The sequence below is a fragment of the Sminthopsis crassicaudata genome, chromosome 4 (genome assembly GCF_048593235.1).
Source record: "Sminthopsis crassicaudata isolate SCR6 chromosome 4, ASM4859323v1, whole genome shotgun sequence".
Taxonomy (NCBI): Eukaryota; Metazoa; Chordata; class Mammalia; order Dasyuromorphia; family Dasyuridae; genus Sminthopsis; species Sminthopsis crassicaudata.
In genome coordinates, this window is record NC_133620.1 from 348,190,090 (window position 1) to 348,262,178 (window position 72,089).

The 72,089-nt window shown below is 39.8% G+C and overlaps 1 protein-coding gene and 1 long non-coding RNA gene across 7 annotated transcripts; one reads left to right on the forward strand and one right to left on the reverse strand.

The window, feature by feature from the left end:
* Nucleotides 1–17,223: 17,223 nt before the first annotated feature.
* Nucleotides 17,224–33,457, reverse strand: LOC141539054 (uncharacterized). The gene is made up of 3 exons (XR_012481189.1): nt 32,882–33,457; nt 32,134–32,291; nt 17,224–17,543 (listed from the first exon to the last, which is right to left on the reverse strand). It is a non-coding gene; the product is annotated as an uncharacterized LOC141539054 (long non-coding RNA).
* Nucleotides 33,458–39,897: 6,440 nt separating this feature from the next.
* On the forward strand, nt 39,898–55,534 carry COPZ2 (COPI coat complex subunit zeta 2). Of its 6 annotated transcripts, XR_012481187.1 has the most exons (10): nt 39,908–40,081; nt 41,077–41,151; nt 43,729–43,810; nt 44,834–44,925; nt 45,385–45,440; nt 47,941–48,018; nt 51,706–51,757; nt 53,205–53,243; nt 53,758–53,893; nt 55,019–55,534. XR_012481187.1 is itself a non-coding variant. In XM_074261271.1 (9 exons), the coding sequence occupies exons 1-9, from the start codon at nt 39,959–39,961 to the stop codon at nt 55,064–55,066; spliced, it is 645 nt and encodes a 214-aa protein (XP_074117372.1). In that variant the 5' UTR covers nt 39,912–39,958; the 3' UTR covers nt 55,067–55,534. The 6 variants fall into 6 exon arrangements, 4 of the variants coding, with proteins under 4 accessions (XP_074117375.1, XP_074117374.1, XP_074117373.1 ...); XR_012481188.1 differs by lacking the exon at nt 47,941–48,018 and having other exon boundaries at nt 39,898–40,081; XM_074261271.1 differs by lacking the exon at nt 53,758–53,893 and having other exon boundaries at nt 39,912–40,081.
* The last annotated feature ends 16,555 nt before the right edge of the window (nt 55,535–72,089 follow it).

Sequence of the window (72,089 nt, forward strand, 5' to 3'; positions counted from 1 at the left end):
CCACTCCCCACCAGCATAGACCTACTATGTTAATTTAATAAACCACAATTAACATCTATGTTGTTTATACTAGACTATGTAATGGATAGGACCAGGCCTGGAGTCAAGAAGACTTAAAATCTGATCTTTCCAGCTATATGACTCTGGGCAACCAATAAATACTTATTAAACTCTTACTAGGCAACAGGTACTATGCTAAGTCCTAGGAATATATTTTTAAAAAGCACAAGAGTCTCATCCTCAAGGAGTTTATAATCTGATGAAGACGGCAAGCAAACAAAATTATGCAAAGAAACTATAAGATAAATAGGAAATAATTCACAAAGGAAAGGCACTAGAATTAAAAGAGTTTGGGAAAGGCTTCCAGTAAAATATTTTAGTAATGATTTAAAGGAAGCCAGAGAAGTCATAGTTGGAGCAAAAGAGGGAGAGCATTCCAGGCATGAGGGGAGCCAGAGAAAATACATGGAGAATCTTGTTCATTGAGGAGGAGGAGTCCGACTGGGATGCAGTGTCACTGCATCACAGACTAAGGACTGGGACTAAGGTGTAAGAAAAGTGTCAGTGATGAGGTCCTGGGTTACTAGGGAGAGTTGGTAGAGAACACCAGAAGTATTGATAAGATTACTTCCTTGGATATCTTCAACATAAAGAAGATCCAACTCACTTCCAGTTGATCAATGATGGACAGAAACAACTACACCCAGAGAAGGAACATTGGGAAGTGAATGTAAATTGTTAGCACTACTGTCTATCTACCCAGGTTACTTATACCTTCGGAATCTAATACTTAACGTGCAACAAGAAAATTGGATTTACACACATATATTGTATCTAGGTTATACTGTAACACATGTAAAATGTATGGGATTGTCTGTCATCTAGGGGAAGGAGTACAGGGAGGGAGGGGAAAATTTGGAAAAATGAATACAAGGGATAATGTTATAAAAAAAATTACTCATGCATATATACTGTCAAAAAATTTATAATTATTAAATTAAGAAAAAAAGAAAAGATAAGATTACTTCCTGAAGCAAGCAGGGAAGGGCACCAATGGGGATCAGCTCCACCTTACAGTCCCACCCCCTGGGGACTTGGGGACCCCTTGAGTCAGCTCTCCTTACTGTATCTAATCAATAAGGCAAGTTATGTCAAACCCCTGAGGCTAAATTTTCCCTATAAATTTGTCCATGACCCACACCAGCTTTGCTGAACTGTTTTGGGTTAGTCCACCATGGTGTCCTGCCTCATGGTATCCTTCTCCTCACTTCTCCCCAGACCTCATGATATCTTTCCTCTCATTCCCCCACAATGCCTGTGGTGTCTTTCTCCTTGTGGAACTTATCTTTTTCACTGTTAATTGTTAAAACCCCTTTCCTTGCTAATTATATATTCTCCCAAATCTATTTCACATTTACCACTCCTGGTATCTATTTTACCTCTTCATTTTGACCGTAACATCTTCTTCTAGATAAAAATACTTTTGTCAAAGAGAAAGGCCATTGTGAATTCAACATATGACTAAACCCCAACATTTGGTGCCAGTTGCTCTCTTCTATCTCATTATTTAGTGCTTGCATCAATCCCAACATTTGGAGCTGTACCTCAAAGACATCATTGGGGTAGATTATGAAAGGCTTTGAATTCCAAACATCCAAACATACCATTTTTTATTTTCTCCAGGAGACAAAAGGGGTCCACTGGAGTTTATTGGTTAGGAATGATATAATCCAACCTGCATTTTAGGGAAAAAAAATCACTTTAGAGGCTGAATAGAGAGTAAATTAGGAAGAGACCTCAAAAAGGCAAACCTACCAGTAGGCTATTGCAATAATATAGGTGCGAAGTGATGAGGGTCTGCACTAGAATAGTGGCAGTGTAAAGAAGGTGATACATTTGAGAGGTGTTGCAAAGAGTAAAGCCAAGGGCCTTGACAACATATTAAATATGGAGGTGAGAAATACTGAGAAATCCAAGATGACAACTAGGTTAATGGACTGAGAAGATGGTATTGCCTCTACAGTAATGATGAGGTCTAAAATTGGGGTACCTAAATTAAATTAGGGTTTAACTGAGGTCTAGTGGCAGGTTTGGGGTACAAGGAGTCTAATAGAGCTCCCCTTCAACCCCTTTGGATTCGGCACAAGAATATGGAGTTAAATGAGATCTAATGATGGTGCAAGTGTCCCCTGTAAAGGAATTTACAGACCTGAAAAACTAGATTGATAAGAGAGGTTTATTTTGGGGTTTGGAAGTAAGGTTAAAGTTTAGTTAGGAAAAGGTGAAGGTAGAGGTAAGAGGGCACCAGAACCAGTGTTCCAGTGGGAAGAGATCCTTGGCGTGCCAGGCGTAAGGCTGCCATGTTGGGAACCTCTCCAAAGAGGGCTCCAGCTTGGCTCTTTTATAATGAGAGATGATAAAGGGGCCTGTGGGTGGAGTCCCAAATTGTCTTCCCACTGGGTTTCAGTGAGGGCGTGAATTTGCTTGGTGGGCATTGAGAAACCTGAGCAGATCATTAGAATGGGGGCTGGGACAGCCCAAGTTGACTCAGATCTGATGAGGGTTGTAAGAGCCTGGATATCTCCTATTGAAATTCAAAGAGGTGCTTTTGATCAGGATTTGTGAATCAAAGGTCCTAGCTTCTTGAATTGATAATGCATCAGCTAGGAGGGGTTGGGAATCAGAAAGGAATAAATCAATCTGAAATGACTAGTTTCTTAAAGGAACCACAACCCGCATCAGTAATAGGAAATACAGGAGTATAAAAGGATTGGGGGGGGGGCATAGATATTGAATTCGATTTTGGACAGTTTGATTTTGGACAGCTAAGATGTCTACTATACATCCAACTCAAGATGTCTGAAAGGTGGTTGAAGATGGGAAATTGGAGGTCAGCAGAGAAGTTCTAGCAAGAGTGGTAGATCTGAGATTCATCAGCATAGAGATGGTAATTAAAGCCATAGTAGCTATCCTGTGAACTAGAATAGTGGAAGAAGAGACAGAACAAGACTGGGCCCTGACTTCCACCTACATTTAGAGAGTGTAGAATCCTACAAAGGCAACAGAGAAGGAACTGGTTAGATAGCTCAGATAAATAAGTCCCTTAACCTCTGTTTGTTTCAATTTCCTCACATCTGTCAAATAGGTATAATAATAACACCTACCTCCTATTGTTTTTGTGAGTGAAATATTTTATCATTATATCTTTATTTTGTTAAACATTTCCCAATTGCATGAGGTAGGGTGATTTGGGACCCCATCCCCTACTTGAGGACTTGAGATTTGAGATCATGGCCTGTACTATGTTCTTTTTTAAGCATTGCATGTAAATGTGTACAGTTATTATAAATGTACTTTTTTTGGGAGAGGAGTATGTCAGAAATTATGTTATTGACTTGTAAATATGTGTGAGGTTGGTGGGGGAAAGTCCCTGCTAATCACCCCTGAAAATTAGGGAGAGGTAATAAAGATAAGCAGATTTGACTTAGAGAGTTTGAATAAATTTCTATTAGATGGGAAGAGCCAAGAAGAGATACAAACCTCAGACTGAGAAAATTACAAGAATGAGGGGCAGATAGCTAGACTGGGCAGGGTATTTGTGCTTGGGCTATTTGATACTGTCCCACCACATAGTGGAGGAATGGAGGAACTGAGCTTAGCTTTGAGCATCAGTTCTGAAAGACATTGCTCTATCAACATTGCTCTATCTAGATTTCCAGATCGAATCTGAGCAGGTGCAAATCACAGAAGAATAAAATCTAGAGTGTGATTTTTAAAAGGAGAAAATGACATAAAGTCTCTCTTTGCTCATCCCTTGTCTTCAACAGCTCTAATCAGGGAAATGAAACAAGAAGCATAAAACAGATCCTAGCATATACCATACTTATATGTCACCAGTCTAAGCAGATCTAGAAAGTATTGAGGGTTAAAAAAAAAAAAAAAAAAAAAAAGACAAAATGCAACAAAATGATAAGAGGAACTGCTCCCAGGTGAACAGAAAAATGTAGGTTCAGACTTTGAAAGGTGAGTTCGCTTCCTTTTTTGATCGAAGGTCAAGACCCTCCTTCCTTGCCTGAGGGATGTTGGTCTGGGAGGAAGAAAGAAAAGACCCGAAGAGATTTAGGAGTTTAGTTGTAATGCAAAGGAATTTGGGTTTAATGAAGGAAGAAAAAAAAGCACCATTACATAGTAGAAAGAAGATTGTTTGAAGTCTAGGGCAACTGAGTTGTTTTGCTCTTTGCAAATATTGGGTTGTAAGATCATGGACAAGACATTCAACGTGCTTCCAAACAACTCCCTATTACAAATTACAGTAGAAACTGCATCAGTGAAGAAAGAATTCATACTGATCGTTGCACAGAGAAAACTATGAAAAGTGTATTAAAATTCATAAATATCCTTCTATACTTCTGTATGGAGACTTTTTGGCAATGGTTAAAAAAAAAAAAAAAAAAGAAAGAAAGGAAGGAAGGAAGTGTGAGGGATAGAAAATCCTATCCAAAAATGACTTCTCAGAGATCTCTCAAAGTAAAAAGCAGAAAAGTTGTTTATTTAACAAATTCTCATGAGAATGAGCAATTCCACAGTGAGGAGGGAAAGATAGAAAACTCACGGTAGAAGGGCTAAAGAACTAAGGGAAGATATACAGTTTTTATAGGATTAATTGCAAAAGGATTACATCATGAGTTTGGGGAACATTAAGAGATAGATGCCCCCCCTTCCCCACCAGTTAATTGAATGTCATCATATATCTCAAAATCTAAGCAATTAGTAGCCTAAACGTTGAACATACCTATGCAGGTCACAGAGACCTAGAGAAGATAGAATACAGAAAAGGAATTTAACATTGCTGTAAGTTCTTCACCATATCCTTACTTCATACTTGCTCCACACAGAAGGAAGGAAGGAAAGAAGAGATATTCTATATGGGGGATAGAAAAATATCCAAAAATGACTACTCAGAGATCACACATAGAAAAGCAGAATTATTTATTAGAATCTTGAGAAGCGTACCCTATCCTGGTCTGTGAGCCAGATTCACAGCAGGAGAGAGCCACTCCCTTGAAGATGCTCCTGACTTTTAATCATTTCAGACAAAGAACCTCCAAAATCCCACCCTCCATAGGTTGTAATTGGTCATATTTGGTCAGTGGAATGCAACTGGCAATGTGATTTATAGCTTCTTCGGGCACTTATAGATTAATCCCTATTTGGGCAAAGGAATGCAGCCTAGGCCTTCACGTGACTGGGGCCTATAGGCCTGATTTTACATTAGCTAGCAGTCTCTGATCAATATATGCTTAATCTGTAAATTCTTCACCATATCTTACTCCACACACATATATCCCAAAAAGTTTATAACAACACTTTTTCGTGGTAGTAGAAATCTGGAAAGTGTACCCATCGATTGGTAAATGGTTTAATATGAACATAATGGGGCATTATTTTGCAAGAAGAAATGATGAGTTATGTATTATTTGACAAGAATTTCTGGGAAAATCCAAAATTAGGGATAGACCAACTTCTCACATCCTATACCAAGATAAGGTTAAAATGGGTTCATGATTTAGACATAAAAGATGATGCTATAAACAAATTAGGAAAGCAAGGGATAATTTTCCTGTCAGATATTTGGAGAAGGGAGGAATTTATGACCAAACAAGAAATAGAGAACATTATGAAATATAAAATGGATAATTTTGATTATATTAAATTAAAAATGGTTTGCACAAACAAAATCAATGCAGTCAAGATTAGAAGGAAAGCAGAAATCCCGGAAACAATTTTTATAGCCAGTGTTTCTGATAAAGATCTCATTTCTAAACTCAAGTTTATAAGAATACAAGTCATTCCCCAATTAGAAATGGGGATGAAGCATATGAACAGACAATTTTCATTTGAAGAAATTAAAGCCATTCATAGTCACATGAAAAAATGTTTTACATCACTGTTGATTAAAGAAATGTAAATATAATATAAATGCAAATATAAAATAAATAACTCTAAGGTACCATATTACATCTATCAGACCATATTACATCTATCAGACTGGCTAAGATGACAGAAAAAGATAATGATAAATGTTAGAAGGAATGTGGGAAAACTGGGACACTAATGCATTGTCGGTGGAGTTGTAAACTGATCCAGCCATTCTGGAGAGCAATTTGGAACTATGTCCAAAGGACTATAAAACTGTGTGTATCTCTTGATTAACACTGCCATTGTAGAGGACCGGAACTCTGTAATGTAATAGAGTATATAAGGGCTAAGAAGGACTGGAAGATAGACATTCTTTCTTTGACCAGCCTTGTGGTAGCAGTCCCATCTCCTTGACTCCTGCACTAAGATCAAAGCTGGTCCTGAGATCCTCCAAAAACTAGCCTGAACACTACAGCCACTACTAGCTCTGTATCTTAAAGAGACCTAGATAAGTTATGGTATATGAATGTAATGGAATATTAGTGTTCTATAAGAAATGATGAGCAGGCTGATTTCAGAAAAGATTTACATGACGCTGGGTGAAGTGAGCAGAACCAGGAGAACATTGTACATAATAACAACAAGATTGCCTAATAGTCAATTATGAAAGATAGTTCTTTACCATGGTTTTTCCCTTTTGTTCCGATTTTTTCCATAACACAACTAATATAGAAAAATGTTTAAAATTATTTTGTGTATAAAACCTATATCATATTGATGAGAACTAAATAAGGGGTGCCTAAATGAAATTAGGTTTAATTGATGTCTAGTGGCAGGTTCAGCATACAGGGAGTCAAATAGAGCTCCCCTGCAACTCCTTTGGATTTGGCGCAAAGATACAGAGTTAAATGAAGTCTAGTAGTGGTGCAAGAGTCTTCTGTAAAAGAATTTACAGACCCGAAAACCTAGATTGGTAAAAGAGATTTATTATGGAGTTTGTAAGTAAGGTTAAAAGGTAGGAAGACACCAGAGGCAGAGTTGGTTCCAGTGGGCAGAAATCCTTGATATGGCTGGAGTAAGGATGCCATGTTTGGGACCTCTGAAAGGAGTGGACTCCACTTTGGCTTTTTTTATAATAAATAGGGAGGCTTTGGACAATCTGAAGGGGCTCATGGGTGGAGTCCCAGATTGGCTTCTGGCTTGAGTTTCAGCCAGGGTTAGAATTTGAATAGAATTCTATGGGTTTTTAGATAAGGAGGAAACTGTTTGTGCTTGGGGTGAGGTCCCTTGCCTGAGGCAGAGTCCAAGGAGGTTTTAAGAGTTTTAGGGTTTCCTCATCAATATTGCTTACTGTCTTAGGGAGAGAGCAGGGAAGAAAAAAAAGAAAGGAGAAAAAAATTGGAACTCAAAATGTTTTTTTAAATTAATTTTATAATTATAATTTTTTTGACAGTACATATGCATGGATAATTTTTTTTTTACAACATTATCTCTTGTATTCATTTTTCCAGATTTTCCCCTCCCTCCCTCTACTTCCTCCCCTAAATTAATGAGGGAAAGGAAAGGGGGAATCCCATTTCTCTGTGCATAGATAGTAAAATAATCCCATGAGGCACAGTGTCCCCATAAATGAATGTACAGGTCCGAAAACCTAGATTGATAAATAAAAGGTTTATTGTAGGAATATGGAAGTAAAGCTTAGTTAGAAAGATGCCAGGGCCAGAAGTGGCCATTGGGCGGGCAGGAACCCTTACATGGCTGGAAGGATACCATGTGTTGGCTGGGAGGCCTCCTGAAAAGAGAGCGCTCCAGCTCGTTTCTTTTTTTTTTTTTTAACTTTTTAAAATTTTATTAATTTTATAATTATACATTTTTTGACAGTATATATGCATGAGTAATTTTTTTATAACATTATCCCTTGTATTCATTTTTCCAGATTTCCTCCTCCATCCCTCTACTCCCTCCCCTAGATGACAGGCAATCTCATACATTTTACATGTGTAACAGTATAACCTAGATATAATATATGTGTGTAAATCCAATTTTCTTGTTGCACATTAAGTATTGGATTCCAAAGGTATAAGTAACCTGGGTAGAAAGACAATAGTGCAAACAGTTTACACTCAATTCCCAGGCTTCCTTCTCTGGGTGTAGCTGTTTCTGTCCATCATTGATCAACTGGAAGTGAGTTGGATTTTCTTTATGTTGAAGATTTCCACTTCAATCAGAATCTATCTTCATACAGCATTGTTGTTGAAGTATATAGTGATCTTCTGGTTCTGCTCATTTCACTCAGCATCAGTTGATGTAAGTCTCTCCAAACCTCTCTGTATTCATCCTGCTGGTCATTTCTTACAGAGCAATAATATTCCATATACCATAATTTACCCAACCATTCTCCAATTGATGGGCATCTCCATTCATTTTCCAGTTTCTGGCCACTACAAAAAGAGCTGCCACAAACATTTTGGCACATACAGGTCCCTTTCCCCTCTTTAGTATTTCTTTGGGATATAAGCCCAATAGCAGCAATGCTGGATCAAAGGGTATGCACAGTTTGATAACTTTTTGGGCATAGTTCCAAATTGCTCTCCAGAATGGCTGGATTCTTTCACAACTCCACCAACAATGTATCAGTGTCCCAGTTTTCCCACAGCCTCTCCAACATTCATCATTATTTGTTCCTGTCATCTTAGCCAATCTGACAGGTGTGTAGTGGTATCTCAGAGTTGTCTTAATTTGCATTTCTCTGATCAGTAGTAATTTGGAACACTCTTTCATGTGAGTAGATATAGTTTCAATTTCATCATCTGAGAATTCTCTGTTCATATACTTTGACCATTTATCAATTGGAGAATGGCTTGATTTCTTATAAATTAGGGTCAGTTCTCTATATATTTTGAAAATGAGACCTTTATCATCTCTAATTTCTGCCATGCTAATTTCCAGTTTTCCCAACAGTTTTTCAAAATGTTTTTAATAGTTTATTTTATATTTTAAAATACACACAAGGATAATTTTCAACATTCACCTTTGCAAAAATTTGTTTTCTAAATTTTTCTCCCTCCTTCTTCCCAACTTCTTCCCATAGACAGTAAGCAATCCAGTATAAATTAAACATGTATAATTCTTCTAAACATATTTCCACATTTGTCATGCTGCATAGGAAAAATCAAATCAAAAGGTGAAAGAAAAAAAAAACAATTAAAAAAGGTGAAAATGCTTTGATCCAAATTGAGTCTCTATAGTTCTCTGGATGCAGATGACTCTTTCCATCACAAGTTTATTGGAATTGCCTTGGAATCACTTCATTGTTGAAAAGAGCCACATTCATCACAGTTGATCATCACATGATGTTGTTGTTGCTGTGTACAATGTTCTCTTGATTCTTTTCACTTCACTTAGCATCAGTTTGTGTAAGTCTTTCCAGGCTTTTCTGAAATCAGCCTGCTCATCATTTCTTATAGAATAATAATATTCCATTATAGTAATGTACCACAATTTATTCAGCCATTCCCCAACTGATGGGCATCCACTCAATTTCCAGTTCCTTGGAACTACTACAAAAAAGGCTGCTACAGACATTTTTGCACATATGCATCCTTTTCCTTTTTTTTTATGATCTCTTTGGGGTACAGACATAGTAGAGACATTGCTGGATCAAAGATTATACACAGTTTGACAGCTCTTTGGACATAGTTCCAAATTGCTCTACAGAATTTTTGGATCAACTCACAATTCAACCAACAATGCATTAATATGAAACCCAAAATTTTACAGAAATGAATGTTGACAACTATCATGACATGTAAGAGGAAAAATAAAATACAATTAAGTAAAAAAAAAAAAAAACAACGAAATGATGCTTGTGTTGAATGTAGAGAAGCAGGGAAAGCTTTTATTTAAGAACTGCTGCAAAATGAAGTAAACAGTAATACAAAAATATACATAGAGAGTATAGCAAAATAAATGCAAAAAATAATAATCAATGAATCAAAACTGAATGTTATGGAATTATAAAAACAAGTTTGGTCCCAAAGAAGATACAAGAGAAGAAATTTGTTTCACTTCTTTGCAGAGATTGAGGAGCATGGGACTTGAAGAATGCATGTTATATCAGACTTTTTCAATGTGTTTATTAGGATTCCTTTTTTTTTTTCTTAGTTCTCTAAAAATAAAATAAAAAAGAATAATTCTGGGGGCAGAAATGAAGTTTAGTAAGGGACATCTGACTAATATTAAACAAAGGAAATTAATTTTTTCTAAGAAAAGAAATTCACAGGTATGCTGTTCCTGAAAGTTTCCCTGGCCTTTCATATTATTAAGAAAAGGTAAGGAAGATGATAGCCTTAGAGGAAAATGTTCTAGGAACATCAAAGGATCATAGATTTAGAGTTAGAAGAAATTATAGCTGTCATCTAATCCAAAACTACCTTTTTTTATGGAGGAGGAATCTGAAAACCCTAAAGCTTAAATTTCTTGGTAAATGTTACCTAGATAATAAAAATGGAAAAGCTGAGATTCAAACCCAGAGCTCTTACTCCAAGTCCTAGACCTCCTTCTGCTGCTCAGACAGAATCAAATATAAACAGAGCTATACCTTTGCTTCCTTGTGTTCTTAGATTTTAAGGCCTTGCTTCAATTTGGGCTTACTTTAAAAACTTTCTTCTCAGACATAGCCTTTCTAGTAGTTACTTATACTATTTCCTTCTTAGTCTCATTAAGTTAATCAAGAAATATAACTCAATGATTTTTTTGGTGCATGACAAATACATTTAGAAAAATTGCACATGCTTAACCTAAATTGGATTGCCCGTGGGGAAGGGGGAGGAAAGAGAAGAGGGAGAAAAATTTGGAACACAAATGTTGAAAACTATCATTGCATGTATTTGGAAAAATAAAATACTATTAAGAAAGACATTTGATCCAAGAACAAAACATTATATTACTGTCCTTCAAGCACTCTATGTTCTTACCTAAAGAGACTGTTAGCCTGTCTCTGAACTTGAGACACCATCTTTCAACTCCATGTGTAAAGAAAGATGTGTGTTTAACATATATTGGATTACTTACTATCTAGGGGAGAGAGTTAGGGGGAAAGAGGGAAATTGGAACACAAGGGTTAATGTTAAAAAATTATCCATGCATATCTTTTGAATCAAAAAGCTTTAATAAAAAAAAAAAAAAGAAAGAAAGAAAAATGTGTGATAAAACCCTGGTGAAGCTCTTGGAATTGTTCATTGGTATTGAACCAGGAACATTAGACTTTTGGAATGGCCCCTTCTGAGTGGTCTATTTTAAATTTATAAAGGCACTGAAAGTTTGAGTTGTCCATTTACATATGACAAGATCAGGGAATTTGCAGAGAACAGTTTGTCGAGATACCTTTTCTTCTGTCCACTCATTGATATGGTCAGATAGGAAAGATGGAGAGTTTAAAAGCCAAGGAACAGATTTATGCCCATTCAGCTAAGTGGAGTAGTCCAGGAATGTGTGAGAGTGGCTGGTCCAGTTCCTAGAGTTGGATTTTTGCTCCAGAGAGTGCAGACTCCTGCTGGTCTTATGGTGTGGTTACTGGTCTCTGCTGGCTTGTATGCAGCCTATATATTCAACCAGTATATCAGCTGATATAATCGAGCCAATGAAGATAATGGCCAGGTAATGGGGACATGGGCCCAAAAGTCCAGGAGTAGATCCAGGAAATCCAAGGGAATGACATTGATACAACATTGATACTATGTTCTGCTATACAAGGAGCAATGCAAGAATGTCATGAGTAGATATGCTGGGGTTAAGAGGGAAGTGATGAAGAAGAGAGCATGTAGCATAATAGAAAGGACATTGGATTTGTAATTAGAAAAAACCTATGTTCAAATATTAACATATCTACTATGTGTGTGATCTTTGGCAAATCATTTAATCTCTCTATGCCTCAGTTTCCTTATTTGTAAGATGAGTCGATTTAACTCGTTGACCTCTAAAGTCCTTCTAGCTCCTTGCCTAGGATCTTGTGATCCCTTCAATGGCAGGGCTATAAGTTGCCTTAACCACATGTTGTCCTCTCTACTTGTGAACTCTGCATGTAACTTTGCCTCTCACTGCCCCTAGGTATTTTAGTGGGAGAATTGCCCCAGTTTTATAGGGGAAATGTATTCTTATTATGACACTACAGAAAAAGCTGATTGACTTGAGTAATTGTTGCTTCTGTTTGACTATGAAAAGTAAACATGACTTTAGGAGTTTTAGGAGGATGGACCAAAGAACATCTAGAACTTGAGTTAATCATCCCCAGGGAATCCAATCTATTTGAGTGAGTAGCCCAGAATGGGCATTACACATGCAATCAGGCAAGGTATCACTATTTTTCAGAACCCTTCCTTGAAAGCTCAACTCAGTGCTTTCCCTTTCTTGTAGAGCCTTCTCTAATCTCTCCCTTTCCCACCAAACCTCAGCAGAAAATACTCTCTACTTCCCCACATGTTTCTGGATATCTTTGTGCGCTGTGAACTTGGGCAAATAATTTAACATCTTTCTTCTTCCATTTTCTCTTCTATAAAGTGGAAATGATAATAGTACCTATCTCCTAGAGTTGGTGTGAGATGTGTGACTCTGGGCAAGTCATATAACTTCTGCCTTCCTCAGTTTCCTCAAATGTCAAATTGGAATAATAATAGCAACAACTCCCAAGATTGTTGTGAGGATCTATTAAGTTATATAAAAGAAAACTTCTTAAACTGTGAGTCATGATCCCACATTGGATTGCATAACTGAATGTGAGGATTATGAAATTATGATTTATTATTGGTAAATGTTTAATTTATATACTTATTTTATATACCTATATACCAGGGGTTGCATAAAAATTTCTCAGGTGAAAAGGGTTTGTGAGTGGAAAAAGTTGATATAAAACACTTTGAAAACCTTAACGTGCTATGTAAATTGGAGCTATTATTAATGTTAACTATGTAAAATATTCAGATAAATAAAAGAGAAAGATAGATAGTAGAAAATACAGATTGGGTTCACCTACTTTGCTTCAGAATATTATCCTTCCCTACCTTGTCATCCCAATCCTATAATGTCCACACCCTTGATTTGAATAGAAAAAAAAATGCTTTATTGTTCATTCATGTTTAAATCAAAGCTTTTGTTTGTTATGTAACCATAGTTGCTGAATATAGACTGCTTGATGGGCTATGTGTATATGCCATCTGAGGCCCAACCTTATTAAATTCAGGGAAGTTTAACATTGTGGTTGGTCACAGGATAAGAATATTTAGGCCATAGCAAATTTTCAAGACCATCTACTAAAATGCAAAGTGGTTACAATCTGTGTCAATGGGAGGTCATCCATGCCATGAAAATCCAGGATCCTTGAGGCATCATAGTATTATATAATTAGAGTTAGAAGGTACTTAAGAGGTCATCTCCAAATCCAACATTTTCTGCTTGTCCTATTGTTCCACAGAGGTGATATATGTTGCAGGGAAGAAATTCATCAAGTTCAGAACCATATAATCCTCTTTTAATGACCCGAAGAATAATTAGGCACTTAATAAACACATGAAGTGTTAATTTCTAGTCCTTGGAATGGTACTTTTTTGTAGTAGCAAAAAATTAGAAACAAAGTGAATCACCCATTGATTGGGGATGGGATGATCAACTAGGGTATATGAGTATATAGTGAGGAGCCATATATTGCAAAGGCTATTCCCTACCTGTAGCTTAAATGTATTTATTTGTATGGCTTAAAGGAAGACAGAATAGACTTTTCTAGCATCTTTTTCCCACCCAAACATTCTCCAAGAGCAACTTTCTTCTTGTGGTGAGGAGAAGTAGAAAAATGGGGTGAGGTCTCTGCTCCAGAATTATATATATATCTGCTCCTTTAGATATTATTTCTGATTGCTGTTCAATTTTGGGGAGGAGGACCAAACTTTATATCTAAGGTTTGATCCCTTTCCCACTACAGTTTTTCACCAGTTTCAAAATGAACATACATAGCAAACAGCAAAGAAATTCATTTATACAATTGGTAACCAGAGAATTCAGAGAAAGTATACATAGGCTGTTATATACCAGACAATACAGAATGAGGCAGCTTTCCCATTGGGGCTGAGATAACAGATCAAAAGAGAAAGAATTCTAGATCTTACCCAATGGGAAACTCCTCAAAGTCTCTGGAGTAGTAAGCTAGGTATAGGGACATAATGAAGACTTTTAGCTCCTCTCTTGTCTTCCTAGAGTCTTTTCCTTCAACAACCTGAAGTCAGCATGGTTTATTCCAACTTTCCTCTCAAAAAAGGAAGCTAGACTCTTTTCGACAATGAGGTAATTTGAGACAAAGTATCCTCTGCATCCAGAAAGAGAACTCTGGAGACTGGTCAATATCTATCAAAGCATAGTATTTTTACGTTTTATTGTTGTTTCATTGCTTAGGGGTTTTTTTTTGTGATTTTTTTTCCTCTTTTGATCTGATCATTATATTGATTAGAGTAGTTAAATCTTTTACAATTGATCATTGTTACAATATGGATGTTACTATATACAATGTTCTGGTTCTGCTTGCTTTATTCTCCATTAGTTCAAATTAAGTCTTTCCAAAATTTTCTGAAATTAACCTGCTCATCATTTCTTCTGCAAAATGACTAATATGAAAATGTGTTTTAAACAATTATACATATGTAATCCATATCAGATTGTTTAACTTCTTAGGAAGAGGAAAGGGGAGGGAAGGAGAGAATTTGGAATTCAAAATTTTTTCAAAATAAATGTTTTTATAAATTGTTTTTATATGTAGTTAGGGAAAAAATAAAAGAGTGGACAAAGGGAAAATTGGAAAAAGGAGAACAAAAAGAAGAGAAGGAAGGAAGAAGAAAGAAGAGAGGAATGATTTCTTCCTAAAAGTGCTGAATAGCTCAATGGATGTATTGAGATCAAGATAGTGGACTTGATTTCAGCATGTCAGTCTTCCTCTGTTCCATAGAATCATTTAAATAAAAGTGGAATACAAGATGACCAAATATTTGTCCCATGCAAATGTTTCTTTTTGCCATAAAATCAGTTCTACCAACTCTTATTTATCTCTCCAAGGAGACTCTATGAACTAATTGTAACTTTTAAAATTTCTTCTGGTTTTATTTCAAATAGGAATGTCCATATTGATACATTCAATAGTGTGTTCATTCCTTTCTAGGTCATAAAACAATAACCCCCCTTATCTGTTGGAATACCAACAAGTAAATTAAAGTTTACAGATGATCATAAATTATGTGATTCTGAACACTCTGCTCCCTCCCCAGCTCACTCAGTTACTGTCATTGTAGAAGCAGAAAGGATTCCCACACAGGACTCAGAGCAACCTCCTTTTTAGGTTCAAGATATTCTGTGAATGTAAATCTACTCAAAATCACAACTCATGAGTCTAGGTTGCTGTGTTTAGAATAACAATAACTAGTATTTTCATAGCACTTTAAAGTTTGCAAAAGCCTTTTTTACAAATATTATTTCATTCTATTCTCCCAACAATCCTGAAAGGTTGGTCCTTTCATTACCTTGGTTTTACACATGAGGAAACTGAGGTAGAGGAGGTTGATTTGCCAAGAGTAACAGAGCTAGAAAGTGTCTGAGATTACATTTGAGCTCAATTATTTCTGACTCCAGGTCTAGCATGCTAACCACTCTCAACTTAGTTGCCTCTTAATGACGATTATGATGATGATAATAACTAACATATAGCATTTACCCTGTGTGAGATACTTGCGTTATGTGCTTTAAAATTATTATCTCATTTGAACCTCACAACAATCCTAGAAAGTAGATGCTAATATTATCCCCATTTTATAGATGAGGAAACTGAAGCAGAGATGTATTGACTTGTACAGGGTCATACAATGGGTTTGCTGACTCTAGACTCAGTGCTCTGTGCACTACAACACCATTTAGTTGCCTCTCAAGGGACTTAAGTTACACTCTCCCACATCATTGATGGGGTGAGTGGAGTGATCTCAAATAGGGATCATGTATAAGGGGCGTTATAGAGGCATTACCACTTATGTTTCCAGGTCCACAAGTCTTTCTCTGCTGGACTTTGCTCCTTGCTGGTTGGTTGGTTGGTTATGACATCACTATGTTAAAGTCAAATTACAATGCATCTGACGGACTCTTGCATTTCTTCTGAGCTATTCAATTCTGCTTTGCTCATAGAGCACAGCACCTCCTCCATGCTGAATAATTCTGTGCTGGTCTTTCCCATATCATGCCCTCAATTCTGAAGTTCTTAAGAGAATCCTTGAGCTCGTCCTTGTACCACTTTTTCTGACCACTACGTGAGTCCTTGCTCTGTGTGAGTTGTCCATAAAATAATCTTTTTGGCAAGCGTATATTTGGCATTCAAACAATGTGGCCAGCCCCCAATGGAATTGCATCTTTGCAGCAGAGTTTGAGTAACTTCTCAATTTATCTGTTCTGGTCCACCCAAATTGTCTCATACATATTTAGTTGGCCAAAATATATAACTTATTATATACTTTCTGGTCCACCCTAACTGTCTCATACATTTATAGTTGGCCAAAGTATGTAATTTAAATATATTTAGTTGGACAAAGTATATAATTATATCTAGCACCCACTTCCTAGAGTTGTCATGAGGATCAAATGAGATAATTTCTCTGCTTCACAGTTACAAGAGCCAGGCTGAATTATCCCCCTAATATCCTTCAAATCCCACAATATGAAAGAGATCAAAGTCCTAGATTATGCAGAACTATCTAATTTAGGGTTAGATAGTCACAAAATCTTTCTGGTTTAGCATACAAATGAATTTGAGTCCAAAGATGTTAATAATAAATAATAATGATAATTAATACTTATATAGCACTTATTACATGCCAGGCACTTTGCTAAGCACTTTACAGTCATTATCTCATTTGTCCTGGAAAGTAGGTGCTATTATTATGCTCATCTTACAGATAAGGAAATTAAGATAAACAGAGGTTGTGACTTGCTAAGTAACAGCTAGTAAGGATGTAAGGCTGGCTTTGAATTCAGGTCTTTCTGGCTCTAGGTACAGCTCTCTATCTGCTGAGCCCCTAGCTTATCTAAAAATTAAAAGATCCTCACTCACCCAGCAGAATTCCTATCTTTATTATAAAGAGCTGTCAACAACATAGCCTCAGCAATGCTTATTCTCTGCCCCATAGCCTTCTAGAACCTGGAGTCACCTCTAATGAGGGACTGGAGTAGGACTGTGTTCTTAGACATACCCCTTACCCCTAATTCCTGCCAGTTTGTCCATGGGAGCCTTTGGTCATAAATAAAACTAAATAGTGTGTGGATGGTTGGGCAATATCTCCAGATGGAACTAGAAACATTTTACATTTCACCATGATAAAAAAGTATCATTTTCCTAGACGAGTGCACCTTTCGTATTCACACACATGACAAAATCTGATGGCTCAGAGAAGTTCGTGGTAGGTCGCTTTCTTTCATGTCGCTTTATTTCCAGGTTCTGGGTAAGGAATGTTGTTCTTGTGTTTTCCTGATCACCAGTAGAGCAGAACAGTGTTGTGTGTGCTTGCTCCCATGCTTTTTATTATAATGTTTTCAGTGATGTTGTTGGATGCCTTTAATGAGGATAAAAACAGCATCAAGGTCAGCTTCTGCACTAACAGTAAATTATTTAACTTGAGAAGGCTAGGAACCAGGATTAAAACGGAGGGAGAGTTGGGGAGTGACTTTTTGTTTGCAGATGATTGTGCACTCAATGCAGCCTCTGAACCTGAGATGCACCAAAGTAGGGATCGATTCTCTGTAGCTTGTAGTAATTCTGATCTAACAACACCAAGGAAACACCACTAGCCAGCACTTCACCATTCATCTATGGAATTAGTTTCAGTAAGTGAGGGAAACTGAATACTGTGGATAAGTTCACTTATCTTGGCAATATACTTTCCAGGGATGTACACATAGATGATGAGGCTGATACCCACATTGTTAGAGCAGCTCAGTGTTTGGGAGACTCCAAAGGAAAGAGCGGCTACCTACCAATTGAAGGTCATTGTGCTAACCTCATTGTTGTATATCTGTGAAACCTGGACAGTCTGCCAGCAACATGCCAGGAAACCGAATGAATTCTATTTGAATTGTCTTAGAAAGATTCTGAAAATCACCTGACTAGATAAAGGACCAACACTTAGGTCTTTTCTTGAGCTGAACTACCAAGCATTTAACTCTATCGCAAAGAAGGCAATTTTTAGGGTAAGCCTAAAATTCTGTTTTATAGAAAACTCACACATGGCAGGCACTCACATGGAAGTCAGAAGAAGTGATACAAGGACATTTTCAAGGTCTCTCTGAAGAACTTTAGAATCAATTGGTAGACATGGGAGATACTGGCACAGGGCCTCTCAGCATGGTTTGTCTGTCTCAAAGAAGGTGCATGCAGAATTGCATTAAGTCAAAAGAAATAGGAGATGCACAAATTTAGAGCTGTCTCCACTCCAAATGTTTATATGAACTATTTGTGCCTGACCTATGGTAGAGCCTTCTGAGCTTATCTGATCCACCACAGCTGAACACACTGTACCTTGACCTGGACATAGTGATATCATTTTGGTCTTATTTGAGAATCAAGGACAACAACTATTATAATAAAAAGAACAGAGAATCTATTACTTGACATAGGTTTCTTCTCATCACATAAAGCAGGAGCTCAAATCCCAGCATACACAATGCATTGGAATGGTAATCAGAAGTCATAATTAAAGCAAGGGTCTCATGGATTATACACAAAATGGCAACTGGTAACTAGGAATTCTTGCACCAAGATTCTCCAGGTTGGAGGATGAGTTAAGGCAGAATTAAGTATGACACTCCTCTGGAAATTAAAGTAGCCTTTAAAGTAGAGAGAAGTCAAGGAAGTTAAGGAGGCTGAGGAATAATAGTAAACAAAAGTCTATGAGCCATGGGCATGATGGAGAAGAGGGAAGGTGACCCTGAGCGCCATGCATGACAGCAAAAAGTATCTGCACAAAAATAGCAGGAACTAGAAATTTAGAAAATTCCCATCAGTTGAGGAATGACTGAATAAATTATGGCATATGAATGTAATAGAATATTATTGTTCTATAAAAAATGATGGGCATGCAAAATGTTTGTGGCAGCTCTTTTTGTAGTGGCCAGAAACTGGAAAATGAATGGATGTCCATCAATTGGAGAATGGTTGGGTAAATTATGGTATACGAAGGTTATGGAATATTATTGCTCTGTAAGAAATGACCAGCAGGAGGAATACAGAGAGGTTTGGAGAGACTTACATCAACTGATGCTGAGTGAAATGAGCAGAACCAGGAGATCACTATACACTTCAACAACAATACTGTATGAGGATGTATTCTGATGGAAGTGGATATCTAATCTAAAGAAGATCTAATTCAGTTCCAGTTGATCAATGATGGACAGAAACAGCTACACCCAGAGAAAGAACACTGGGAATTGAGTGTAAACTGCTTGCACTATTGTCTTTCTACCCAGGTTATTTATGCCTTCGGAATCCAATTCTTACCGTGCAACAAGAAATGTGGTTTTACACACATATATTGTATCTAGGTTATACTGTAATACATGTAATATGTATGGGATTGCCTGTCATCTAGTGGAGGGAGTAGGAGGGAGGGAAAAATTTAGAAAAATGAATACAAGAGATAATGTTGTAAAAAAAATTACCCATGCATATGTACTTTCAAAAAATTATAATTATAAAATTAATAAATAAAAAAAGAAATGATGGGCATGGGGGCAGCCAGGTGGTGCAGTGGATAGAGCTCTAGCCTTGTGAAGCCAGAAGAACCTGAGTTCAAATGTGACCTCAGACATTTAACACACTCCTGGCTGTGTGACCCTGGGCAAGTCACTTATCCCCAATTGCCTGTGCAAAAAAAGAAAGAAAAAAGAAAAGAAAGAAAGAGGAAGGAAAGAAGAAAGGAAGGAAGGAAGAAGTTTGTTTTTTTCTTTTTCATGTTTTCTTCCCTTTTGGTCTGATTTTTCTTGTATAACATGACAAATATGGAAATATGCTTAAAATAATTGTACATATTTAACCTATATCAGATTCCTTTTTGTTTGGGGGAACAGGAGGTAAGTAAGGGAGGGAGAAAAATTTGGTACACAAAGTCATACAAAAATGAATGCTGAAGACTATATTTACATGTATTTGGAAAATACAAAAAAAATTTTAAAAATATTTGCATACGAGACAATTAATTTAATTTAATTTAAATATTTCTTTGTGTTCACCAAATATATCTTTTTTTTAATTAAAGCTTTTTTTTTTACAAAACAAATACATAGGCAATTTTTCAGCATTGGCCCTTGCAAAACCTTGTGTTCCAAATTTTGCCCTCCCCAGACAGCAGGTAGAACAATACATGTTAAATATGTTAAAGTATATGTTAAATCCAATATATACATAGTTATACAGTTATCTTGCTGCACAAGAAAAATTGGACCAAGAAGAAAAAAAAAACTGAGAAAAAAAACAAAATGCAAGCGAATAACAGTGAGACTGAAAATGCTGTGTTGTGAACCACATTCAGTTCCCATAGTCCTCTCTCTGGGTGTAGCTGATTCTCTTCATCACTGAACAATTGGAACTGGTTTGAATCATCTCACTGTTGAAGAGAGCCATGCCCATCAGAATTGATCATCATATAATCTTACTGTTACCATGTACAATGATCTCCTGATTCTGCTCATTCACTTAGCATCAGATCATGTAAGTCTCTCCAGACCTCTCTGAAATCATCCTCCTGATTGTTTCTTACAGAACAATAATATTCCATAGCATTCATATACCATATCTTCTTTACCCATTCTCCAACTGATGGGCATCCACTCAGTTTCCGGTTTCTTGTCATTACAAAAAGGGCTGCCACAAACATTTTTGCATGTGTGGGTCCCTTTCCCTCTTTTAAGATCTCTTTGGAGTGCAAGGGATAATGTTGTAAAAAATTACCCATGCATATGTACTGTCAAAAAATGTTATAATTATAAAATAAAATAAAAAATTAAAAAAAAAATAAAAAAATAAAGATGCAAAGTTTAAAAAAAAAAAAAAGATCTCTTTGGGATAGAGGCAATTAATTTTAAAGAGTAGTTTCTATAAGATAATGTCAGAGAAAGGGTATAAAAGTAGAAATGGGGAGTAAAATGGCTTCATGACTTTATCTCTTCTAGCATATTTGATATGGAGTGCTGAACTTAGAGTAGGAAGACTTGGGTTCATATTATCTCTCTGAGGCTTTTCATATGACCCTGAGCAAACCTTAATGTAGGTATAAGCTCCTCCATCTATAAAATGGCAAAATTTGTATCTTAATATATGCAACGAGGCTCTTACTTTCAGAAGCCACTGCCAAGATACATCTCCATAATTCCAAAAAGAGTGAAGCACATCTCTTTGCAAAATTTAACTTAGTATATACTCTTGCTTGGAGAGAGCATTTGGTTTGGATTGGGGGTGAGAATACTTGCAAAGGATTCTCTTTAAATCAAAGCCTTATTTCACCAAAGTGAATAGCATGGGCAACTAATTAGCAATTAGAGTCAGGGAGAAGAAAACTTATATCCCATAATTTTGGCTCTAAGCCATGTTAGGAATACTAAGGCTGCTAAAAACAGAACCTTTTTCAGACAAAAGCTCAGCCACAAAATCTGCTAAAAACAATTAGTCAAAACAGCAACTTGGGTTCAAGGAACAGCTTTTGGGGCAAGTGTTCCTTTTATAAGCCCAGCAAGTCTAAACATACTTATTTTAGTGATTTTAGAAAATATTTCTATTAGTAATTTTCATAAGCTAGTCTAGAGACCAGGGTTAGGATTTACCAAGTCCTCTACACTAACTTGATCAAGTTATGTTATTTAAATTTTCTAAATTAAATTAAACTTTTTAACAATAAGTTTTTCATAATTTTCCTCCTTCCAATCTCAAATTCCACATATGCTTTTTCATTCCCCCTACTGTATCTATAGGTAGGTTCCCAGATCTGCCTGATCCTTATCTAGAAGTATGATGATAAATGTTTAATAACAAGCTGTGGGGAATGGGAAAAGAGAATTAACTCATAACACACTTTTAAGTTTCATCTGCACTATTAATATTTTCTCCACCACTTTCCACTTTCTTAAGTCTAGACAAACAAAACAATAAACCAATACCTGTTTTGTTACATTTGCTGATTTCTAAGGTGTAAATTCTTACATGAAAAATGCTCACTGTTCTGACTCCAGAACACTCTTGTTTATCACTATTTTCTAGAACTTTTCTCCCTGCTTTTCACAGGAAATGATACCTATCTATCCTAAAGTTTTCTTTTAACAAAAGTATCCTTTCCAGTAGTGATTCTACTAGCTCTGTATCCCAAAGAGATCATAAAAGAGGGAAAAGAATCCACATGTACAAAAATGTTTGTAGTAGCTCTTTTTATAGTGGCAAGGAACTGGAAATTGAGTGGATAGCCACTAGATGGGGAATGGCTGAATGAGTTATGGTAAATGACTGTAATGGAATATTATTGAAATGATGAGTAAGCAGATTTCAGAAAAACCTGGAAAGACTTACATGATGCTGAGTGAAGTGAGCAGAACATTGAACATAGTAACAACAAAATTATATAATGATCAACTGTTATGGACTTGGTTCTTTTCAACAATGTTTTGATTCGAGACAATTCCAATAGACTTGGAATGGAAAATGCCATATCCAGAGAGAAAATTATGGAGACCGAATATGGATTGTAGCACAGTATTTTCACCTTTTTTGTTATTATTTATTTACTTTTTTCTTTTTCATGATTTTTCTTACACAGCATAACAAATATATAAATTTGTTTAAAATTTGTTTATCTATATCAGATTGGTAGCTGTCTTGGGCAGAGGGGAGGTAAGAGAGGGAAGAAAATTTGGAACACAAAGTTTTACAAAAATGAATGTTGAAAACTATCTCTACGTGTATTTGGAAAAATAAAATACTATAAAAATTTTTTTGAAAAGAAAGATATCTTGGAAGAGGATTTTGGGAAGATGGGGGAATAGGTTAGATAATTACAAGCTCCCCAGATTTCCCCCTGAAACAAGACAAAATTGTGTTTCAAGGTGAGTATAGAACAGTTAAAAACAAATAAAAGTTGGTCAGGAGAGATACTAGGATTGAGGATTGGCTCACATGATGTGTAAACACCTCTGAAACAGTAAACTGCAAACCTTGGGGCTTAGGTTGGGAGATAGCCTAGGCTACAGTTACAGAAAATTTCACCTTCCACCCAGTATGGGGAATCAAGTATCTGAGTCCCGGAAGATTGAGGGAACTTCTGCTGATAAGGAATTCCAGAGCCTAGTATTTTGCTAAGAAGCAGCCTTGGTGAGAAGGAATTAGCACATACTCAGTGAAGTGATTACAGAAACTTCCGGGCAAGGAAGCTGCTGACTACAGGTACTTACAGATGGATGGAGTTCTTGGTTTTGCCAGGACATAGGAGAGAACTGAAGGAGGGTCTGAGGTTAGAGGAACCCCAGAACTAGAAGTGATTATACTAACAATCTGCTATGAGCAGGCAAAGGAGAAAGATTCCAGAGAAAGTTATTATAGGAATAGGGAAGACTAAGTTCATCTTCAGAGGAGAATAAAAAGAATTCTCCTACCCCAAAGAGTAGCATCAAATGATCACTTGTTCAAAAAGAATTCATAGAAGAATTTTGAAAATATTTTAAAATTAAATGAGGAAGAATTAATATAAACTAAAAGAAGGAGAAGAAGAATCCAAGAAAAACAAGAAGATTATGTAAAGAAATTCAACTAACTAGAAAAAGAGATTAGGAATTTTAACAAAGAAAATGATTCATTGGAAACTAGAATTGGACAGGGGGAAGCTAGCAAATTTATAAGAGACCAAGAAATAATAAAACAAAATATAAAGAATGAAAAAATAGAAGAGAATGTGAGACATTTCATAAGAAAAATCAACTGATCTGAAGAACAGATCAAGAAGAGAAAACAAGTCAAAGGATATAAACAATTTTCAGATGAAGAAATTGAAACCATTTCTAGTCATATAAAAAGGTGCTCTAAATCACTTGATCAGAGAAATTAAGACAACTCTGAGATATCACTACATAACTCAGATTGGCTAAGATGACAGGAAAAGACAATGATAAATGTTGAAGACAATGTGGGAAAACTAGAACACTAATACATTGTTGGTGGAATTGTGAACAGATCCAAGAGCAATTTGGAACTATGCTCAAAGGGCTATCAAAATGTGCATACCATTTGATCCAGCAGTGATTCTATTGGGTTATAGCCCAAAGAGATCTTAAAGGAGGGAAAGGGACCTGTATGTACCAAAATGTTTGTGGCAGCCCTTTTTGTAGTGGCAAAAAACTGGAAAGTGAATGGATGTCCATCAATTGGAGAATGACTGAGTAAATTGTGGTACATGAATGTTATAGAATATTATTGTTCTATAAAAAATGACCAACAGGATGATGTCAGAGAGGTTTGGAGAGACTTACATGAACTGACCTTAAGTGAAGTTGAGCAGAACTAGGAGATCATCATACACAGCAACAAGATTATAAGATGATTAATTTTGATGGATGTAGTTCTTTTCAACAATGACATGATTCAGGCTTGTTCCAATGATTTTGTGATGAGAGGACTGTGGGAACCGAGGGTGGATAACAACATAACATTTCACTCTTTTTGTTGTGGTTTGCTTGAATTTTGTTTTTATTGTCACTTTTTAAAAAACTTTTTGATCTGATTTTTCTTGTGCAGCAAGATAATTGTATAAATATGTATGTCTATTTTGGATTTAACATATATGTTTACCATGTTTAACATATATTGAATTACATGCCATCTAGGGTAGGGGATGGTGGGAAGGGGGGGCAAAATTGGAACACATGGTTTTTCAAGGGTCATTGTTGAAAAAATTATCCTTGCATATGTTTTAAAAATTAAAAACTTCAATAAAAATAAGTTAATTAAAAAAAAAGAAAAAAAGAGAAAACAAGAATAATTGGATTACCTAAAGCTATGATTAAAAAAGAATATTGATTCAATAATATGAGAAATAATTAAATAAATTGTTTTGAAGTATTAGAACAAGAGGGGAAAGTAGAAATAGAAAAAAAAATTCATCAATCATCATCTGAAAGAGATCCTATGAGGAAAACCTACAGGAACATCATAGCCAAATTCTTAAACCTCCAGGTTAAGGAGAAAATATAAGCCACAAAAACAAAAACAAAAACAAAAAACAATTCAAATATGGCAGAACCACAATTAGAGTCACATAAGACCTAGCAGTAGCTGCATTAAAAAACCATAAGTTTTGGAACACTGTATATTGAAGAGCAAAAGAACTGTGTTGTGGCTGAAGATATACTCAGCAAATTTAAGCATAATACTGAATGGAAAAAAGATACATTCAATTAACTGTCAGACTTTCAGGATTTTATTGCAAAAAGACCTGAACTTAATAGAAAATTTGATATATAAGCGTCAAGAGAAATATCAAGTAAATATCAAGATTAATTTCAAGGGACTTAAGGACAAACTGTTTATAATTTATATGTGGAAATATAAAAAAGTATGTCTAAGATTGCATTAGTAAGTGGGTAATTCAAAAAGAATGATTGGGGTAGAGCTGAATATAATGTGATTCTAAAAAAGTAAAAGTATATTGGAAAAAGTAAAAAGAGTAATTAAGCTAAACAACATATGAGAGCAAAACTGCCACAGAGGAATTAGATGGGGGAGAGTCAGAGCTCTGGAATCCCACTTACATGGAGAATGAGTTTAAAAAGCAACTATATATATATATATATATATATATATATATATATATATATATATATATATATATATACACACACACACACACACACACACACACACACACACACACACACACATATTCTATATGTAGGCATAAAAGTCTTCTAAATTTATTAAGAAATAAGAGGGGAGGGAATCGAATAAGGGAACAGTATAGAAGGGTGTGTAGATTAATGGGAATGGGATAAGGTGTGTAGATTAATAAGAATGGTATAAAGAGGGAGGGAAAGGATAGACAAAAGTGTGAGGAGAGAGGATAAGGAAGGGATCCTTGGAGGGGATTTATTAATTATTTAATTATTAATAATAGTTATTAATAATTAAATAATAGCAAGGCAAAGGTAGAGAGTAGAAGTAAAGTAGAGGAATCAGGAAGAATAGGAAAGAAGAGATTCATACAAACATAAGAATACTGATCAGAAATAGAATCTATTGGGAAAAACGTAGAGGTAATAATCATTGATCTCAAAGTTAAAATAGATTCAATGAAAAGTGAAAAAGAGGGAAACTACATTATTTCAGCCATATTGATCAATATTGTTTTAAACTATTTAAAACAACTAGATAGTATAAGATTGGAATATTGTTATGGTATAGGAAATGATGAGTTAATAGATTTAGAAAAATATGGAAAGACTTGGACCTAAGAAGAATGATGTTATCTATTTTCAGAGAAACAGAAATGAAGTACATCCTCACATAGATGTATATGAATGCCTATGTGTATATGTTTATGATTACAAATATCTATGTATATGAAATTGTATATGTGTATGTGTGTGTATAAATATATCCTTTATAAATATTTATAAATATAAATTTATAAATATAAATATTGTAGCCTGCTTAGGGGAGGTGAAGTAGAGGAAAGGGGAAAAACAGAATAATGTAAAAAGTGCACTGCAGAAACAAAATAAAACCTATAAGGAAACAAAATTAAAGAAGAACAATTCTGAATACAATGTATAACATTTATTACATATACTTTCTTGAAATGGAAAGTTTTTGTTTCATATTTTGACTCCTCTCCTATGATCTGCTATACATATAACAATATTTTTTCTTTTTCTGTTTTGTACTTATGTTTTAAATAAATAAATATAAAAGAAAGAAAGGCATCATGATTTAGGTAGTAAAAGGAAGAAATAAGTTCCATTTATACCAACTGAAAACTGTAAAATTAAAACTGACGATTCTGGGCAGCTAGATGGCACAGTGGATTGTGTTGGATTTAGAATCTGGAAGAAGTGAATTTGAATTTTCGCTTAGACACTTACTACTGTGTAAACCTGGCCAAGTCACTTAAACTGTCTCAGCTTACATTTGTCAAGTGGGAATGATATTAGCAAGTATATTATAGGATTGTTATGAAGATCAAATGAGATCAAATGTGAAGTGCTTTGCAAACTTAAAAGTGCTACAATATTAGCTGTATAATTATATTTAGTTAAGTCAATCAAAACAAATTCCTAGATATGTTCTAAAATCACATTTAGACTCCAATCAGGATGTATATATGTTTGTTTGTTGTTTTTTTTTTTCCTATAGTATGGACAGCAATTGTTCATGTTCAAGGAAAAACCGAGACCTTGTAAAAGCCTAAAGTAACTTCTTAAACATTAGATAAAGATTAAATTATTTCCCCAAAGTTTTATTAAAGTAATTAATAAAGTTAATAAATTAACTTCTTGTATTCAATTTTTTTGGAAACTGTTGATTTTTAAGTGGTTTGGAGCAGTTAAGTAGTACAGTTAAGTAGTGCAGAGTGCCAGGTCTGGAGTCAGGAGGATATGAGTTTAAATCCACCTCTCAGATACTTACTAGCAATGGAATCCTGGGAAAGGCACTTAACCCTGTTTGCCTCAGTTTCCTCATCTGGAAAATGAGCTGGAGAAGGAAATGACAAACCAGTGCAGTTTCTTTTCTAAGAAAACTCCAAATGAGGTCAGGAAGAGTCAAACAAGACTAAAGTGACTTAACAAACAGCAACAGGTGCTGTAGAAAATTTTTCTTGGCTGGATAGGAAACTCAAGTAATGTCTTAGGACTTTTATTTCATCTATAATATGAAAGAATTGTATTAAATGACCTCCAAGGGGGCTTTCAAAATCTAAATCCTATGAACAGATACTCTCATTCCACAGTCATTCTAGTGTTGAAGTCTCTCTAGTGCTTCTCTTCCAACTTGAATTCAAAGCTTAGGTCTCACAGAAGTGACTACTACCTACGATTCTGTGGCTGCCTTATAGAATTGGCCTAAAACTATAAGTCAAGCAGAATGATTTCAGAAAGGACTTAAAGGATCTGATGCTAAATGAAGTGAGTAGAACCAAAAGAATGCTGTACACAGCAACAAGATTATGCAATGATCAGCCCTGATGTTTGTGGCTCTTTTCAACAATGAGGTTACTTAGGGCAGAGTTGTGATGGAGAGAACAATTTGCATCCAGAAAGAGAATTGTGGGGACTGAATGTTGATCACAACATAGTATTTTCATCTGTTTGTTGTTGTGACTTCTTCCCCTTCCTTTTTGATTTGATTTTTCTTGTGCACCATGATAAAATGTGGAAATATATATAGGAGAATTGCACATATTTAACATATATTGGATTACTTGCTGTCTAGTAGAGAGGGTGAGGGAAAGAAGGGAGAAAAATTTAGAACATAAGGTTTTGCAATGGTGAATGTTGAAAACTATCTTTGCATGTATTTTGAAAATAAAAAAGCTATTTTAAAAAAATAAAACCCAACATCTCAAAAGAAAAAATAAAATTATAGATCATGAGCCCTCACCAGTGTTTTATCTATTAACAATCAGACAGCAGACTAAATTAGTTCTTAGCAAAGGCATTTAACTAAATGGTATAACTAATAGGGAAGAAAAAAGGAAGGAAGAAAACAACCAATTATTAAGTACTTATTATGTGCTAGGCAATGTACTAAGTATTTCACATTGATTATATCATTTAATCTTCACAACAACCCTGAAAGAAAAATGCATGCTATTATTATTCCTGTTTTACAGTTAAGAAAACAGTCAAACCAAAGTTAAATTACTTGCAAAAAAAAAATCCTTTCCCAAAAAACCTTGGGGAATATACATCTATGTCTGTGAGGAGAGTGAGAGAACAAATTTAATGCACAATGGTAGAGAGGTATATTTATAGAATCTTTAGTTCAAGGATGAGAGTCTTCTCAGTGAGAAACTTCACTCAATCATGGTACAGTGGTTAGAGCACTGGGCCTAATGTCAGAAATACTTGGATTGGAATTCTTCAGACCTGGACTAGTTGTGTATCATTTAACCTCTGTTTCCTAATTTTGAGTTTCATTAAATATGAAGTGGGGATAATAATAGGATAATAATAGCACTTTCCCCCCCAGGGCCTTTGTGTGTATTAAATGAGATAATCTTTGTTAATTATTTAGTACAATTCCAAAAATACAGTGAGCACTTAATAAGTGCCTCTAGCCTCCTTTCCTATAACTCATGGTAACTATGTACACTTCCCAAATCTTCATCTCTGCAGCCTAGGGCATAGTAAAATCGTAACTATTTGCCCAATAATTATCAATCAACTCTGGGTTTCAGGTTCCTCTATTTTGAAAAATGAAATTTCTTTATAAACTATTCAAATGGATGGATAAGGAAAAGCACTAAAAATAGTATCTCTATGTCCTGAAGGCAAATTTATTGCCAACACTGGCTTTTTTTATATACAAATGAGCCTTATCCATAATCATTTCCACCCAACTCTTACTAGGTACAAATATCATTTAGACATACACCCTTAAATGTCATTGCCTCTAATTTAGGAATAGAAAATTTGCTTTACATGATGAATATGGAAATATGTTTAGAAGAATTGCACGTTTAACCTATATTGAATTTCTTGCTATCTTTCGGGGGCAAAGGAGGGAGAGAAAAATTGGAAACACAAAGTTTTGCAAAAGTGAATTGTGAAAACCATTTTTGAATGTACTTTAAAAAATCAAATACTATTTTTTAAAAATTTGCCTTAGGTAAAAAGACTTATCTTTATATCAGAGGAATGAGAAATAGAGAGAAGAGGATAGGTTGAGGGACCTAAGGAGAGATTTTGCTGGATACAACTTGGATCAAAGAATCATAGAGTTGGAAGGGACCCTAAAGGTCTTTCTGAGTCTGGGCCCAAGGTCACCTGACTGCTGGGATTTTACAAGTTACTGTAAATATTTGTCAGTTCCTGTTTAATTCTTGGACCAATTCATTTTCCATTTGGAAGCAAATAACATAATATTTGTAAAATTGCTTAGCATAGTGCCCAAGACATAATAGGCACTTAGCAAATGCTTATGTAATTACTATATGTTCCATATGTATGTGTGTGTATAGATATATATATATATAGATATATATATACAAAATATATGCATATGTATACTGATATACAAGTTCATTATAATTTTTTTAATTGCAATGGGAAATTTCAAATAATTGAAATAAGAAATTATGCCATAATTTGTAGAGAAATAACAGTGGTGAATTTAACTGCTCACTATTCTATAACTGAAACAGCTACATAGCAAAGGAGATAAAGTGTTGGATCTGGATTCATGAAGATGTAAAAACAAATCATCTATTTTCTCATCTTAAAATAAGAGTAATAATAGCACTACCCTTTTGCATTCTTCTTATTTCTTTTCCCATTTTTTTTCTACTTTTCTTATTTGACTTAAAATTCTTTTGAACTTTTCCAAGAAGGCTATCTGGTTTGAGCCCAATTCATATCCCCCTTTGAAGTTTTGCATGGAAACATTTTGTCCTCTTTTGAGCTGGTATTTTGATCTTCCCTGTCACTGTAGTAGCTTTCTATGGTCAATATTCTTTTTGTTCCTTGATCTTTTTTTTTTCATTTTTTTCTTTTTCTCTCCCTACCTCTCTTCCTTCCTCCCTCTTTCCCTCTTTTTCTCCCTCCCTCCCTCCCTCCTTCCCACTTTTTCCCTCCCTCCCTCTCTCTCTGTCTCTCTGTCTCTGTTCTCTGTCTCTCTCATCTATTTTGTGGCTGTCAAAATTGAGCTTTGTTCCAAGGCAATCCTAATAAGCTTTGGATAGAAAACAGCACCTGCATCCAGAAAAAAGAACTGTGGAGATTGAATACAAACCAACATGTGACGTGTTCATTTCTTTTTTCTGTTTTTTTTTTCTTTTCCATAGTTTTTCCCTACTGTTCTGATTTTTCTTTCCTAACATGACTCATAAAGAAATGTGTATTAAAAAATAAAAATAAAGACATCAGAAATTACAAAAGGAAAATGATAAAATTGAACTTTGTTCCTGGGGCACAGGAATGGCTGTCCCACATTTCTTGTGTGGCTTTGAGTTTAGGGGCACTTTGAGCTTTGGTTTTGCCTCTGGTGTTTGGTGACTTGCTCACAGCACTGGATATAGCCTGACCTAGTCCCTCCTGTTGTTATCTGGTTGCTTTTAGCACTGGAACTGGAGGCTCTACCACTAGTTGTTTGCACTACTGTCCTGTTGAGCTAGGACTATGGAGTCTCATTTGCTAATCTGGGCTGTAGCTAAAACACTTGCAGGATTTACCTGACACCCTCTGAGCTGGGCTGTGCTCCCCTTTTATCCAAATGAAACTGGACTTTCCTGAAGTCCTTCCAAGCTATCTTGAGCTGGAAAGTTGTTTCATTCCATCTCTTTATAGGTTTTATCACTCCAGAATCTGTTCAGAGACTTAGTTTCATGTATTTTTTTTTTTTTTTTTTTTTTTTTTTTTGTTTCATGCATTTTCTAAGGAAAACTGAGAAAAGCTCACTCAACTCCCTGCTTCCCTCTACAATCTTGGCTCTGGAGACCACCCTCAACAGTTTTTGTAAGAATCAAATAAATAGCATGTGTAAAATGCTTTATAAATCTTTTTATTGATGTTGTTCAGTCATGTCTGACTTTTGGTGACCATCTTAGGGATTTCTAGACAAAGATACTGGAATGATTAACCATTTCCTTTTCCAGCTCATTCTACCAATGAGGAAACTGAGACAAACAGAATTATGTTTGTCCAGGGACACATAGATAGCAAGTTTGATCTGAGGTTAGATTTGTGCTCAGGAAGATGACTCTTCCTTGTCTACAAGTCTGGCATTCTAGCCATCATACTACCTAGCTGCTTTGTAAACTAAGTGATTCATAAACATTATGTTGTTGTTGTTGTTATTATAACATTGTGGTATAGTGGAAAGAATACTGGATTTGAAGACAAGACTTGAGATCAAAATTGAGGTCTTCTACTTATTACCAAAGTAATGTAGAGTAAGTCACTTACCTCAAGAAGACCTCAGTTTCCTTTTCTGTAAAAATGCTTCAAGGAGGGCCTATATTCTGCGTGTATCTTGGGGTCACTTTATGGGGTTGCAGGAAGCCAAAGCAGATAGCTTCCTATTCTTCTCCAAGAGAGATCTTAACTCCTGCCAGAAGCTTTCTCTGAGGAGAGGAAAGAAAGGATATTGGGCCAGAATTTAGATAGATAGAGATCAATAGATTTATATTTATTACATATCATATAATAACAAATAATTATCATAAAATATATACACATATATATATATATATACACATATATATACTTTCTTAAATATTGTTAGTATATAAAATGAGGTTTTCAGGTCCAAGCTAACTTCTGAATTACTGTTTCAATATTAGGGGGAAGAAGGATATCCAAGCACTATATCTGAGTCTTGATCCTTTTCCACCAAAACCAGTTCTACAATGAACACACATAGCAATTATCAAAGAAAACTCATTTATCCAAATTGGTAGCAAAACAAAAAACAGAGAAAATATACATAGGAAAATATATACCAGGTAATACTGAATGAAGGAGCTTTCCCATTGGGATCAAAGTACCTCAGATCAGCCAAAAGAGAGTCCTAGATCTTAACCAAAGGAAAACAAAGTCTCTAAAATAGGATGTAGGGGGTGTTCAAAAAGGTCTAGCCCCTCTGATGTGAGGACTTGCTGAGATTTTTTTCAGGTCTGCTCATCTATCTTTGTGGTCTACCTGATTCACCCACCTGTGGCTTCAAGAAGTGGTAGCATATACAACAATTTCACCTCAGCATGAAAATCATATTGAGTGTAACTGAGGGATCTCAAAGCTATTGCTGAGCTGGAGGGGTGTCTGCATCAAGCACATGAAGACTTCCTGGGACAGCATGGGCAGATGAGAACAATTTGCTCCAATGGCCAAGTACACGGCTGAAACAGGTACTTAGTGATGGGGGTTGAGGTCCCTTTAAGATTCCTTTCTAATTGCCCAAACCATGGCTGACCTTGATTCACAAATCCTGGTCAAAGGCACCCTTTGAATAACTCGGCCCAGCCCCACCATCAGCTCCGCTTCCCCCAGCCCTCACCTGATCTGAGCTAACTGAAAAGCCCTACCCCCAAGAACTTGGGGGGTACTGCTCATCATCTTCTAGGTATAAAAGAAACGAGCTGGAGTGCTCTCCTTGCAGGAGCCCTCCCAGCCAACGCGGTATCCTTCCAGCCATATAAAGGTTTCTGCCCGCCCAGCGGCCACCTCTGGCCCTGTCATTTTCTAACTGAACTTTACTTCCAATTTCTACAATAAACCTTTTATTTATCAATCAAGGTTTTCGGGCCTGTAAATTCATTTTACAGGGGACACTGAGCCTCATGGGATTATCTTATTATCTACGCGCCGAGAAATGGGGTTCCCTCTTTTCTTTCCCTCATTATTAGGAGCTCTTAGAGCTTGGTCATACACTGCATCCAGGCCCAGAATCAATCATCCTAACTTTTGTCCTGCCTCTGGACTTTGATGGCTGGAAGAGAGAATGAGGGTGGTGACTTTGTGAAAATCTGCCTCCCTTAAATCCGATTTACCTGAACGTCAAGACACTCCCCTGTGATGTCATTGTTCCTTTTAACAAAGGAGGACAAACAACAGAATAGTAAGACTGGAATGTGATGGAGACTATCAGATCCTATCATGTCTTCTCAGAATTTTTTTGCTTGACCTCTTCCATATTTCCTCTAGAAGATGGAAGCCAGAAGAATCACCTAAAAGAATATCCAAAGGAAATTTGAAGGGATCTCTTTCACTTTGCCCAATTCATACACCCTTTCTCTGACTACATCTCCCCCCTTCTTCACTGAGACAGAGAACATCAATCTCCCTCCACACCGATGTGCTTTAGGACTGGAGTTATACATAAAATGTTGTTTGCTTTTTAAAATCCTTCACAATTTTGCCTCTTCTTATCTTTCCAGTTACTTTTATTTTTAATTCCTTTCTGAGTACTCTCTGATCCAGCGACACTGGCCTTCTTATTCCTCAAACACTAACCTCACTTTCTCTATTTTGTCCTTTTGCTAGCTGTCTCCAACCTTCCTTCCATGTCTCAGCCTCCTGACTTTCCTGACTTCCTTGAAGACTCAGCTCAAATTCCAAACTCCTACAAAAAGCCTCTCCCTCTCTTCCCCCATCCCCAGTTCTCCTCTCTCTTCTCTCCTTCTTTCTCTTTCCTTTTTCTTTTCTCTTTTTCTCTCTTCTTTCCTTCTTTCTCTCTTTTTTTCTTTGTCTCTGTCTCTGTATGTCTCTCTCTCCTTCACTCTTTGTGTCTCTGCCTCTGTGACTTTGTCTCTATCTGTTTTTCTGTCTCGGTTTCTGTCTCTCTCTCTCACGTAGAAAAATATAGCCATAGATATCTATCTATCTATGTTAATATCTTATTGTTTACATGTTGTCTCTTCCATTCAAATGCTAACTCCTTAAGGATAGGTATTATTTTTACAAAAAAAATTATCCCATAGCACCTTCTCACTCACTCACTTGGGTGGTTATTGTTTTTGTTCTCCAAGAAAAGCAAAATAACATCACTATTTTGAGGTCAAGGTACAGTGTGTATGACAATAGCTGATCAGATGGATATGAGTTCAGAAGGCTTTACCAAAGGCCAGGAACTTAGTAATTGCTTAAAAAATGATTTTTGACTTAACAACTTGAGAAAAACCTGGGCTCAGATTATACCTCTGATACATACTAGCTACGTGATTATGGGCAAGTCATTTAACCTCTCAGTGTCCTAGGCAACTCTCCAAGAATGTTACATGAATCAGTACATTGAGTAATTATTATAATCAATCATGGGCCTCAAGAAAAAATAAAGGAAAGTATCTTCCTTCTAACTGAGTGAATAGAGTGAATGAGTGAATTCATCTTCCTGAGTTCAAATCTAGCCTCAGAGATTTACTAGTTGTGTGAGCCTGGTTAACTCACTTAACTCTATTTGCTTCATCTGTCAAAAGAGCTAGAGAAGAAAATGACAAACTTCTCCAGTATCTTTACCAAGAAAATCCCAAATGGGGTTACAAAGAGTAGGACAAGACTGAACAATAGCAACAACCACATTTCTTTTGTAACAGAAATGGAAATCTATTATGGTATGGAATGTTGTATACGTAGTCACACTGGATTATATGGTGTTGCTTGACTTTCCTTAACCTTTGTTGTTGTTTTTAGAAACAAAGGTTCCCAGAGGTTAAGAGGTGGAATAAGAGTATAGCTGTAAACATATACATATATATATATGTGTGTGTGTGTGTGTGTGTGTGTGTGTGTGTGTGTATTGTGCATGTGTACACAAAAGAGTATAAGTTACAAATGAATTTGTAGATATTCCCTAAATCCAGAATTACACACTGGAAGTTTTTTATAGATCCATATGCTTAAAATCCACATCACTATAAGCTTCCATTTTTTCAGAGAGTTGAGGTATTTCTATTTCTGGTGTAAGAGGGCTATTGTTTCTCTCTACTGGTATGGTATGAACAATCCCTCTATTGACTAAGAGGGCTAGACTAAATAGGGTCCCTGTGATTTCTATTATTCTAGGTCTAAATCCATGATGGGAAGTGTTTTGAAGACATTCAAAAGATTGTTTCAAACGTTGTTCTCTATCACTTCTCAGGTTTTTTGACTATTAATCTCTTCCCAACTTCAAGCAAGATAATGGTAAGTGAAGAGACAATTCACATTCCGGACCCATGATATTTGGCCAAAAATATGGGCTCTGCTCACTGCTTTCTCTAGATACCCTGGGGAAATCAGAAACTCAGAAGAATGAATAGGGTATGTGAATGAGAAAAAAAATGGAGGATATTTGCTGTGAGCTTTCTCTTCTCCCCTCTTTGTATCTCCTGTCTCATAGATGTCATTATTATCTCCTCCTTCATCCCTGTTTTACACGATGAAGTGGGCTTACTCCTTACCAAGGCCAACCCATATACTTGTTCAAATGATCTCATTCTATCCCATCTCCTCCATCAGATTGCTCCCTCTGCCATCCCTACACTTTCACTTATTTACAATCTCTCCTAACCTACTGGCTCCTTTCCTACTATCTATAAACAAGTCCAAGTCTCCCTCTGAAAAAACAAAACAAAACAAAAACACCCACTTTGTCCTTTCATCCTAAGTATCTTACTCTTTATTTTCTCCTTGCTGAAGCTAAATGCCATGAAAAAAGTTTTCTACAATAGAGGCCTCTACTTTCTCTCCTCTCATGCTCTGCTTATTAACCCCTTACATTCTGGCTTCTGACCTTATCATTCTGCCAAAACTGTTCTCTTCAAAATTACTAATGATCTCTTAGTTGCCAAATCCAAAGGTCTTCAATTCTCAGGCTTCTTTTTTTCTAGTAAATTTACTTATTTTTAATGCACATTACTTTATGAATCATATTGGGAGAGAAAAATCAGAGCAAAGGGGAGAGATTAAAAAAAAACAGAAAAAAGAAGTAAACATAGCATGTATTTATTTACATTCAGTCTCCTTAGTTCTTTTTCTGGATGCAGATGGCATTTTCTGTCCAAAGTCTATAGGGATTGCTTTGGATCATGAACCATTGAGAAGAACCAAGCTTTTCATAGTTGATCATTGTATATTCTTGCTGTTATTATGTACAATGCATTCCTGGTTCTGCTTGTTTCACTCAGTATCAGTTTGTGTAAATTTTTCCAGGCCTTTCTAAATCATCACAATAATATCCCATTATCTTCATATACCACAACTTATTCAGCCATTCTCAATTTATGGGCATATACTTATTTTCCAGTTCTTTGCTACCACAAAAAGAGCTGCTACAACATTTTTACACATGTGGGTGGGTCCTTTTTCCTCCTTTAAGATTTTCTTGGGATACAAACCCAATAATGGCATTGCTGGGTCACAAGGTATGCACAGTTTTATGGCCCTTTGGGCATAGTTCCAGATTACTCTCCAGAATGGCTGCATCATTTTACAATTCCACCAACAATGTATCAGTGTCTCAGTTTTCCCATATCCCCTCCAACATTTATCATTATCTTTTCCTATCATTTTAGCCAATGTGAGAAATGTGAGGTTATACATTAATACAGCTCAATAATGATTTAAATTCTCAGTCTTCTTGACCTTTCTTCAGTCTTTGTCATAGTTGATCCTTCTTTCTTCCATACTCTAGATTTAAGGACACTACTGTCTCCCTGCTCTCATTCTAGCTATCTGATTATCTGTCTCTGCTGGATCCTCTTATACACCATGCCTTTTAATATAAGATTCTGTCCTAGGCTATCTTCTCATGTCCCTTTATACTTAGTGATCTCTTCAGCTTCCATAGGTTTAATTATCAGCTTTATATTGATGTCCTTTAAATCTATATATATTGCCCTAAACTCTGCAGATCTCCAGTCTCATATTTCTAGCTGTCATCCAGACATCTGAAACCAGATCTTAAACTCAATAATATGTCCAAAACACAACTCATTATCTTTCTCCTTAAACAATACCCCACCTCTTCCCTATTACTTTTAAAAAATAATAACTTATTTTTCCAAATACATGCAAAGATAATTTTCAACATTCAACTTTGCAAAACTTTTCCCTATTACTGTAGAAGGTGACAACACCCTCCCAGTCCATCAGGCTAGTAACCTAGGAATCATTCTGAATCTTTCTCTCCACATCCAAGCTTTTGCAAGGCCTGTCATTGTTACCTTTGCAACATCTTTCAAATACCTTCTCTTCCCTTTGATACAGCTACCTCTTTAATACAGACTCCCATCACCAAACATCTGGATTATTGGATTAGTGTAACAGTGGGTCTGCCTGCCTCTAGACTTTCCTCATACCAATCCATTCAGCCAAAAAAGTGATTTTACCAATCATGTCATATCCCTACTCAAATAACTCATGACTACTCTTTGATTCAGTAACACTGGCTCCCTCCTTGTTCCATGAACAAGACACTCCATCTTAGCTCTGAACATTTTCTCTGGCAGTTGCCTATGACTGGAACATTCTTTCCTCCTTTACTCCAAATGTTTTATGTTCCTGGCTTCCTTTAAATCCCAACTAAAAATCTCATCTTTTGCTGGAAGCCTTCTTCAACTCCTCATAATTTTAATGTCTTCCTTATGGTAATTATTTCCTATTTATCCTACCCATAGCTTATTTATTTGTTTACATATTCTCCCTCCTCCTTAGATTGTTAGAGGACAGGAATTTTCTTTTGCCTCTTTTTTGAATCCCCCAGGGTTTAACACAATGCCTGGCTCATTGTAGGAGCTTAATGAATGTTTATTGATTGACTCTGTGTGTGTGTGTGTGTGTGTGTGTGTGTGTGTGTGTGTGTGTGTGTACAAGTGAAAAGAAGGAATGAAGTTTTGTCCACCTGCATTTTAGATTTCCTTCACAGGCTAAATGTACACTATTTCAAAGTCCGATTCTTTTTGTTCAGCAAAACAACTGTTTGGTCATATATACATATATTGTATTTAATTTATACTCTAATTATTTAACATGTATTGGTCCACCTGCCATCTGGGGGAGAGGGGGAATGAGGGGAAAAATTGGAACAAAAGGTTTGGCAATTGTCAATGCTGTAAAATTACTCATGCAAACATCTGGTAAATAAAAACTATTATAAAAAAGAAAAAAAGAAAAAATTAAAATTAAAATAAAAAAAGAAAAGAAGGAATGAGAAAAGTTTGAGGAGAAAGGAAGAAGAGGAGGTACAGGTGAGTATAAAGAAGGGATGGAAAGAGAAGGAAAGCTAGGCAAGATAGCAGAAACATATGCTATGTTCACATCTTTTTTCACCTTTTTTTCCCTCTCCCATAATTTTCCCCTTTTGCTCTGATTTTTCTCTCTCAACATGATTCATAAAGTAATTAATAATTTTTTTTAAATATAGAAGAGAGAGTAGGCCAGAGGGAAAAGAGATATGTGGAACTTCAAGAAATTTGAAAAAGGAAAAGAATAAAGAAAAAAAGAATGAGAAAAGAAACAGGATCAAGGGAAAAGAAGAGTTAAAGTGAAAAACAATGAAGAGAAGAAAAAGAAAAGTGAGGAGAGAAAAGAGAAAGGAAAAGAGAAGAATGGAAGGAAGGAAATAAGCATTCATTATATGTGCTAGACATAACTGCTCTGTGCTAAATGCATTACAATCATCTGATTTGATGCTCACAACAATCCAGGGAAGTTGGCGACGTTATTATTAGTATTTTATTGAAGCAGTCAGGTTAACTAAGTTCCTAGAGTCACCTCAGTCTAGTTAAGTGTCTGAGGCCGTATTTGAACTCCGGTTTTCCAGACTAGGAGTCCAGCAGAGAGAGGACAGGGAGAAAAGGGGAGGTGAGAGGAAAAGGAAGAAAGAAAGAATATGGGGAGATAAAAGGAAGAAAGAGAAGAGAGAAGGGGGAAAAAGACAACGAAAGTGGAAGGAGGGGGAAAAGGAAAGGGAGACAGAGACAGAGACAGAGAGAGAGACAGACAGACAGAGACAGACAGACAGACAGAGACAGAGACAGAGACAGAGACAGAGACAGACAGACAGACAGAGAGACAGAGACTGAGACAGAGAGAAGGGGAAGGCCCTTGCCTGCCTCTCCTCCGCCCTCCCAGCCCCGGATCGCTGGCAATCCCCTCGGGGCGGGGGGTGGAGGAGTGGGGGGTGCTTAGCTCCGAGGTCGGGTTTCTGCGCTCGGTGCTCGGCGGGCCAGGACGGCCCGGGCCAGCCCCGCGGGGGCGGGCGGCGGAGGCGGGGCCGGAGCCGGGCGGCGCTGTCAGTGCAGAGCTGAGCGGAATGCAGCGGCCCGAGGCCTGGCCACGTCCGCACCCAGGGGAGGGGGCCGCCGCGGAGGTAGCGGCGGCCGCCCGGGGGGGAACGGCGCCGGGCGCTGGGGCCACGGATCCCCCAGGGCTGCGGGTACGCTGCGCGCTTGGGAGAGTTCGGAGCTTCGGCCAACTCACAACTTCCCAGCTCGAGGGCGGCGGCGGCGGCGGCCGGGGTGCAGCTCCAGGAACTTTCGGCCCCTGCCGTCGTCCGGGCTGGAGCGCGGGGGTGGGAGAGGGTCAGGAGGAGTGGGAGGGCTCGCTGAGCCCGAGTAAGAAACGGAGGAAGAAGTTAGGAGCGCTTGTTCCATACTCACGGGACCGGTTCTGGACGCGGGCTTGGCTGGGATTCTAGATCGGTTCAGGATTGGGATGGGGGAGCAGGGACTGGGCACATCTGGAGAAAAAAGCCTGAGTGCTCACTGCTTTCTGGGGTCCCGGGTGGACGTGCAGAGCCTAGGAGCCCGAAAGAGAAGAGCAAGGCTGCCAACTTGATAGGGAATGAAGGGTCGGGGTGGGGAGAATGAAAGCTGCCCCTCCTCCTGATCAAGTTCCGAGACCCAGTTCTATGGATGAGTCGGATTCTGCAAACGACTGACATTCCCAAGATCTCTGGGAGTGCGGATCCCAGCCCTGGATCAAATCCCGAAGCTCTGGAATCAGTAGGGAGAAGGTTTTGCTGGGGGGGTCAGAAAAGGACCCCCATCAGTCTCCCCGACCCAGGTTCTGTGATACACTCTGACTTAGACTCTGGAGCAGTCAGTGCATGACAGAACTTGGGTTTGGGTGGACCTTCTGCACGGAAAGGGATCACCCAGCAACAGGCCTTGGCCTCTGAGACAGGGAGTAGAAGCTGCCTGGAAATCCAGCAGCCTCAGAAAAGACAGTGGGGGTGGGCCTTGGGGGCTGGGGGGTGTTCAGTGTTGGGAGAGTGAGGAGACAGAAGAGCTGAGTTGAATACTCTAGCTCTTCATGGAAGAGATCCCTTGAAGCCTGAGGAATCCTTTTTTTCAGTCAGTGGGATGAACAAATAGGTCTGAGGGTCACTTCCTTTCTCAACCAGCTTACTCTACCTTTTTTTGGGATCAGTTGCAGGAACCGTCTCTCTACACTGTCAAAGCAATTTTCATCCTGGATAATGATGGACAACGTCTTCTGGCCAAGGTAACTCCCCTCCCCCTCCTCTTCCCCATAATCTCCCCTACCCTAGCTCATCAAAGAGGTCCCTGGAAATATAAGGCTCAGAAACCCAAAGAGGAGAGTCCCCTGGACTCTAGGCCAATGCAAGACACTAAACCTTCCCCATGATATCTCAGCATAGGTTCTATTAGAGGTCCACCCCCTGCCACGTTCAGATTTTCCGTTTGGATTGCCTTTACCCTGAAGTATCTCCTTAAAGAGAGTCTTATCTTTTCTCTACTCTTTCCACTGACCAGTGGAAATGAACATTGTGTTCAGCCTTCTAGGGATTTAGAAGTGAAGACACAAATAAATGGAACTCAGCAATCCCATTTGCCCTAAATCTAGCAAACAAGCTATCTTCGTTATCTGTAACTTAGCAAACAGCCCTAACTTCACATTAGAACTATAGGGCAACTATTGTCTTTCTACCCAGGTTACTTATACCTTCGGAATCCAATTCTTACTGTGCAACAAGAAATTTGGTTTTACACACATATATTGTATCTAGGATATACTGTAACACATTTAACATGTATAGGATTGCCTGTCATCTAGGGGAGGGAGAAGAGGGAGGGAGGGGAAAATTTGGAAAAGTGAATACAAGGGATAATGTTGTAAAAAAAAAAAATTACCCATGCATATGTACTGCCAAAAAAAATTTATAATTATAAAATTAATAAAAAATAAAAAAATAATTTAAAAAAGAACTATAAGGCAATTTAGAAATGATGTAGTCATCCCTCTGCTTTTGACAGAAGCTATCAAAAGCCTAGAGAGAAGTTTCACATGACTAGGTAGGGGCAGAAGCAGGATTAGAACTCATGTATCTTGATTACTAATTTGCTTTATCTACCTTGCCACTTTACCTCTCAGTCAAGTCTGCATTATGTGTTTATTGCTGGAGGAGAGTCATGACCTAGCTAGGGAAAAAAAAAAATCACTTATATAGTTGTGCCAGTTAGCAGGGTAAATATTCTCCAAATTGCTCACTCTGGAGTTTGGAGTAAATTTGGGATTATTAAACCATTATGCTTTCCTTTTCATAATATTTAAATGGTTTTGTACTCCCAGGCAGACAGTGCCCTCAAAGCATTCTGGAAGGGTAGAGAGTGAAGCAGCTGGTCCATTGGTCTAGTACTATATTTGTAGAAAATCCACAAGTTAGATGTACATGCAGCTAATTGAGACTGAACTGTACCTAGCCCTTTGTAGCTGAAAACAAATCATAGGATCATAAGGTTTAGAGATGAAAGGGTCTAGCTAGTGCAACCCTATAATTTTAAGAAAGCAAAAACTGAAACCCCAGAGGAGTGCTGTGAGACGTAGCTAGTAAGTATCTGAGACTGGATTTATATATGCCTAGGCCCTCTGAACTAGCCTAGGATCTAATGTTCCATCCAGACATGGTAAATAAATACCACATTTTTTTCCTATAGCTCCTTTCTGGGGGAAAAGAAAAAAATAAATTAAAAAAAGTACTTTCTATCAATGTTATTCCATTTATCATCTGACTACCCAAATCCCCTGTTAAAAAATGAATGGTAACCCTAAAGCTGAGGGTTGATGTTGTAAATTCGTACAATACAGCATGCTGGGAAAAATAACTCAAGTCAACCGGTCTCTTTGGCCAAGATTCTCTTCTTATCCCAGATTGTTAACTGAATACCTGATCTAAGCATTCCAGGCTCCTTGTCTTCTCGGACACATCATATTAAACTATCAGATCAGGCCATAGTTTTTCTATCCCACCTTGAAGAAAGTCAAAGGGGAAGTTGTGTAAGGTCCCTAGCCTGGTGCCAAACTGCCCCAATGGGTAGCTTCCTCTTCCAGAATAGCTAAACCAAGAATCAGATCTGGAAGGGACCTTTGAGATCAGCTAGCCCAAACCCTCCACTCTAATATAATATATTATAACATATAATATCATATAAAAGATAAGGATACTAAGTGGGGAGGTGATTTGCCCAATCTCATGAAATTAGTAAAGTGTAGGAAGTTGGACTCCATATACAAGTCTGGAGGCTCTGGGTTCTGGAGCTGAATGTGCTTCATTCTATTCAAGGCCCCAGTAATTACCACCTTGAAAACTTGGGTGAGATTTGGAAAATCTTGGGAAAATTCTCTTTAGGAGTAGAGTCCCTTAAATGAAGCCAGATTCTGGCCAAATCATCTTTTTTGGGCCAAAAGCAGCATAGAGACCACTGGTGGTGATTGTATCCCCAGTGTAGTCTAAATCAGGTTGACCCTCCAAACAAAGAGCAGGACAATTAAAAGAAAACCAAATTGCTGACTGATCTCCTGCTGCTTCTAAAAGAAGACAGCAGACTTGAAAAACAAATACTTTTCTTTTTATAATCATTTTGTTTGGAATTGTGTCGATGGGGTGGGGCTTTGCTGAATGTGTTTGCTCTAGACAGACCCTAGGGACCTGGGGAGCCATAAGAGAGGGGACTCTGTAGGGAGGTGGCTCAGAGATTCCAGCCCCATGACTGTTCCTGCTCAGCCAGTAATAGTCCCCACTACTCCACAAGGATGTCATCTCTTCTCCTTTTTCTCTAGTACTATGATGATACATTCCCCTCCATAAAGGAGCAGAAAGCCTTTGAGAAAAATGTCTTCAACAAGACTAATAGAACTGACAGTAAGTGATTATGTTTCCTTTGTTGCCCCCCAATTTATCCCACTTTTGCCTCTTTCCCCACTCCCAAACGTTGCAAAATTTGACCCTGTCTCCTTGTACTTCCTTTCCCACCTCTGAGACCCAGGGTGATTGCTCCCTGCCTCTGACCCTCCCTCCCTCCCTTCCTTCCCATGGCCCTCCCAGCTGTTTCTTTAGAGAAGCTTTCCTGACCCACTCAACACCCATGCTCTCTTGTTACTTCAAGACTAATGTCCAGAGGTTTCCCTTGTATCTCTAAGTTCTTTCTTTCCTACCTACTGCCTTCCTTTCCTTTGGAGTTCCCTGAGGGAAATTGTTTAGCCTAGCTCCCAATGAGCCAGTTCTTCTCTGAAAACTTTTAGATTGCCCCATCCATCCTTTATATCTGGGCTGTAGGCTTGTACCTCAGCCTTCACAAAAACTTCCCTGATCCAGCCTGGGAAAATATGGAGAAGAAAGGAAGTTGTGGGAAATGTATAGTCTGTTATTAATAAATATTTATTCCATATGTACTAAGTTATCCTTTCCACATTGCAACTTTACCCATGGAGATTTGCATATATCATAGGCCAGCATCAGAAATTAAATTGGGAATTTTGTGGAAGCCACAGACAGTATTTGAAGGCTGGCAGCAGATGACACAGAAAAAAATTCAGAAACTCAGAAATGAAAATAAAAAATATATATTACTGTATTATATCAACCCAAATTTTATGGTAAGATACTGTGCAAACACTAGGAAAGAAAAAGAAAAAAATCAGACTTCTCTGGTACAAAGGGAGGACCAAATTTTTACATGAATTTTCCAGATCTCATAGGCACCGTGCCCCTAACTCCTGTGATGCAGAAGGGGTAACTTTATGCCAGGCACTGGGATTCAAAGAAAGGTCTTTAGGAGATAGAGACGGGGGATGAGTAAGACAGGGCTGAGCGTCTGTGGCGGGTGGAGGCCAGTGGGAGGGAGTCTAAATATCCTCTCCTTCTTCCCTCTCCATATTCTTACAGGTGAGATTGCCTTTTTTGGAGGTATGACCATTGTCTACAAGAGCAGTATCGACCTTTTCCTGTATGTTGTAGGCTCATCCCAGGAAAATGAGGTGAACACAAGGGCCTGAGGGAGACGGCACTAAAATGAAAAGTCTGGAAAGAGGGTTGAGATGATTTGGGGGGGCTCTCTGAGGATCTGGCAGTGGACTCTTGGTTTTCTTCATGGGGCAGATCTAGTCTGCCACCTAAGGAAAATCTGAGCCAAAAGAGACCTTGAAAACTCATCTGTGCTACTGCCTCCAGGTGAAACGAGCTTGACTTCTAGTTACTTGCCCTGTATTTTCTTGTCTCAATAAAAGGAGATTCCATGCTCTTTCTTCACACTATAATCTAGCTTCACTCAGATGTGAAGCCATTCCCTTCTCCACTAAGGTCTGCCTACTCAGGGCCATCCCAACACCTTTTAGGAATTGAAAAACCATTTACTCCAGACAATCTCCTATTGTTTTTTGAAGTCTCTTTGGTCTTACTGGGTCTATTCTCTTTTTCTTTTCATCCCCCCTACTCAGCTGATGCTTATGTCAGTCCTTACCTGCCTGTTTGATTCCCTGAACCATGTGTTACGGTAAGTGACACCTGTGGCCACCAAGAGGTAAAAAAGCCATATCCCCCCCCTCCCCTCGCCAGCCCTGACAATGTGATCCTCCAGATAATCTACACCAAGAAGGTGCCTTCTTCTAATGCTCCTGGAGCTCGAATGTTCAAAACTGGGAAGAGAACCCTCCTCTAGTTCTCATTCCTAGCCCCCTTGCCCTGTGACTGCTGCTCTCTAGACCCCTTGCCCTGTGACTGCTGCTCTCTAGCCCCCTCGACTTCCCTGTGACTGCTGCTCTCTAGACCCCTTGCCCTGTGACTGCTGCTCTCTAGACCCCTTGCCCTGTGACTGCTGCTCTCTAGACCCCTTGCCCTGTGACTGCTGCTCTCTAGCCCCCTCGACTTCCCTGTGACTGCTGCTCTCTAGACCCCTTGCCCTGTGACTGCTGCTCTCTAGCCCCCTTGCCCTGTGACTGCTGCTCTCTAGCCCCCTTGCCCTGTGACTGCTGCTCTCTAGACCCCTTGCCCTGTGACTGCTGCTCTCTAGACCCCTTGCCCTGTGACTGCTGCTCTCTAGACCCCTTGTCCTGTGACTGCTGCTCTCTAGCCCCCTTGCCCTGTGACTGCTGTTCTCTAGCCCCCTCGACTTCCCTGTGACTGCTGTTCTCTAGCCCCCTTGCCCTGTGACTGCTGCTCTCTAGACCCCTTGTCCTGTGACTGCTGCTCTCTAGACCCCTTGTCCTGTGACTGCTGCTCTCTAGCCCCCTTGCCCTGTGACTGCTGTTCTCTAGCCCCCTCGACTTCCCTGTGACTGCTGTTCTCTAGCCCCCTCGACTTCCCTGTGACTGCTGTTCTCTAGCCCCCTTGCCCTGTGACTGCTGCTCTCTAGACCCCTTGTCCTGTGACTGCTGCTCTCTAGACCCCTTGTCCTGTGACTGCTGCTCTCTAGCCCCCTTGCCCTGTGACTGCTGTTCTCTAGCCCCCTCGACTTCCCTGTGACTGCTGTTCTCTAGCCCCCTCGACTTCCCTGTGACTGCTGTTCTCTAGCCCCCTTGCCCTGTGACTGCTGTTCTCTAGCCCCCTTGCCCTGTGACTGCTGCTCTCTAGCCCCCTTGCCCTGTGACTGCTGCTCTCTAGACCCCTTGCCCTGAGACTGCTGCTCTCTAGCCCCCTCGACTTCCCTGTGACTGCTGCTCTCTAACCCCCTTGCCCTGTGACTGCTGTTCTCTAGCCCCCTTGCCCTGTGACTGCTGTTCTCTAGCCCCCTTGCCCTGTGACTGCTGTTCTCTAGCCCCCTTGCCCTGTGACTGCTGCTCTCTAGCCCCCTTGCCCTGTGACTGCTGTTCTCTAGCCCCCTTGCCCTGTGACTGCTGCTCTCTAGCCCCCTTGCCCTGTGACTGCTGCTCTCTAGACCCCTTGCCCTGAGACTGCTGCTCTCTAGCCCCCTCGACTTCCCTGTGACTGCTGCTCTCTAGACCCCTTGCCCTGAGACTGCTGCTCTCTAGCCCCCTCGACTTCCCTGTGACTGCTGTTCTCTAGACCCCTTGCCCTGTGACTGCTGTTCTCTAGCCCCCTTGCCCTGTGACTGCTGCTCTCTAGCCCCCTTGCCCTGTGACTGCTGCTCTCTAGACCCCTTGCCCTGAGACTGCTGCTCTCTAGCCCCCTCGACTTCCCTGTGACTGCTGCTCTCTAACCCCCTTGCCCTGTGACTGCTGTTCTCTAGCCCCCTTGCCCTGTGACTGCTGCTCTCTAGCCCCCTTGCCCTGTGACTGCTGCTCTCTAGACCCCTTGCCCTGAGACTGCTGCTCTCTAGACCCCTTGCCCTGAGACTGCTGCTCTCTAGCCCCCTTGCCCTGTGACTGCTGCTCTCTAGCCCCCTTGCCCTGTGACTGCTGCTCTCTAGACCCCTTGCCCTGAGACTGCTGCTCTCTAGCCCCCTCGACTTCCCTGTGACTGCTGCTCTCTAACCCCCTTGCCCTGTGACTGTTGCTCTCTAGCCCCCTTGTCCTGTGACTGCTGCTCTCTAGCCCCCTTGCCCTGTGACTGCTGCTCTCTAGACCCCTTGCCCTGTGACTGCTGCTCTCTAGACCCCTTGCCCTGTGACTGCTGCTCTCTAGCCCCCTCGACTTCCCTGTGACTGCTGCTCTCTAGCCCCCTTGTCCTGTGACTGCTGCTCTCTAGCCCCCTTGCCCTGTGACTGCCATTTTAGTAGAAGGCTGAGAGGGTATGGCCATTTAGACTATAAGGCAATTGTGGACTTGCACCCAATTTAAGTCCCTTGATGGTTGGGATGTGATATTGCTGCCTTAAGTGAAGGTTTGGGCAGTGAGAGATAGGGTAGATCAAGAAGTTCTACCACAGGATCAGGGATAGTTAGACAAATTCCTCATTCTCCCTCCGGCTATACCCACTCCCCACACCTCCTCCAACCCCTGAGCACCTGTGTTTTCTGGGAGAGGGTAGTTGTTGGGGGACCCCATGTTCCCCTGCCAGAAGGGGGAGGTAGCTCAGATGGCTGGCTCTGCCTTCAGGAGGAACATAGAGAAACGCTCATTGGTGGAGAACATGGACGGAGCCTTCCTGGTGGTGGATGAGATCGTGGATGGTGGGTAAGTAGGGGACAGATGGGAAAGAGGCCACCATGAACAGGAATTGTCACGAATATTCATATAGTGCCATACAGATAAAATTCTGAGCTACAGCTTTCAAAGAGGGTGCGAGACTTTGTAGACTTAAAGTTCTACTAGAGAAGCAGCCTGTGAATAGAAGGCCAACTTATGCCACTAGTTTCATTTCTAATAGTCTCCAGCCTTGAACCAGTGACTTAACTTCTCAGGGCTCCAAGAAACCCTAAGATAATAAATTGCTGATAAGTTGTTGAGCTACTTTAGTAGAAGAAATTTTCCTGCTATGAGTTCCTTACATAGGTAAAATCATTTGTCACTTCTCTCTTCCAAATCTATATAAATGTAAATAATTATGATTTTAAAACACACCTAGATCAATATGGATCATTGTCAGTTATCCACATTACATGTTATTTGTAAATCCTGGGTCAGCTTTTTCCAAATGTAGCACAAGCTCCATTTACTTTCCTACATTACCTAGACCTCATAGAATTAAGTCTAATTTTATTTTTTATTTATTTTTTAAATGATAGCTTTTTATTTTTAAAATATATGTAAAGATGCTTTTCAATATTTACCCTTGCAAAAATCTTGTGCTCTTAACATATATTTTAATATGTATAATATATATTGGATTAGGGAGGAAAGAGGGAAAAATTTGGAACACAAGGTTTTGCAAGGGTCAATATTGAAAAATTATCCATGCATATGTTTTGAAAATAAAAAGTTTTAATTAAAAAAATCTTGAGTTTCAAATTTTTCTCCCTCTTTTCTTCCTTCTCCCTTCCTAGACAGCAAGTAATCCAATATATGTGAAATATGTATAATTTTTCTATATATATTTTCACATTTATCATGCACAAGAAAAATCAGATCAAAAAGGGAAAAAAATGAGAAAAAAAAAGCAAACCAACAACAAAAAAGGTGAAAATACTAAGTTGTAATCCATATTCAATCCCCATAGCCCTCTTTCTGACTGCAGATGGCTTTCTCCATCACAAGTCTATTGGAATTGACCAAATTCAATCTATTTAATATTAGCCAAGGCCAAAAATATCTAGGAAGTTAAATCTGATAAAAACAAAAACAACAGATTAGAATATTGAATAAAAAAGACTTTTTGGATTATTCACTATTTTGGAATTATCTAAATTGTGGCCATCCAATATTGGTACAAATAACTAGAAAATGGCCAAAAATGTTGTTGGCCTTTTAGACAGCATAAAATATTCTATACACAAACTCTTCCCATTCCCTGAGAAAAAAATCTCAGAGTCTTTATGAAGAATAACAGACAGTTATGCAATACAGAATAGCGCTAATGTTCCTTGAAACTCCAGTCTTTCTTAGGAAAAGAGGAGGCATTTCATTAAGAGGGTGGATTTCTACAAGAGAATGGCCAGGTGTTGTGGCATGAGGAAAATCCTTGCCTTCACCAGGTGGGAGTAGAAGGCCTTGTGAACTTCATTGTGAAATCAGAATACAGTAATCAAAGAAACTGATGTGAGCTCCTTGAATGTCAGGGTACAGGGAATTATCCATTATCAGCCTGAATGCATAAGCTGCATGGAAAGATGTTATGCAATAGATACAAACACTTACACAAATTGTTTAAGAACACAATAAAGCAAAGTAAAAACAAATAGTAATAAATCATTTATATAAAGAAAATAACTCACATTTACATATAAGATTGTGAGTAACCCATATGGATACATAAAGGTTACAAAGCACTTACGTTACAATTCTGCCAGATCATAGAGATCACAGGAGCACAGATAGACCATGAAGTCTGATATTTTCATTTTACAAATGAAGAAATTGAGGCACAGAGAGATTAATTGATTTGCACAGCATCACACAGCTGAGTGCTTAAGGTGAAACTTGAACCTGGATCTTTTGATATATCCCAGTTCACCACAGATGAGGAAACAGAACCCAAATAAGTTAAGTGACTCAAATCATACAACTAGTAAGTGTCAGATCTGATATTCAAACAAACACAAATGAACAGAGTAAAATCTCAGTGATTTGGAATAAGACAAGAAAAAAGCCAGTCTAACTTCTTTAAGTTTTTTAGACTGGACCGGTGATTTCACAGGTACCGAGCACTTCCAATGAGGGCATTCCTGGAGATCAATGATGCTGGCATCTGTTCCTTAGTTTATAGTTTGAGAGAGTCAGCTGAGGAACATGAAAAATTAAGTGACTGGCCCAGGGTCACACAACCAGCATGTGTCAGAAATAGCACTTGAATCCAAATCTTGACTCTGAGGCTGCTTCTTTCTCCATGAAATCAAGTTGCCAGCTGCCTCCTTTGATTGTGGTGGTATTAAAATTATTTTTAAAAATAAGTGAATAAACATCATACTTTCAAGGATGGTTAATATATTAGAACTGAAGACAAAAGTGGGATGCTCATAAGTAAAATAGGAAATTGGATGGAAAAAAATATAGTTCACTAGGGGACTTAATTATATAAGAATGTTTGCTAAATATGAGAGCCCTTCCAAAGTACATTTTCAAGTACAGGAGTTTATTGCTGGACTGAGGGGAGGGGAAGGGGAATAAATACTTAGTAATTGTCTACCATGTGCTAGGCATTTTATAATAATTATCTCATTTGATTCTCATGCTAACTTTGGGAGGTAGTTTTTATGGTGGAAGAAACTGAGACAAAACAGATTAAATAATTTTTCCAGAGGTTACACACCTAATAATTATCTGAGACTGGATTTGAACTCTTATCTTCCTAAATTTTCCTGGGGCACCTAGCTGCCTGTAGAAGTTGAAGCTATAATTTATGAAAGAGCTCTTAATTTAGTAGCTTTAAAAAACTGAATTTGAGATTGGATCCCCTCTATCTACTAGTTTAAAAACTGCGATATTTCTACCCCATAGGCAGCATGGTGTAGCATAGGCTACTAAATCAGAAGTCAGGAAGACTTGGCTTCAGATACTGCTTCTGACAATGGCTATGGACCAAGAACCTTAGTCTCTCTCAGAACCATTTTTCTCCTCTATAAAATGAAAATGGGAAAACTCTAGGGCTATTTGCTTGTCAGAGTTGTTATACTTCCTCTATTGAGTTAATGGATATAAAGCACTTAGCCAGCTTGAGAGTCAGCTATCATTCATGACTCAGTGGCAATCACAGTGTGTGAATTGTTAGTGCCAGTTCTGAATGAATGAAGTAGATGCTGAGCCAGGGTGGGGATAGGAGGAAAAAGGCAATCCAGTTCAATTAAGTTGGGGAAGGCTTCCAGGAGGAGGTGTTCCCTTGGGTTTTGAGAAGCAAGGAAGCAAAGAAGGGAAGGAATGAAGAAAGAAAAAAGGGAGGAAGTAAAGGGGAGAGAGAAGAAAGAATGGAAGGGAAAAGGAAAAAAGGAAAGGAAGGGGGTAAAGAAAAGGAAGGATGGAAAGAGAAGAGAGGAAGGAAAGGAGGGAGGAAAAAGTGGAAAGAAAAAGAGGAAGTAATAGAGAGGAAAGAAGGAAGGAAAAAAAGAAGAGAGGAAAGAGTATAATTTATGAAGAATTTATTATATGCAAAATTAAGTGTTGAGGACACAAACAGAAAATCAAGTCAGTCTCTGGTCTCATTTTAGTGGAGAGAAAATTGGGAAGATAATAAATTTTGCACCATTTTTCTCCTGTTGTTTTTGTTTTTAGTGTGATTCTGGAAAATGATCCGCAGCAGGTGATCCAGAAAGTGAACTTCCGGGTAAGGTCTAATCTAGCCTGAGACACAGGGTAGCAGGTGGGGTGAGTCTGGAAAACTTACTCCCCTTCCCCACGTCTTTTTCTCTCTCCTAATTGAGTACTGGAGTACCCGACACCTGAAAGGGCAGAGCATACCAGAGACACTCTGTGCCTTGAGTTGGTCCTTAAGGGTTGGTTGGATTTGCCAAGAACTGAATGTAGAGAAGGGCACGTTTCTCAGAAAGAAAAATGAGAAGAATCCAGTACTGAAAGATCTCCCCCCTACCAAATTCTATTTACTTACCCCAACTCTTTTAGATCTTTAAATACTTGGTCCTCCTTCCTGTGAGGAAGTGCTCTTTGTCCAAGAGCTGTGAACCATGTCCTCTAAGAAAAGCATCTATTTGTAACAGAAAATCCACCAGATTTGGGTCTAGAGCAGAGACATCAAAACATGTGGCAGGTCACATTAGGCCTGACTGAGAATCAGACTAAAATGTCATCAGGAAATATTTAACAAAATAAATACAAAATATACAATAAAACATAAATAACAATACATTTAAAAGCTAAGTTGACATGCAGCTTACAGCAATCCTTATGCACAGCTTGGTGGTTCCCTTTTCTTTGGAGGCAATCAGAGTAAAGTGACTTGTCCAGGGTGACACAGCTAATAAACATCTGAGATCTTATTTGAACGGAGGTCCTCCTTATTTCAGGGCTGGTACTCCACCTACTAGACCACTTAGCTATCCTTAAATGACCTTCTTTTCTACTTCAGTTTGACAGTACCCCTCTATAAATTGGGAGTAGTAATCCTTTTGTTAATCATGTCAGAGAATTGTTTGAGCAACATATGTGTTAAAACTTAAGGATCTATGTTGTTGTAGTTCAGCTTTCATAATCCCGTTTGAGGTTTTCTTAGCAAAGATCTTAGATGGTTTGGCCATTTTGTTCTCCAACCCATTTGACAGATGAGGAAACTAAGGCAAACAGGATTAAATCACTTGTTCAATATTTGAAGCTAGATTTCTTTTTTTGTGTTAATTTTAAAAAAATTTAAGCTGGATTTCAACTCTGAAAGATGTCTTTTCTCTAGACTTGGTGCTCCATCCATTGCAACACCTAGCTACCATTTTTATTACTGTCAGTTACTATTATCTATAAAGAATGGGGAATAGATTAGATGGTCTGTAAGATTCTTTCCTCTCTCATCCATGATTCTAAAGTCACCTGGTTGCCTTGACTTTAAAAGTCATTTATCCTAGTCTAGTTAGATGAGATTTTTCTCTCTTACTCTTTCCTTAAATATCAGGAGAAATCCAGGGGTCTCATTTGCCAAAGCACCATCTCAGGGTTTAACTAGAGTGGGAGACAGGCACCCTGGATTCCCTCCACTCCCTCCTGCCCCGTGCACCTGCCCCACTCTTTCTAACGCTCCTTCCACCACTGGCTTTGCTTCTCCACAGGTGGATGACAGCGGCCTGTCTGAGCAGAGTGTGGCCCAGGTAGGCACCTGGATCCTGGAATCCAAGATAGACAAAGTATTCCAAGGGATTGGCTTGAGGAAGGGGAGGATGGAAAGGGCAGACCCAGAAACTTGCAGGAGGGAGGGGTTGGGAAGAAAGACATCGAAGAAGGCCTGGAAGGATGAGAACTTGATCTTGTCTGCTGATCTCATCCTTTGGAGCCTTTATTAAGAGGCCTTTACTCCCTTCTCTCCTTTTGACTGAAAAGGGAACCTCCTTCCTGCCTCCTCTCTATTGCCCATTGGAGTTCATGGCTATGGCTGGGGACTTTTGGATCCTGTAGAAGGGTTTATACTGCTTCCCATCCTCCCCTCCACTAGCTCCTTATTCCCACTCATCCTTACACCCATAACATTGGGCTCTTCCAAGACTCAGCCATACTTGCCCCATGATCTGGGTGGGAGGTGGGGTTCCCTCAGCTATAGTCCCAACTGGTTTCCAGTGATACAAACTTTCTGCTTATCTGGCCGTCCTCTACCTGTCCACCCCACAGGTCCTTCTCCCCAGACTAATCCAGTGTGCATGAAGCTCCCTGCTCCAAGCATTCACTAACCACCTTAACCCTGTGGCAGTAACCGAGGCCAGAAGACATGCTGCTGCTCCTTCTGTTTCTTGAGCTGGGCCCCCAGGTTTGGCACCCATGTTTCCCACTGCAGCTTGTGACAGTTTGCACTCCTCTGGCTTATCTGGGCTCCTTGCTGGTCCCAGGGCCCCCTCCATTCTTGTCTCCTCACACTCAGTGCACCGGTATATTTTGGGGGGGCAGAGGCAGGTTGAAGCTGGCTGCTTAGCAGAGCTCCAAGATGCCAAATGACTAGCTGTGGCCAGGAAGGAACGGAAAGGGACTACTTCCTTCAGTGGGATTCCTGGGGAAGGGATGGAGACTAAAATGAGGGAGTTCCTGGTGGAGATGTGCTGGAAAGTCTCTGGCTCTGAAGGAGAGAGGGAGACAGTCAGGGACGGGAGGGAAGGGTTGAATCTCTGTCCAGGGCTCGAGGGCAGGTCTATCACAGACCTGTGTCAGCACAGAATGTGATATAAGGGAGAGGGCGATTGCTGGGGTGGTGGGTAGCTGCAGGTGTGTCTGCAAGTGTTTGCGTGTGTGTGAGGGAAAGGGAGCCTGCCTCCACAAGTCCTGCAGCCACACTGAGCTGGGTAGAGCTCTGTGTTTGTCTTGGAGTGGGCTGGGGATGCTTTCAGCACCCACCCAAGCCCGCCGCTGGCTCGGTGCCCTCCCCAAAGATAGAGTCAGACTGCCTGGACAGGCTGACAATAGCCCACGGTCCGGGGTGGGGCCCACGCCGGAGCCCCTGTATGTCTCTCCCTTGGGCTTGGACGTGGCACTGGCACCGGCGTGGGCGGGACCTGGCTCCCTCTGGCCTTGCTGTGCCGGCGATGGGGGCTGGGAGACGGGAGCGCCACTCCCTTCGCCCACGTGTCAGCGGGTGGCAGGGAACCTTGAACTTCCAGGCAGGACCGGGATAGATGGGTTAGTTTTTTGGGTCCTGAACAGCACTAGAAAAACAAGAGTTTGAACTGCCCCCATGCGCTGGCCCCCGGCCTTCCCACCACGACCAGGTAGATGCTATTGCCACCTAGTGGCTAAGGGCCAGCTCTGTGGCAACTCAGCCTAAACGGTGTCCTCTCCCCTAGTACATGCAGGGAGATCAATGGGGCCCAAGGTCACTGGGTGACTGACTTTCCTTCTCTCTCCTTCTGTTCTCTCTCCCTCCTCCCCCTTCCCACCAAAATAGGTTCTACAGTCTGCCAAGGAGCAAATTAAGTGGTCTTTGCTGAAGTAAAATCATAGGAGCCAAACCTGCCTCTGCTCCAAGGACCATCTCCTCAGGGCTGTGAACCACTGAGGACCAGAAAGACAAGAGAGTCCCTCCCTCTTGCTCTCCCCAGGCCTCCTCCTCACACTAATTTAGAAGCCCAAGTTCTTGATCTCTGACACAGTGACCAGAAGGGACCCTGCCATTTTGAGTCATAACATCTCAGAGCTGGAAAGGACTTTGGTCATCTCCCATAGCCAGACAGCCAAATAGCCATCCCTCTGCAGTATCCTGAAGTGGACAGCCAGCCTCCACTTGATGAATTATAGTGACAGGGAGCTCATTACCCTCCTGCAGTCCATTTTACTTTTAGACCATTTTCATGTTGGAGTCAGTCATTCCCTGCCCTTGCCTGCTCCCAAGGCAACCAACCCATCTGCCTCCTTAATGTGGGAGTTGTCTCTGAGGACTGCAATAAAACCAGTTTTTCTCCTGTCTGGGGTCTCCTGTTTCTCCTGACCCAGGAGGGTGTGTGTCTGTCTGAGACTGCTCCTGTGCTGTCCCATCAGGTTATGTGATCCTGGGTTTGTGTGTGATTGTGAGGATGAATCATGTGAAATCTGGGAGAATAAGGGGAAGGTGTGATGCTGATAGGGTATTTGCCCACACATGGAAAGTGACTTTACCAAAGATCCTTGGTCATTCACTCATTTTTTTCCTCCTTCCCTCTGACTCTCTAGTGGTTCCTGCCTCCGGGTTGGACCTCAGACCAACCATCATCATTTGTCTTTTCTTGCCATACATGGTACCAATCCTTTCATGATCTGTAATTCTGAACTCTGGAGGGTTCTTCAGCATAACCACTCTCTTCAGGCCAGCCCCATATATGCCCAGGTACACAATGTTTTTTGGGGCCAGATGGTACAGTGGATAGATAGAGTGCTGAATCCTCAGACACTTATCAGATGTGTGTGTTTGGGCAAGGCATTTAACTCCATATGTATGCACAAGTATACTGTGCTTAGGGTTAGACTGTACAGTGGATAGAGTGCTGAGCCTGAAATAAACTCTCTTCTTGAGTTCAAATCCAGCCTCAGACACTTGCCAGCTGTGTGATCCTGAACAAGTCACTTAACCCTATTTGCCTTAATTTCTCATTTATAAAATGAGCTGGAGAAGGAAATGGCCCCACTCCAGTATCTCTGCCAAGAAAACCCCAAATAGAGCCCAACTCGACTGAAAAGACTGAACAACAATATGGCCTTTATATGCTGAAAAAGTTGATTTGTAACTTTGAGAGATAGGAGGAAGCTAGGAGCACCACCCACCACAAATATGTGGCCAAACAGATTGTGAAAACACACCTGTCCTTCCCGCAGGTGCTCGGGGAGGAAGTAAAAGAATGCGGGAAGCCTTTAGGAAAGGGCGGAGAAAGGTGGAGCTTTATTCCATTCCAGGGTCTTTCTCAGGTACCACAGGCTCAGTTATCTGTGCTTCAGAGCTGGCAGGTTCTCAAGTTCTAGTCCTAGGTGAACAAGCATCCCTTTGAAATACATAATGTTTACATGGCCCTTTCAGCATTTTACACATGATCTCTTATCAAACATGCAACCCTGTTTGATGCTACTGTGATCACATCTTACAGATGAGAAAACCGAGGATTTAAAAGGGTAAGTGACAGAGTCAGCGTCTGAAACCAGCCTCAAGCCCAGGATCAGTGCTCTGTGCTGTGCTCCCTTTTCTCCAGTACCATCATCCAGCCTTCTTCAGAGTGATGTAGCAAAAAGGCCACTGGACTTGGAGGCACAGGTTCTGAGTTCAAATCCTAACTAGCATTTAACCTCTATGACCAAGGGGAAATTCTAGTCAGCTCTGGGTTCTATTCCTCTTTAAGATGAAATTGGACCCAGCATTTATTAATTGCCTACTATGTGTCAAAGTATATAAAAGTATATAAAGATAGAAAACAGTTCCTGCCCTAGAGAAGCTCTCGGTCTAATGGGGAAGATATCCTGCAAGAAAAAGATGGAATAAGTGAGTTTTGCATCGTGCCTATAGCTCTCTTTTTAGACTCGCGAGGTTTTCCTGTTTCCTTCAATGACCTGCACCCTTTGCGTACTGGTTGAGAAAGAACTTTCCTGAGGATCCGTGCCCCACTGGGTCATTTCCTTGGAAGTACAGAGTCTCCCGCTCCGCCCCTTTCCAGGTCGGGCTAGAACGGGACGGAGCCTTCGGTTTCACGCTTAGCTCCACCCCGAGAGCAACATCTGCAATCCTGTAGCACCACCTGGAGGGAAACTTGGAAAACAGCAAAGCGCTCAAAAATCTGCGGGCTCACTGCCTCCTTTCTGTCCCGATTTGCCCCTCAGGCCCCACCCTCCAGCTCCCTCCTCCGCCTCCTCTAGGTACGGTTTGGGCACCTCCCTAGTGACCCAAGAGCAACCTGGCAATTTAAACTCTGCTCGCAACTCCCAGTAACCAGGCAATAAATAATAAGCGAATGTCGGCCCCTGAGATTCTATCTCCCCGCCCTCCTCACTTTTATGGTCCGCCTAATCCGACCCTGCTTAACCGGTCTTAGCAATAGCAGGCCCAAAGTGCGCACAAGTGGGAAAGACTAATTCGATTAACTTAGATTTCGGGTTCCAGCTGCCAGGAGAGCAGGGCGGCGACGGGGAATGAGGAATTTTGCAAAAACAGCTTGGCGGCTATCCCACCCCGCCGGTGCGGGACCTCTTCCCTGCGCATCCCCTCCTTCCCCAGGCTGCAGGAGGCAGGGAGGGGGTGCAGTCTCCCCGGAGAGTCGGACCGGATCACGCTGACTGACCCGAAGTGGGTGGGGTGGGGAAGAGGCGAGGGGCTGGGGATGAGCCAGGGGCCACGGTTCCTTCCTGGCATCCGGTGCCAATGTCTTAGAATCCAGCTAATTGAGTTATGAGGACAGGAATGAACGGGGAGGAGGAAGGGAGGAGAGCTAACTAGGGGTGAAGAGAGTGGCGGGATCCAAGAATCTCCCTGGTCGGGAATGCAGACGTGGGGTGGGGGTGAAGGTGCGGGTTGCAGGTGATGGAGGTGTGGGCTGCGGAGAAAGCTCTTAGGTAAACGGGAAGGGTAGAGAAAGGGAGGCTGGCGAGAAGGCCGAGTGGGAGGGGAGGAGTAAAGAAAGGAAGGGCGGGGTGCATCGGAGAGCTGAAGTGACTATTCCTGGGAGTTTAAAAAAAGTGCAAAGTTTTCAAGTCAGAAATTCCTCTGGAGAGAAAGGAAGGACTGCGTGTCTCCTCCAACATCCCAGCACTCCCTGACGCCCAGGGCCCAGCGGGGCTGGCTGGCTGCCCAGAGCTTTACCCGCTGGCACCAGTCCTTCCCTTAGACGACCTCATTAGTGGGTGACATGGGGCCGGAGTCCCCAGGCCGAAAGAAGGAGAGTGGGGGAACTGGAGACGTTTATGCAGAGGGCAGGCGGGTGAACTACCAGAAGACAGACTTTCGGGAAAGGCAAATTAGCTAATTCCGGGTTGCTGCCCCGGCCTTCCCGCTCTCCTTTCTTATTCCCTAGTTTCCTATTTTATCTTGTAAACCCGTTCCGCCTCCTCCTTCTTTACCTCCCCCCTTCCCCCGCCTTATTCTCTCTCCACTGCTCCTCTCCGTGGGCAAGGCAGAGAGGGTCGTAATTAGAGAAGTGTGTGTGTGTGGGGGGGAGGGAATCTATTGGAGTACTAGGGTTCCATGCCCCCCCTCCTCATTAGATGGACACCAGGGCATTTCAGAGCAGTGAATGAATCAAGGTTCCTCCCTGTATTCTATCAGATATGAACTCCACACCTCCTGGGGCAACAAGGGAGCACAAATTTCCCGCTACCCCTTAAAACCAGGATGGATAGCTGGAAGACGCGAGGGATACTGCAAACTGCAGAACCTCGGTCTTTGAACCTTCCCTCCTCCCCACCCCCCATTTCTTTTATAGTCTCACTGAGCCAGTTTCTACCAACACCACCCCCAACTATCTTCTGGTCATTGGCTGGCTGAAAGTCAACAGCCCGTCTGATTGGCTGCAAGCCAGACAGTGATGGATGACTCGCCGTACCACTGGCTGGTAACCAGGCTGATGTCCAGGCTTAGTACCTCAGGATTGGGGGAGACTGCAGCAGGATGCGACCCGGGGGCCTGAGGGTAGAATAGGGAAGGAGCGGGGGCTACGGGAGCCTCGCCCCCTGAATCCATAGAGAAGATGCTTCTTCCCACGGCTCCTGATTGTCAGGGCAACGTCCTTTTCAGGACTCTGTCCTGGGACTCAGTACCACCTATTTCATCTGTCACATTTCATCTTCACCAGATTGAGTGCTGCCAGATCAGTGTTGCATCTCAAAGTTAGGGACCCAGGCTGCTGATCCCGGTGATTCCGGGAGAATATAAACTATGCTACGGATTCTTCCTCCTCATCTTCCAGCCCAGCACACATACCTGCCCCTGAATCAATATTAGATGTAGGCAATTCAATCTACAAGCAAAGCAGGCAGTGGCCTGAGACAAGGCACTTCGGGTGGTTAGCAGCAACGAGACACTTTATAAACAAATCCCATATTTTTAAGTTCAGAAAAAAAGTATGTCTCCATTATACAAGGGCAACAGTGTAGCGAAAAGGTCACTGGTTCTGAAGGTGGAAACCCTTGGTTGAAAACCATGGCTGTTGCTGTTGTTCATGTCTGACTCTCTGTGACCACATTTGGGGTTTTCTTAAAAAAGGATATTGGAATGGTTGATCATTTCCTTCTTCAGTTATTTTGTAGAGGAAACTGAGACAAACAGTGTGATTTTCCCAGGGTCACCTTTTCAGTAAGTCACTGAGGCCAGATATAAACTCAGAAAGACGAATCTTCCTGATTCCAGGCCTGATGCTCTATCCATTGAGCTGCCTAGTTACCCCTCACCATGGCAGACCCATGACCTCTGTGACTTTGAGCATGTAACTTCATCTTTAAAATCACTTCCATTTCTATATGTTAGAAATAGCTAACATTTCTCCAGCTCTTTAAGGTCTGCAAAGTAATTTGCATGTATGATCTCATTTGCTTCTCATCAGGGGAAGGAAAGTGGGAAGGAGGGAGCATGTTATCCTGATATTACAGATGAAAAAACTCAGTTAAGCTCTGTCCTAGGATGCTAAATCTCATGTGTTATAGTGGAGGCTCATATGGATAGTATCACCCAAGGAACACAATTTTTGAACCTTGCTTAGTATGTGCAAATATTCAGATGTACAAATGTAAGTTTGTGTGTGCACACTGAGACACGTAGTGCAATCTGGCTCCTCCCCAATCTGATAAATCTTTTTCTAAAAAACATTTTTTGTTCAGTCATGACCTCACAATTCCACTTGGGGTTTTCTTGGACAGATTTGCCATTTCCTTCTCCAACTCACTATACAGATAAGGAAACTGAGACAGACTGGGTGATGTGACTGGTAAGCTATCTGAGGCTGAATTTAAAGTCAGATTTTCTGACTCAAGGCTTGGTGCTCTATCCACTGGACTAACTAGGAACAAATCTTCCCCTCTCCCCAAAAGTAGCTGTTACATTCAATTTAACCTACAAAGTTGGCATTCAATACTATTTTAAGTTCCTCTATATATGGCACTGTCCCTTTAAGAATTTTGAAATGGAGGTGACACCTCACTTTTGGAGGGAGCTTTTTTCACTGGTTCAGGAATAACCAATCCATGCCTGATGGTCCTATTTGACTGTTGACCATCGTCTCCCAAAAGGTCACCACAGGGGGATCCAGATAACATTCTGGGGACCTTTCTCATTTTCTTCATCTTGAGAACATCAGTGGAGCACTGACCATAATTGCCCATCACCCCTTACCCCTTAAGGTCAGAAAAAAAAGTGTGTCTCCATTATACAAGGGCAACAGTATAGTGAAAAGGTCACTGGTTCTGAAGGTGGAAACCTTTAGTTTGCTGATTCTTTCTTCCTATAATAGAATTCCTTAATGATAATAGCTATATAACATTTTAAAATTTGTTAAGCATCTTTCAAATATTTCTTTTTTTATCCCTCCAACAACCCTGGGAGATAGCTGTATTATCATATACTGAGGCAGGCGGAAGTTAAGTGACTTATCCAATTTTACCCAGCTAGAAAGTACATAAGGCTGGATTTGAATTTAAGTCCTCCTGACTCCAGGTTGGACCATTCAGTGGACTCTTTTTCACTTTCTTGTTCTTCCTTGTATTTGCAGCTTGCTCAGAGCCCCGATGCACCTCTCCAGTGCCATTTTGGTGATACTTCTCTTTTGTTCTTTGGAGGCAATGGTGTGCTATTATCTCCCTATATCTGGGAGGAGTGGTTCCTCTGGTGTGAGAGCTTGCCCAGCCCTTTTCAGGGATGTGCATTCACCTTTGGTGTCCACCTTCATCCAGCTCTCATCTGTGGCTTCAAGAAGCTGTAGGATGCATAGGAGCCACACTCTGGCAAACTGTCTCAGCAGATGTTGAGAGTAACCAACAGGCTTTAGATCCACTGGTGAGTTAGAGGAGTGTCTACCCTGAGGGAAAGGGGAGATGAAAACTTGTTCCAGTGCCCATGAAGTGGCTGAAGCAGTGCTATGGAACACTTTGAGCTTAATCTGTCATGGAAGACACCAAGGTCATCCTCTGCATCTTGAGCCATCTGCTGTCATCTTAATTTTTTTGTCCGGACTTGGATGACTCAGAAAGAATGAGGCACTTTGCACAACTCTGCTTCTCTTAAATCCAACTCTCGCCCAAGACAAGACATCATCCTGTGATGTCACTGGTCTTCTTCAAAAATGAAACACTAACAACAGCCAGACAGAAACACTAGTGAAATATAATCATTTAAAAAGGAGCCTTACTGGAAAGATTTACATAAATTGATGTTGAGTGAAACAAGTAGAACCAGGAATACAATGTACATGGTAACAGCAAGAATGTGCAATGATCAGCTTCTTCTCAGTGACTCAGTGATCCAAGGCAGCCTCAATAATATTTGGATAGAAAATGCCATCTGCATCCAGAGAGAGAACTATGAAGAATGAATGTAAATCAACACATGCTAAGCTCATTTTCCCCCTTTTTCCTTTATTTTTTTCCTCTCATGGCTTTTCCTTTTTGTTCTGATTTTTCTCTCCCAACATGATTCATAAAGAAATGTATATTTAAAAAATTAATGTATATGTATAACCAGAAAAATAAAGAAAACAATAAAAAAGAAAAAAGGAGCCTTAGCTTTTCATAATAAGGTTGGTCAGCAAAAGCTGAAAATGAGCCAGGCTGGTCTCCTTTTCAACTCTGGACCCAACCCATGCCCATTTATATTGTCTGTCCCAGATATACATAATGTTGATGAGAGAGGCACAGGGACAAAAATGAAAAAGCCTTCACCCTTAAGAAATAAATATGGGGAAAGGATGAAGAATGCATAATAATGTGTAAAGAATAATAATAATTGGGATTTATATGACACTTTAATTTAAAGCATCCATGCTTTATATACATTGTTCTCATTTGAACTTCACAAGGTAGATGCTAAAGGTATTATTTACAAATAAAGAAATTAAGGCTCATATATATTAAATAACTGGTCCATGATTAAAATACTATAGTGACTATTAGAGATGGAATCTGAACCCAGATCTTCTTGACTGTTAGTCTAGCCCTGTTTCCATTACTGTAGGACACAAAGATAAACTATGAAGAGAGCAATTACCACTAAGAGCTTTCTAGAGATGGTGCCTGAGATGAGCTCATTCATTACCCAATCCCTTTCTTCACTGAACCAATTATTTTCTTCTGATTTGCAACAATAAGGGGTGATTAGAAAGTATGGACACAAATTTTTTAAAATTAACAAATACTTCTACCACCAAATGAGTGGTTTTGCCCTCTTCAAAAAAGTCACCTTGGGAGGCAATGTATTTACTGCCATGTGTTATCATTGCTCAAATTATATTTAGAATTATCTTTAAAGTCAGTTTATAAAACACAAGAGAAAAATCAGTCCCATTTTTATAGTTATTGTATGAGGAAAAAAGGAGAGTGGGGGAAAGTAGATGAGGAAGAAAACAGAGAGGTATCGAAGAAGGAAAGAGAAAGAGGGGAAGGGAGGGAAAAAGGAAGGAGAGGAGGAAGAGAACTTGAGAGAAATGGGAGGGAGAGAAAGAGGGAAGGAGAGAAAGGGGGAGGGAGAGGAAAACAAAGAGAGAAAGGGATAATGAAGATGGTGATGATGAAAGGAGAGAGAGGCTGCCTGAATAATAAATGGAGGATTTACCTTTTAATCGGAAAGACTCAAGTTCAAGACTTGCCTCTGACACAGATTAGATGACTTTGTGACCATGATCAGGTCACTTTAGTTGTAAGTGTTCCCAGGCAACTATAATACTTTAAATTGAATGTGAGTTGCTAATTTGCTCCAGTGAATAGCATTTCCACACTAAGTGTTCCTCACACAAATAACTCACAAGTTAGTGCCAATTTTTTTTTTTAATATACAGGGAAAGGGGAAGAGGAGGAGATACCAAAAACAGTCTTTTTAGTCTGATCATACAGCTCATTCATACATTTGGATTCTGCCTTTTCCCCAAAACCAAGATCATTTCCAAGGGGCAAAGATGCTTCATCCTTACATACACTCAAATGATTGCTTTGAAGGCTCATCAAACAGTTCTAAGGAGGAAATTTCCAAATTAATTGAGAAGCCTTCTAAGATGCCTATTTGAAAGAGGAATGATAGGCTAATATATAAGTTGTGCTGTGCTTGTTGAGGGACAGTATGATATAATGAATATAGTGTTGGAACTGGAGAGGGGAAGTCAGGTTCAAATCCTGTCCCCCACACTTAATAATTCTTCTCAGCATGAGCAAATCAAATAAGTCTCCTGCGAATCTCTGTTAATATGTTGATACATTAGTTTAAAAATTGAAAAATCAGCCTTATTACTTTGCATTCACACCAAAACTTAGTCTTACATTCCATAGAGAACCCTAAGAACCCCAAACATGGGGAAGAGGAATGAATGCTATAATAAGAGAGTCATTGTCTCAGTTCTATCATGGTATAGAGGTTTTAAGCACTTTCTGATCTACCTTCTCTCCTGCTTGATAAATACTTGAAAAAAAGCTCTTTTGGCTAGTTAATCCCATTTAATCCATGACTTTATGACACAGCTCTGATGATAAATTCTGACATATCTCACTTATACAGCCCAAACTATTACATGAATTTTGGCTATAAGAGCGGTGATGGTGGTGGTGGTGATGGTGGTGGAATGTTATCTGCTTTGAAGATGCAAACCAAAGCATATTGTTCATGGTTGCTCGATGGCTTCAGCTTCTTATCCTCTCATAATATACCCATATATTCATGTTCTCTTCCTCTTGCAATTACTTTGCATATACTTTATATTTGTAGTATCTGAATAGTGTAGTAGTTAGAGATTTGGCCTTGAAATTGAGTGGACTGGTTTCAGGTCCTAAGTTTAACACACACAGATGTCCACCTGCAAGTCACAACTCTTGGCTCCTTCAGACAACTTTCTAAGTCTATAGATTACAAGTAAATCACCAAGTTCATCAGTGTAGGACGTTGCCCTAAATTTCATCAAGCGTCCTGGGTCCAAGAGAAAAAAATTGTTTACTTATTTTCAGTTGGACAGTAAAATTGCATTCTCCTCATAGAATATACACTCCTAGAGGTCAGTATTGATTCATTTTTCTTTGTATCCTAACTGATGGGGTCTGGAGTCAGGCAGACTCATCTTTATGAATTCAAATCTGGCTTCAGACACTTACTCTATGACTCTGGGAAAGTCATAACTCTGTTTGCCTCAGTTTCCTCATCTGTAAAATGAATTGGAAAAGGAAACTACTCTAGCATCTTTGCCTCGAAATTCCCAAATGGGATCATGAAGAGTCAGACATGGACCCAACTGAAAAACAATAGCAAGCAATCTTTACAGACTTTAGTTTATGTCCAAATCTTCCCTTCTCTATTCCCATCTCCCAGGTAGATAATATCTGAAGAAAGTTTCAGATATTAGTTAATCCCTCCTACAATTTATGGTGGGACCAATTTTTTTTGGGGGGTGAAGATGAAAAAAAAGGGGTGATCATTGATTAAGTACCTAATATATGCCAAGGAACAGTGGCTGTGCCCTCTCCCTTTCATTTTATCTTCACAACAATCCTGAAACATAAATGAGGTTAGATTTGAACTCAGTTCCTATTGACTCTATGCAGCTCTGTATCAGGTAGCTGCCTTTGAGCAAAGGGACAGGTAGAAGTGGGGGAGGAGTCATAGAAGAACAAGAGGGAGTTGATAAATGATCAGAAGAGTTCCTGTCTGGGACACCGTTACTTATCTATGTGTCCAAAATACTGAACGAGCTCCTCAAGTTGCTGGGACACTTTTTACAAGCAATTTAGGTAAAAACCTAAGTAGCATAAACTGCTCTCTGTTGAGAAGTGGGAACTAGGGGGTTTGCTCACAGCCAATCTGTCCAGGAGATGGCGATGTAGGACAGGAGCCCACCCATCTCTGGCTGGAATCGACAGGGTGGACAAGAGGGACTGGCTAGAGAAAAGACCCTCTTCTGAAATAGACCCCGGGCAAGCCTTCCTATGTGAAGAGCCTAGAGCTGTGACAAAGCTCACACTGAGAGGAGAAAGGGTCCCTGGCCAATCCAGCTCATCTCCCAGAGGACAGAGCAAATGCTGGCAAATGTTTAGCAACCAAGTCTTAAAACAAACAAATACTATTCCACAAATAACACTTTAACCTTAATCTATTTTACTAACATTTTTCCACAGCTTTCTTAATTCTAACAATTAACAAGATAATCAAACCCTGATTCCTGTGGTTACTGATTTCCAAGGAGTAGTCTCACATTAAAAAGGACATTATAATCCTGTTGTGTTTTATTTAACATTATTCATTAAATATTATAAAATCATTTATTTTTAATAAACATTATTTTAAATATTATTAAGGAGTCTATAAGCTTTACCGAACTGCTAAAGGGGTTCCTTGCACAAATTAGTTTAAGAATCCCTGATCTCTAAGAGTCATTCCAGATATAACGATCTATGATTCTCTGACCTTTCATTATCTCCACAGGAGAGTTATGAACAGCAGAAGCCCCCAAATGAATATGGGGGTACAGTGAAATGAATACTGTCTTTGGAGTAGGAGGATGGGTTTCTTCATCTGTAAAATGAGGGGGCTGGACTAAAGGAAGTGCTATATCCTTTTCAACTCTGATTGTATATTTGAATAACCATTTATAAAATACCTAAGATCACAGGGGAAATAGAAATAATGGGAGAATTGTCATGGGAGAACCCGGAGGGGGGGAATCAGGTAAAAGAGATAGGTGAACTATTCCTACCTAGAAACAAAAAGTAAGATGATTCTGAGAGGAAGGCAGGCTCCTCTAAAGGGAGATGGAAATTAACAGGCTATGAACACAATTCTCTTAGCCAGAAGGATCTTCCCAGAGGGAAAATGTTCTAGGGCTTTTGGCTGAGAATAATAATTTGCATCTTGCTTTGCAGTTAATTTGTAAAGACTAGAATTCTAAGGATATAAAAGGAAATAAGATTAATACCCAAATATCATCCTGTGCATTTTTCCTCTTTTCCCATCTCTTTTCATTCTTTTCTCTTTTTCCCTTCCCTCTTTTTTTTCCTCCTTCCTTTCCTCTTTTCTTCCTTTTCTCTGCCTCCTCCTTTTCCTATTCCTCCCTTCTTCCTTTACTTCCTTCCTTCTTTCCTTCTCTTCCTCCTTCCTTCCTTCCTTCCCTCCCTCCTTGCTTCTCCCCTTCCCTTTTTTCTTCTCTTTTTCTCTCCTTCCTTTCTCCCTTCCCTCTTTGTTTCCTTCCTACCTTCCTTCCTTCTTTCCTTCTGCTCTTTTCTTTTTAATTCCTTCCTTCTTCCTATCTTTGAAATGCAGCCACTCACAGGCCCAATTCCACTGCTTATCAGCATGCAAGCTTTGATTACTTCATTTCCAACCTGAGCTGATTTGTACCTTCTTCAGCAGCTTGGTGGCTCCCAACAAATTAAAGCTGTACTTAGTCTGGACACTGGATCATCTTTAGCCACACTGTAGTTCAGAACTCCTGAAGTCAAGCAAATCCACTATATATATATCATAGACAATTGACTTGAATTTGTTTTCAAGTAGATATCCCAGGTTTGATTTGAGGAAATCAGAACTGTTTATTAAACTAGTTTTATCCTCTTCTGAGCTAGGAGAGTTAGAATCAGTAGCTAACTAAAATATTTGATCATTGGCTCTTGGAGAGAGAGGCAGGCAGGATCTAAGCTTGGTTCTGGATTTACCTTTTCTATGGATGAAAAGAATTAAATCCTAAATCAATGTCTTGCTTTGCCCTGCTCTAGGTAACATCATGCCCTTACCGCCATTTCTCTTATGCTTAGATGGCATAGAGAATGTATTCTTTAAAAGCTCTCCTCCAGTAAGATATTGCTCATGCATCTGTTAAAATCATAAGATTGCTTTTCAGATGTGAATACAGAGCTAGCATTGTTTATATAACATCAATCAGCTGGAGACCACCATTAAGCAAAGCATCAAACAGGGAGATATGTGTTCATCAACAAGAACTGCAAAACATTTACCAGCATCATGGAGGACATTATGTGCAAAGACCAAATGGAAGAGGGATTCCCTGTCTTCAAAAAAAACCTCAGAAGTTTCTGTTTTTGGATGACAATGTGTGCTGATTACACAGGGCCCTGGGATACTAATTCTTTTTAAAAAAATTTTTATTAAAGCTTTTCATTTTCAAGACATATGCATGGATAATTTTTCAACATTGACCCTTACACAGCCTTGTGTTTCAAATTTTTCCCTTTCTCCCCATCTCTTCCCCTAGATAGCAAGCAATCCAATATACGTTATACATGTTAAATCCAATATATGTGAATTAATACAATTCTCTTGCTGCACAAGAAAAATCAGATCAAAAAGGAAAGAAAATGAATAAGAAAAAAATGCAAGCAAACAACAAAAAGAGTGAGGATGTTATGTTGTGATGGAATACTACTTTCTAAAGATCGTTAGATTAGATCTCATCTGATCCAACACCTCCATTTTATAGATGAAAAAACTGAGGTCCAGAGAGTTTACATAATTTCCCCACAGTCACATAGCCAACAAATAGCTTAGAGAGAATCAAAACATTGCTCCTATTACCCAACAATAACCATTATGCTGTCCCTCTCATTCCCCCACTTTACAAATGAAGAAATGGGGGGTTAGAGGGGTTCAATAACTTGTTCAAGATCACACAGGAAGGTGATGGGTCACATTCATATCAATATCCTCTGGCTCTAGATTCAGCTCTAACTCTATTACAGAATGTTTCCAAAACCCCTTTAAAATAGTAGAAATACTTGGAGATTCTCTCATTTGGAAGAGGATGAACTAAAATTTATTTAGGAGGAGTCACTTATATCAGTTTTCATTTGAAATCAAGTAAACCACTATAATACATTACTGAACTGCAGCTTTGGATTCAGCAGAACAGGTTCAATTCTTGGGGGAGGAGGAGCATCTCAATAATAACTCAAATTAGGTTCAATCCCTCAGGACATCTGCATTAGACTCATTTCTAGCTCTCCCCTAGGGGTATTTAGTTCTCCCGCAAGCATCCAAGGCTCTGGTTGCTCATAAGGGAGTTGCCTAGACATCCACAGAGGAAAAAGAAAATGTGTGTGCTTATATTGCTCACATTGTGCCATGCAGTTGGATGGGCACTGAATTAATCCAGCCGTGCAAATACGTCACCGAAATGCTGCAGCTAGACAATAGGCTGAGCTGTGCCCCGAATCGAATAGGAAAGATCTGGTGAGATCCAACACAGCAAACTGTTCAGTACTTTCAATGACCCTAAGCTGCCTCCTTCCACAAAAGCCCATCTTTCAAATGCCAGTGTTGTCCCAATGATGTTACACAGCTCCTAATCATGAAAAAGCATGACCTCTAAAGAATTAAATTGCAGGTGACCCTAGGGGCAATGAAAAGGGTGTAAGTAGGCTGGAACATATTACCCACAATGACTGGCCCTTGAGAAGGGACACAATAATATCATCAAGGACATAAGTGACCAAAAAGGACAGTCATGCTGATAATAACAGCTCGCATTTATATAGCAGTTCCAGGGTTGTAAAGCACTTTACATAAGTGATCTTCTCATAGGAGTCTCACAATCAGACCTGGAGCCAGTGCTATTGTTATTTTTCCTTTATCGATAAGAAAACAGGCTGAGAGGGATTAAGGGACCAGCCCAGACTCACACAGCCAGGTAAGCATCTGGCACGATTCCAACTCAAGTCTTCCTGATTCTGACAGGATACTGAGAGTGATGGATAAGAGATGGACACCAAAGGTTGCTCAAAGAAGCAGAGGAAAGGCTTCTGATCCACTAGGTGCAAAAAGACACAGACCAGAGTCACATAGGATGAGAAGGCATGGATGGTTTGTGATTTTCACCAGTTCAGGCAGTATACACTTTGATGAGATAAAAGATCCTTTGAAGTAGTGAATTATAGGAGGAACCAGGGAGGAGGGAGGGCAACAGCCTTCCTGTTCTGTCACTAACACAGTCATCATCCAGGGTCAGCCCTCAACACCTCTCACCTACACTATTGAAATAGCTTCCTACTTTGGCTCCCAGCTTCTAGTCTCCTTCATCCAGTTGATTGCATTGGACTCCAATTTGTTCTCTTTTCATTCAGTCTCCTTTATTTATATTATTACAATTGTTTCCTATTTGGGCTCCTCTCTCTCCTTTACCTGCACATTGTATGAGATTCCTAGGTGATCTCTCTGCTTTCAGTCTCCCTCAACTGGATTATTATAATAGAATCTACTTCAGTTCTCTCTCTTCTCGATTCTTACTTCTACAGGGCTGCTAAAATAATTTTCCTAAAGCATAATTCTGACCAAATTCTTCCTTTGCTGAAAGAATGTATAATGATTCCTCTCTGCTGCCCTCTAGAATAAAATAAGTGTCTCTTTTTTGGCAAATAAAGACCTCTCCAAACTTATTTGACACAATCCATCCTCCCTTACAGGCTGCATTACCAAAGTAGTCTGAGTATTGTTCTAGGACAGAAAATTCCATTTACTACCTCATAGTCTGCAAAGGCTCTGCCCCTTTCCTAGAATGTACCTCTTGGGAGCCCTACTTTCCCTCTGAGCTCAGCTCAAGTACCGTCTCTTCTTTGTTTTGTTCAGTTGTGTCATACTCTTCCTGATACCATTTGGGGTTTTCTTGGATGAAATGGTTTGTTGTTTTCTTTTCCACTCGTTTTTAGAGATGAGGAAACTGAGGCAGAATTAATTGACTCACCCAGGGTACCAGTAAATGCCTAGGACCAGATTTGCCATTTCCTTCTTCAGCTCATTTTATGGATGAGAAAATTAAGGGGAAAGGATTGAAGGGACATACCAAGATCTCGCACAGCCCTCCCTCAACTAAATCCAATTCACTTGCATGTCGTAGCATCACTTCCCTGAAGTCATGGTCCTTTTTGAGAACAAAGGACAAAAAAGGGTCACACAGCTTGTAAGAGTCTGAGGCCAAATTTAAACTCAGGAAGATGAGTCTTCTTGATTTCATGCCCATTACTTTATTTTCTGTGCTACTCAGTTGCCACCTTTTACATGAAACCTTTCCTCACATCACCAGTTGATGGCTTTCTCCCCAAATTACTTGCATATACAAATTACTTTGTATATACTACATATATGAGGAGTCCCAGGACAAATCCATTTCCCCTAAAAATGCCATTTATTTATTTCAATGTTATATCTCCTCCCTCTCATTCCCTTATCCGGCCCTAATTGTCTTTTTTTTTTTTTTTTTTTTTTTTTGGCTTTGTACCCCCAGCATCTAGCACAGCTCCTGGTCGTTAGCAGGTATATTTAATGGGATTTGTAATAGAACTGGAAGGATATTAGAGGTCATTTAGTTCAATTCATCCTTTTTTCAGATAAGGAAACTCCCTTCTAAGAGATTAAGTGACTCTAAGGAAGGTTCCATAGGTAGGAACTGGCAAAGACAGGATTTGACTGCAGGTCAAAATCCAGGCCTCTAAAGCCAGAGTTTTCTGAGGTCACTATGGAATGCTAATTGAATTGAATTGAAATTCCTGTTTCCCAGAATACTTGAAATGAGGAATTTTGACTGTCACTGCAATGCACTATTTGTGAAAGCCTCAGAGGTCACCAGGAAGGGGAAGAAACCTAGCAGTTACCAAAGACTCACCCCCATCCCTTTCAAGGGTTAGGATCAAAGCGAGGGAGAGAGAAAACAGCTCTGAGTCTAAAGCTAGAAGACTCTGGCTTTTCTAACAACGTGACTTCTGCTCAAACAGGCTCTCTGGAACCCAATTTTTTCATCTGTAAAATGAAAGTTGAAGTGATTGGTTCTTTAAGCTCCCTTCTGGTGCTAACATTGTGAGCGGTAGTCTGTTTTCTGGGAGACAGAGAGGATGGCATCTGCAAAGCAGGCTGGGCAAAATCCAGGCTGCCATTGGGGTTTCCAATAGTTAGGCCACCCGTAGCACTCCCCAGGCTTCTCAGGATGCTCCCTTGCCCCAAGGGAAATACTCCAAGCTCAGGTTCCCCTTTACACTCTCCAGGGGGACCTGAATGTCAGCATCATTTAAGGAACCAGAAGTTCAGATGCAAGGAGAGGCTAAGCAGGAACCTCTGAGAGCAGCAGGAGAGTGGAAAATACCAAAGCCACAGCATTATGGCTTTGCAGAGAGAGACAGACACAAAGAGGGAGGGGTGGGGAGGGAAGGGAAGGGAGGAAGGAGGGAGGAAAAGACAAATGAAAGACAGATAAATGGAAACAGACACAGGCTGAAGGAGGGAGTGAGAGAGAGGGAAGAAGGAACAGGAACTAAGGAGACAAGAGTAAGAGACATTGGGAGAGACAGAGACAGAGACAGTGAGAGGCAATGGGAGAGAGACAGTGAGAGAGACAAAG

Excerpts from the sequence above, each read along its gene's own strand:
- COPZ2 (XM_074261271.1), top strand. The coding sequence starts at position 39,959 with ATGCAGCGGCCCGAGGCCTGGCCACGTCCGCACCCAGGGGAGGGGGCC. Across the intron at positions 44,926-45,384 it reads GCTCATCCCAGGAAAATGAG|CTGATGCTTATGTCAGTCCT; the intron begins GTGAACACAAGG and ends CCCCCTACTCAG. Across the intron at positions 45,441-47,940 it reads TCCCTGAACCATGTGTTACG|GAGGAACATAGAGAAACGCT; the intron begins GTAAGTGACACC and ends CTCTGCCTTCAG.